The following is a 72,089-nucleotide window of genomic DNA, read 5'->3' as shown; positions in this document are numbered from 1 at the left end:
AGTTCAAAGAATATTGATTTCTTTTTCCAACATGTTTCTCCAGCATTCCTCTTTGATGATAGCTTTCCACTGATTTTTCCCAACTGATAATTATTTCTTTCAACTCTTTCCAAAACTTCATGGCCACTCAATGGCTTTGGTGCAAGGTTAAATTCTTGATTTCCATTAACTGCCTTCTTTTGCCTTTGATAAGGATGACATAAAGGTAGAAACCTTCTATGGCCTGTATATGACATTTTTCTACAATGCTTCAACCTTGTTGAATAAGTTTTTTCTGCACAAATTGTAACACCCATAGGGTACTTAGCAATATTTTAGATATTTTTATCATGAATAAAAATAAGTAGGCCTTATATGTAAAAAATTTCAAAAACAATAAAATAAGAGAACCAAAAAGAGATTACGAAGGTTTGAACCTTGGATCTCTTACATGCATGATACATGTATGTGTTAACCAATAGACTAAGAGTAATTATTGTTAGAAAGGAGAGGGAAATCATAGTTAAAGGTAAGGAAGTGAAGGCTCTCTTCACTTAGAAGGAGAAATTGGAGTTGCCCTCCTCCTCTCAAATGAAAAGATGAGTTTTGTTTTCTTCTTTTCATTTAGAGTGAGTAAAAGAAAGGGGAAGGAAAAATATAATTTCCCTTCCTCCTCTCATGTAGAATAAAAGGAGAAATTTAAGAGGAGAGTTCATTTTCTTTCTCTCTTCCTCCTTTCCTCCTCCTTCTCACCGTGACCAAGCTTCTCCCCCTCACCATTGCCGAAACCAAGCAAAGGAAAGCTTCCCTCTAGGAAAGCTCCACAAAATCAAGGTTACTTCCCTAAGGAAAATCAAGCGAAGGAAGTGAGTATCCCCTCACTGCAGTACAAGTAGTTGTCGATCGTTTTATATGTAGATGTTCTTGTTTCTTTTTTTCTTTTATTTTGAAAAGGAAATGTGTAGTTCATGTCTCTACATGATATATGAATTTTCATATGTGGATAGCTTAGATTGTTATGCTTCATGTGGTAACAAAAATGATGAAAAACCCAAATGGAAGTTTCGGCCAAGATGGGTTACAAGGGTTAGGGCAAAATTTTTGTAAAAGGAATATGTTATTTATGCTCCTACATGATGTATGAATTTGTATATGTTGATAGCTTAGGTTCTTATGCTTCATGTGGTAACAAAAATGATGAAAAACCCAAATGGAAGTTTCGGCCAAGATGGGTTACAAGGGTTAGGGCAAAATGTTTGAAAAAGAAATAGGTTATTTATGCTCCTACATGATGTATGAATATGTATATGTTGATAGCTTAGGTTCTTATGCTTCATGTGGTAACAAAAATGATGAAAAACCCTAATGGAAGTTTCGGCCAAGATGAGTTACAAGGGTTAGGGCAAAATGTTTAAGAAATATGTTGTTCATGCTTCCTCATGATATATAAATTTTTATATGTTAATAGCTTAGATTGTTATGCTTCATGTGGTAACAAAAATGATGGAAACCCTAATGTGAAGTTTCGGCCAAGACATGATACCAAGCTTAGGGTCAAAATTTGAAATCCAACCATGCTATCTATGCTTGTTTATGAAGTATGATATCTTGTATGAGGTTAAGTTAAGTCATTATGTTACATGTTGCATTAGAAAACCTAAAACCCTAAATGAAGGTCTCGGCCAAGACATGATACCAAGCTTAGGGTAGAGGTTTGAAACCCAATCATGCTTATTTATGTTTGTACATGAAGAATGATATCTTGTATATAGTAAGGTTAAAGCACTATGTTACATGTTGCATTAGAAAACCTAAAACCCTAAATGAAGGTCTCGGCCAAGAAGGAATGCCAAACCTATGGTAAAGTTTTGAAACTAAATCATGATCTTTTATGGTTAGATAAGTTTTATGCTACATGTTACACAGATGGAACCTAGAACTTCACCTTAGGTTCGGCCAAGCAAGTGCAAAGACTTAGAGCCATGTTTTGTAAACTAAACATGCTTGCTTATGTCCATTTATGATATATGGTTATTTATCTATAGGTGGCTTTAGTTTCATGCTTCTTATAGTAGAAAAAAAATGGGAAACCAATCAGTAGGGTTTCGGCCAAGATAGATAAGTGGGTCTAGAGTGAATCTAATCAAGCATGCTTATGTTTTCTCATGATGTATGGTCTTTGATAAAGTGATTAGTTTAAGTTCCATGTTTATGATATGACATGTTATGTCTTATGTTATGAGATAAGCTATGTTCCATGTTATGATATGTTATGCTCATGTGATATACTATACTCATGATATGATATGTCATGCTCATGATATGATATGCTATGCTTATGATATGATATGCCATGTTCATGATATGATATGATATGCTTCAGGATATGATATGTCATGCTTAGTGTTATGAAGATCACATGATATGTTTTATGCTATGATACGAACATGTTATGTTTCATGATATATGTATGAAAGGCTTATGTAAGAAGAAAAGCCTAAGAGTTGCTTCCCTTAAGTTGGGATTGTTAGGATCCTTCGTACGGAGGCTAGAGAGGGGGGGTGTGAATAGCCGACCCCAAATCGTCGTTTCTTTCTACAAAACGTGTTAGCGCAGCGGAAAATACAAAGAAACGAAAGAGAAGAAAACCAAACCTTAACACAAGGATGTAACGAGGTTCGGAGATTAGGGCTCCTACTCCTCGGCGTGTCCGTAAGGTGGACGAGTCCAGTCAATCCGTCGGTGGATGAGCCCCCGGAGAACCGGCTAATACAATATACTCCTTGTGGGTGGAGAAACCTCGCCACAAACGTTTGCAACAGCAAACAAAGAGTACAAGAACAGTAAGAAAAGCAATACAATATGAATACAATAGCACTCTACCAATTGCTTGCTTTGTTGTCCACTGGAGGTGAAGCAGCAACTTCACAACCCAAACGCAGCAGCTGGTCGACGACTGGAAGCTCACGCGAAGCTTCGGAGGCGAGCTCAATCAAAGCTTGAAGCGAGCAGTAGAAGAAAGAAGAAGTCACGCAGCAGCTTTATACTGCGAAGAAACTAGCTTGCTAGATGGACCGTCAGCCGCCTTGCTGCGACGGCCGTGGGGACCGATCAGGCCCTGTCCCGCACAGAGAGTTGCCCAACTCTGTGTGGAATCTGATCGGTCCCGGACCGATCCCACCCGCCCTCGATCGTCCGGGGACCGATCAGCTCCATTCGATCGGTCTAGGTTTCGATCGGTCCCCATATGATTGGTCACCGCACCGATCGATACACAACGATCAGATCGAGACCGATCGCAGCTTGGTTTTGCCCAAACCAAGTCCCAAGTCTCCAAACCATCCGTCAACCTTGACCTGTTGGTACATCATGCTTAGCATCCGTCACTCCTTGACTGCTAAGACTCCTCACCAAGTGTCCGGTCAACCTTTGACCCACTTGGACTTTTCTTCGTGTCAAGTATCCTCCCTTGACCTACTTGACCTTCTCAACACCGATGTCCGATCATCCTTGATCCATCTGGATTTTTCCTGCCCGGCTTCACTCACAAGGACTTTCACCTAGCTTCACTCACTAGGGTTTTCACTGCCTAACATCCGCATTAGGACTTTCTCCGCCTGCTTCACTCACCGGACTTTCCAACCGCCTAACATCCCAGTTAGGACTTTGCCCGGCTTCACTCACTGGACTTTCCACAACATCCCGCTTAGGACTTTCTCGCTTCACTCACGACTTTCCAACCGCCTAACATCCAGCTTAGGACTTTCCCACCGGCTTCACTCACTGACTTTCCACACCGCCTAACATCCAGTTAGGACTTTCCCCTGCCAAGTCTCCATACTTGGACTTTCCGCGTTCCCTGCTTGGACTTTTCCCTGCCAAGTCTTCATACTTTTCCGTGCAAGTCTCCATACTTGGACTTTTCACGAATCAGGTCAACCAGGTCAACCTTGACCTAAGGTTGCACCTACAATCTCCCAAACCCCTATTCTTGTCAAACCACAAGAATACAACTCTCTTCTCGTCAAACATCGACATGCAACTCAACTAGGTCAACCTTGACCCAAGGTTGCACCGACAATCTTCCCAAGTCAAACATCAAAATACAACTCGAGTCAAGTCACCTCGAGTCGGGTCAACCAGGTCAACCTTGACCTAAGGTTGCACCAACAGGGATTAAGAGCACTCTTCATGATATGACAAAGAGATGCTTCCCTTAAGATGAGATCAAGAGCTCTCTTCATGTTATGATAAGAAATTATGACATGTATGATAAGTTATGACATGCATGATTGACATGATATGTAAGACACGATATTTTATTTTATAGGGCTTGTACCAAGGGTGGGCTCCATAAGCGCCCCGAGGTCGATGGTCTATGAAACGGGCCTCATAAAAAGGGATGGGCTCCTTAGTACGCCCCTAGGTCGACGGACTATGAACGGACCTAGATCCCTAGTAGGTTCGGGGCTAGCTACCCTGTCCTAGGGATTGCGCGTATTTATGTATGTATGTGGTATAAGTCGGGCCCTCATGATGATTATGTTATGTTCAAGTATGTATAAGATATGTTTTTTTAATAATAAAAGAAAAGACATGATGCATATGTGCATTCCATGATACATGTTTTGAAAATATACATCCTGCATTTACATGCATACGTTTTATGAATTGTTGGTTATGCATTATTATGAACATGTGTGAGTTATGATACATGATTACAGGATATGATATGTACTCACATGCTATGTCATGCTATGTTATGCTCTGATATGATAAACTATGTCCTATGTTATGATTATCCATGCTATGTTGTGCTATGCTATGTTTCACATGCTATGTGGTATTACGTGCTTTATGTTTTATGAGTAGGAAAGGAGATTACTAAGCCTTTGGGCTTATAGTTTACGTTTCCTTGTACTGCAGATAAGGGCAAGGAATGGATGAACTAAGGGGAGCAGCAGGAAGGGCGATGATGATGTGTGTGGGAGTGGCATGGTGGATAGATCAATTAAGTTTAAAATTTATTTTAACTAAATTGTGCATGTGAACCAAGTTTGAATCCTATGTTGATAATGATGGTTGAACTAGTATGTTATGATCTTATGATAGTTTACCGTGTTAGACTTATTATGATATAGTAAGAGTTAAACAAGTTATGATTCACATGCCATGTTTAAGACAATAGAATGCATATGATAAAATTTTTAAGTATGTCTTCCGCTGCCATGAGTTCATATGCATTAGTATGTTAAGCGAATGAAAGTAACCCCGTCCATCTAAGGACAGTCAGAGGGTCCCTTGGAAGGGCGGGCGTTACAGGTTGGTATCAGAGCCAGGTTTACCTTCCACTACACACACATCAAGCCTACATCCTGCCGCTCCAAGTAAGAATTTCTATGCTTAGTATGTTTCTGTTTATGATGCTTATGCTTAGTTATTTTTATTTAGTTTATTTATGATGCTGTAATAGTATGCATGCTTACTTTATTCTTTTAAGTCACAGTTTTAGTTTAGGTTGCATGATGGTAGGTTAGGGACGATAACGAAACTACTTTACAATAGTTAGAAATGATGATAACCTTACGTTAGTCTGGTCAGAAATGATAATAACTTACGATAGCTCTATTATCATTAATGAAGATAAGGATGACTAGAAGCCGTAATACCAGAACAGAGGAGACAGCACATCCACCTGATCTGATGCATGTAGTCACCGAGCTCCAGCGTCAGGTTACGGAACAGCAGCAGATGATCGTCGCTCTGCTGAATCAACAGGGGAATCCTGCTACCCCACCAGGACACCAGAACGTAGTACCAATAATACCTGCAGCTGTACCAGTACCACCAGCACCTGCACCACCGGTAGGCCCAGCTCCGGTGGTTCGTCAGGAGGCATATCTGATTCAGTGGCAGAGACTGAAGCCGGAAACTTTCTCCGGTATCGGTGAACCGTGGGATACACAGGCCTGGTTCAAGACTGTGGAGAGCATAGTGGAGTTACTGGATTGGCCTGAGCACGAGAAAGTCAAATGCGCATCGTTCTGCCTTACGGGCGATGCCAGAATGTGATGGGACTGAGTCAAAGCAAAACGACAGATAAATCAGATGAGATGGACAGAATTTGAGACAGAATTTTTCGAGGAATTCTTCCATATGAGGGTGACAAACAGGCATTATGACGAGTTCACCGAGTTCCGACAAGGCGATTTGTCAATTAATGAAGCAGTCAAGAAATTCAACCGTTTAGCGCGCTTATGTCCAGAATTGGTCACACTGAAAGAGAAAGGGTCAGACTTATGCTGAAAATGCTCAGACCTGAGATAGCTTTGAATGTGGCCGGCGGAGTTAACAGACCACAGATCAAGAGTTAATCAGTAGTGCTCGATCACCGAACACTATCGAAAGCAATGAGCCAAGGGTGGACCAGCAAGTAAGCAACTCATGTTTCCTCAGTGTACCACCTGCGGAAAGAAGCACCCGGGAATATGCAGGATAGGCACAAATAGATGCTACAACTGTGGAATGGAAGGGCATATGGCTCGGAACTGTCCTACTCAGATTCAGGCACCCCCTCCACAACATGCCCAGAATGGAGGTGTACCTCCACAGCTACACTTGATGCAAGCTGCATTAGAAGGCCCTCAGATAAGTTAAGGGAGATTGAAGCTCCGCCAGTGACGACAAATGCCGAATTTTCTCCCTTACCAAGGAAGAAGTGGCGAATGCTTCTACTGCTTCACAGTCAGATATTTATTTTCAGTCAGCATGCTACTGTATTATTTGACACTGGGGCAACACACTCGTTTATCTCTACACCTTTCATGAAGAAGATAGACATACCATCCCAAGTCTTAGATTGCAAGTTTCTAACAACTTTACCTTCGGGAGAGGTGATGCCATCCACTCATATACTGCGAGCCACTAGGATCGCAGACAGAGAACTCTACTATGACCTGATAGTGCTGGATATGCAAGATTATGATATTATATTGGGCATGGACTTCTTGAGCAAGTACGGTGCTGCAATAGAATGTCGTAATAGAAAAGTAATTTTCCGGCCTGAAGCAGAACCGACTTTCGAATTTATCGAAGAGACCAAGAAAGAAGTTAAAAAGTTTTTATCGACTTTGAAGGCACAAAAGATGTTAGACAATGGATGCACTGGGTTTCTAGCTCATGTGGTTGATACAAATCAGGCAGGGGAACTGAAGCCGGAAGATGTCAAAGTCGTATGCAATTACCCAGACGTATTTCCTGATGAACTACCAGGGTTAGCACCCGACCGAGAAATTGAGTTTGAGATTGAATTGATTCCTGGTACGAGGCCTATTTCTAAAGCACCCTACCGTATGGCACCGGTTGAGTTGAAGGAACTTTAAGAACAACTACGGGAGTTACTCGACAAGGGACTTATCTGCCCTAGTCACTCTCTATGGGGAGCTCCGGTACTGTTTGTGCAAAAGAAAGATGGGTCTATGCGAATGTGCATAGGCTATCGAGCGCTAAATAAGGTTACAATCAAGAACAGGTATCCTTTACCACGAATTGACGACCTGTTTGATCAGTTGAAGGGTGCCACCATTTTCTCTAAGATAGATTTGCGATCTGGCTATCATCAAGTAAAGGTGAAACAAGATGATATACCGAAGACGGCGTTCCGGACAAGATACGGGCATTATGAATTTTTAGTAATGCCCTTCGGAGTAACAAATGCTCCTTCTCTATTCATGGACCTGATGAACCGGGTGTTCTCAACATATCTCAACGAATTTGTGATAGTTTTTATCGATGATATTCTCATCTATTCGAGAACCCAGGAAGAGCATGCCAAACATCTGGAAATAGTACTACAAATTCTTCGAGGAAAGTAACTATATGCAAAATTCTCCAAATGCGAATTTTGGCTCGACCAAGTATCGTTTTTGGGTCATGTTATCTCTAGGGATGGAGTAATGGTAGATCCGATCAAGATTGAGGTCGTCAGTAACTGGAATAGGCCAAGGAATGCCAGCGAAATCAGGAGTTTCCTGGGACTAGCAGGTTATTATCGGAAGTTTGTAGAGGGTTTCTCCAGAATCGCAGCGCCGATGACAGCCCTCACTCGGAAAAATAAGAAGTACGAATGGACGGATGACTGTGAGAAGAGTTTCACAGAACTGAAAAGAAGATTGACCAGTGCTCCAATTCTTACTCTTCCGGAAGGCAACGAGGGATTTGACATGTATAGCGACGCTTCTAAATTAGGACTCGGAGCTGTACTCATGTAGAATGACAAAGTCATTGCTTATGCCTCCAGGCAACTCAAGGAACACGAGAAAAATTATCCCACACATGATTTAGAGCTAGCAGCCGTGGTCTTTGCCCTTAAGATATGGAGACATTATCTATACGGGGCACATGTAAGATTTATACAGATCACCAGAGTCTGAAATACTTCTTCACACAGAAGGACCTGAACATGAGACAACGAAGATGGCTTGAGCTAGTCAAAGACTATGACTGCGAAATCTTTTATCATCCGGGAAAAGTGAACAAAGTGGCTGATGCACTCAGCAGGAAGTCGTAGGCCATCGTAGCACCCAGAACCATTTTAAGTTCGAGGACGAACTTTTATGAGGTATGGGAGACTGTAACACTCATAGGGTACTTAGCAATATTTTAGATATTTTTATCATGAATAAAAATAAGTAGGCCTTATATGTAAAAAATTTCAAAAACAATAAAATAAGAGAACCAAAAAGAGATTACGAAGGTTTGAACCTTGGATCTCTTACATGCATGATACATGTATGTGTTAACCAATAGACTAAGAGTAATTATTGTTAGAAAGGAGAGGGAAATCATAGTTAAAGGTAAGGAAGTGAAGGCTCTCTTCACTTAGAAGGAGAAATTGGAGTTGCCCTCCTCCTCTCAAATGAAAAGATGAGTTTTGTTTTCTTCTTTTCATTTAGAGTGAGTAAAAGAAAGGGGAAGGAAAAATATAATTTCCCTTCCTCCTCTCATGTAGAATAAAAGGAGAAATTTAAGAGGAGAGTTCATTTTCTTTCTCTCTTCCTCCTTTCCTCCTCCTTCTCACCGTGACCAAGCTTCTCCCCCTCACCATTGCCGAAACCAAGCAAAGGAAAGCTTCCCTCTAGGAAAGCTCCACAAAATCAAGGTTACTTCCCTAAGGAAAATCAAGCGAAGGAAGTGAGTATCCCCTCACTGCAGTACAAGTAGTTGTCGATCGTTTTATATGTAGATGTTCTTGTTTCTTTTTTTCTTTTATTTTGAAAAGGAAATGTGTAGTTCATGTCTCTACATGATATATGAATTTTCATATGTGGATAGCTTAGATTGTTATGCTTCATGTGGTAACAAAAATGATGAAAAACCCAAATGGAAGTTTCGGCCAAGATGGGTTACAAGGGTTAGGGCAAAATTTTTGTAAAAGGAATATGTTATTTATGCTCCTACATGATGTATGAATTTGTATATGTTGATAGCTTAGGTTCTTATGCTTCATGTGGTAACAAAAATGATGAAAAACCCAAATGGAAGTTTCGGCCAAGATGGGTTACAAGGGTTAGGGCAAAATTTTTGTAAAAGGAATATGTTATTTATGCTCCTACATGATGTATGAATATGTATATGTTGATAGCTTAGGTTCTTATGCTTCATGTGGTAACAAAAATGATGAAAAACCCTAATGGAAGTTTCGGCCAAGATGAGTTACAAGGGTTAGGGCAAAATGTTTAAGAAATATGTTGTTCATGCTTCCTCATGATATATAAATTTTTATATGTTAATAGCTTAGATTGTTATGCTTCATGTGGTAACAAAAATGATGGAAACCCTAATGTGAAGTTTCGGCCAAGACATGATACCAAGCTTAGGGTCAAAATTTGAAATCCAACCATGCTATCTATGCTTGTTTATGAAGTATGATATCTTGTATGAGGTTAAGTTAAGTCATTATGTTACATGTTGCATTAGAAAACCTAAAACCCTAAATGAAGGTCTCGGCCAAGACATGATACCAAGCTTAGGGTAGAGGTTTGAAACCCAATCATGCTTATTTATGTTTGTACATGAAGAATGATATCTTGTATATAGTAAGGTTAAAGCACTATGTTACATGTTGCATTAGAAAACCTAAAACCCTAAATGAAGGTCTCGGCCAAGAAGGAATGCCAAACCTATGGTAAAGTTTTGAAACTAAATCATGATCTTTTATGGTTAGATAAGTTTTATGCTACATGTTACACAGATGGAACCTAGAACTTCACCTTAGGTTCGGCCAAGCAAGTGCAAAGACTTAGAGCCATGTTTTGTAAACTAAACATGCTTGCTTATGTCCATTTATGATATATGGTTATTTATCTATAGGTGGCTTTAGTTTCATGCTTCTTATAGTAGAAAAAAAATGGGAAACCAATCAGTAGGGTTTCGGCCAAGATAGATAAGTGGGTCTAGAGTGAATCTAATCAAGCATGCTTATGTTTTCTCATGATGTATGGTCTTTGATAAAGTGATTAGTTTAAGTTCCATGTTTATGATATGACATGTTATGTCTTATGTTATGAGATAAGCTATGTTCCATGTTATGATATGTTATGCTCATGTGATATACTATACTCATGATATGATATGTCATGCTCATGATATGATATGCTATGCTTATGATATGATATGCCATGTTCATGATATGATATGATATGCTTCAGGATATGATATGTCATGCTTAGTGTTATGAAGATCACATGATATGTTTTATGCTATGATACGAACATGTTATGTTTCATGATATATGTATGAAAGGCTTATGTAAGAAGAAAAGCCTAAGAGTTGCTTCCCTTAAGTTGGGATTGTTAGGATCCTTCGTACGGAGGCTAGAGAGGGGGGGTGTGAATAGCCGACCCCAAATCGTCGTTTCTTTCTACAAAACGTGTTAGCGCAGCGGAAAATACAAAGAAACGAAGGAGAAGAAAATCAAACCTTAACACAAGGATGTAACGAGGTTCGGAGATTAGGGCTCCTACTCCTCGGCGTGTCCGTAAGGTGGAGGAGTCCAGTCAATCCGTCGGTGGATGAGCCCCCGGAGAACCGGCTAATACAATATTCTCCTTGTGGGTGGAGAAACCTCGCCACAAACGTTTGCAACAGCAAACAAAGAGCACAAGAACAGTAAGAAAAGCAATACAATATGAATACAATAGCACTCTACCAATTGCTTGCTTTCTTGTCGACTGGAGGTGAAGCAGCAACTTCACAACCCAAACGCAGCAGCTGGTCGACGACTGGAAGCTCACGCGAAGCGGCGAGCTCAATCAAAGCTCAGTTGAAGCAGAAGCTTCAGCAGCAGAAGAACAGAAGTTCTAGAAGAAAAGAAGAAGTAACAGTGCAGCAGCAGCCCTCGACCCCTTTATACCTGCGAAGAAGACAGCGAAGAAACTAGCCGTTGCGTGCATCACTCTGATCGGTCTGGGGCTGATCCGATCGGTCGTGGGGACCGATCAGCCTGCCGATCGGTCCCGGACCGATCGGAAGGCTTCTGAGAGTTGCCCAACTCTCATGTGGAATCTGATCGGTCCGGACGATCCCACCGCCCTCGATCGGTCCGGGACCGATCAGCTCCATTCGATCGGTCTAGGCTCCATTCGATCGGTCCCCGCATCGGAAGCCCTACATTTGTTATCGATTGGTCACGGCCCGATCGATACACAACGATCACCGATCGGTCCGCATCGATCCGTAGCTTGGTTTTTGCCCAAACCAAGTCCCAAGTCTCCCAAACCAACATCCGGTCAACCTTGACCTGTTGGTACATTATGCTTAGCATCCGGTCACTTCCTTGACCTGCTAAGACTCTCCACCAAGTGTCCGGTCAATCCCTTTGACCCACTTGGACTTTTCTCTTCGTGTCAAGTATCCGGTCACTCCCTTGACCTACTTGACCTTCTCAACACCAGATGTCCGATCATCCTTGATCCATCTGGATTTTTCCTTGCCCGGCTTCACTCACCAGGACTTTCACCTAGCTTCACTCACTAGGGTTTTCACACTGCCTAACATCCCAGTTAGGACTTTCTCACTGCCTGGCTTCACTCACCAGGACTTTCCAACTGCCTAACATCCCAGTTAGGACTTTCCCACTGCCTGGCTTCACTCACCAGGACTTTCCACACTGCCTAACATCCCAGTTAGGACTTTCTCACTGCCTGGCTTCACTCACCAGGACTTTCCAACTGCCTAACATCCCAGTTAGGACTTTCCCACTGCCTGGCTTCACTCACCAGGACTTTCCACACTGCCTAACATCCCAGTTAGGACTTTCCCCGTGCCAAGTCTCCATACTTGGACTTTCCGCGTGCCAAGCTACCTGCTTGGACTTTTCCCCGTGCCAAGTCTCCGTACTTGGACTTTTCCAGTGCCAAGTCTCCATACTTGGACTTTTCACGAATCAGGTCAACCAGGTCAACCTTGACCTAAGGTTGCACCTACAATCTCCCAAACACCTATTCTTGTCAAACATCAAGAATACAACTCTCTTCTCGTCAAACATCGACATGCAACTCAACTAGGTCAACCTTGACCTAAGGTTGCACCGACAATCTTCCCAAGTCAAACATCAAAATACAACTCGAGTCAAGTCACCTCGAGTCGGGTCAACCAGGTCAACCTTGACCTAAGGTTGCACCAACAGGGATTAAGAGCACTCTTCATGATATGACAAAGAGATGCTTCCCTTAAGATGAGATCAAGAGCTCTCTTCATGTTATGATAAGAAATTATGACATGTATGATAAGTTATGACATGCATGATTGACATGATATGTAAGACACGATATTTTATTTTATAGGGCTTGTACCAAGGGTGGGCTCCATAAGCGCCCCGAGGTCGATGGTCTATGAAACGGGCCTCATAAAAAGGGATGGGCTCCTTAGTACGCCCCTAGGTCGACGGACTATGAACGGACCTAGATCCCTAGTAGGTTCGGGGCTAGCTACCCTGTCCTAGGGATTGCGCGTATTTATGTATGTATGTGGTATAAGTCGGGCCCTCATGATGATTATGTTATGTTCAAGTATGTATAAGATATGTTTTTTTAATAATAAAAGAAAAGACATGATGCATATGTGCATTCCATGATACATGTTTTGAAAATATACATCCTGCATTTACATGCATACGTTTTATGAATTGTTGGTTATGCATTATTATGAACATGTGTGAGTTATGATACATGATTACAGGATATGATATGTACTCACATGCTATGTCATGCTATGTTATGCTCTGATATGATAAACTATGTCCTATGTTATGATTATCCATGCTATGTTGTGCTATGCTATGTTTCACATGCTATGTGGTATTACGTGCTTTATGTTTTATGAGTAGGAAAGGAGATTACTAAGCCTTTGGGCTTATAGTTTACGTTTCCTTGTACTGCAGATAAGGGCAAGGAATGGATGAACTAAGGGGAGCAGCAGGAAGGGCGATGATGATGTGTGTGGGAGTGGCATGGTGGATAGATCAATTAAGTTTAAAATTTATTTTAACTAAATTGTGCATGTGAACCAAGTTTGAATCCTATGTTGATAATGATGGTTGAACTAGTATGTTATGATCTTATGATAGTTTACCGTGTTAGACTTATTATGATATAGTAAGAGTTAAACAAGTTATGATTCACATGCCATGTTTAAGACAATAGAATGCATATGATAAAATTTTTAAGTATGTCTTCCGCTGCCATGAGTTCATATGCATTAGTATGTTAAGCGAATGAAAGTAACCCCGTCCATCTAAGGACAGTCAGAGGGTCCCTTGGAAGGGCGGGCGTTACAGGTTGGTATCAGAGCCAGGTTTACCTTCCACTACACACACATCAAGCCTACATCCTGCCGCTCCAAGTAAGAATTTCTATGCTTAGTATGTTTCTGTTTATGATGCTTATGCTTAGTTATTTTTATTTAGTTTATTTATGATGCTGTAATAGTATGCATGCTTACTTTATTCTTTTAAGTCACAGTTTTAGTTTAGGTTGCATGATGGTAGGTTAGGGACGATAACGAAACTACTTTACAATAGTTAGAAATGATGATAACCTTACGTTAGTCTGGTCAGAAATGATAATAACTTACGATAGCTCTATTATCATTAATGAAGATAAGGATGACTAGAAGCCGTAATACCAGAACAGAGGAGACAGCACATCCACCTGATCTGATGCATGTAGTCACCGAGCTCCAGCGTCAGGTTACGGAACAGCAGCAGATGATCGTCGCTCTGCTGAATCAACAGGGGAATCCTGCTACCCCACCAGGACACCAGAACGTAGTACCAATAATACCTGCAGCTGTACCAGTACCACCAGCACCTGCACCATCGGTAGGCCCAGCTCCGGTGGTTCGTCAGGAGGCATATCTGATTCAGTGGCAGAGACTGAAGCCGGAAACTTTCTCCGGTATCGGTGAACCGTGGGATACACAGGCATGGTTCAAGACTGTGGAGAGTATAGTGGAGCTACTGGATTGGTCTGAGCACGAGAAAGTCAAATGCGTATCGTTCTGCCTTACGGGTGATGCCAGAATGTGGTGGGACAGAGTCAAAGCAAAACGACAGATAAATCAGATGAGATGGACAGACTTTGAGACAGAATTTTTTGAGGAATTCTTCCATATGAGGGTGACGAACAGGCATTATGACGAGTTCACCGAATTCCGACAAGGTGATCTGTCAGTTAATGAAGCGGTCAAGAAGTTTAACCGTTTAGCACGCCTATGTCCAGAACTGGTCAGCACTGAAAGAGAAAGGGTCAGACTTATGCTGAAAATGCTCAGACCTGAGATAGCTTTGAATGTGGCCGGAGGAGTTAACATACCACAGACCGCCGAAGAGTTAATCAGTAGTGCTCTGATCACCGAACACTATCAGAAAGCAATGAGCGACGGCAAGAGTCAAACGCAGCCGGGAGGACAGAAATCTCAGAATACCCGAACCAACTGGAAAGGGAATCACAGTGGCAAACAGAAGCAATGGACTGACTCCAAGGGTGGACCAGCAAGTAAGCAACTCATGTTTCCTCAGTGTACCACCTGCGGAAAGAAGCACCCGGGAATATGCAGGATAGGCACAAATAGATGCTACAACTGTGGAATGGAAGGGCATATGGCTCGGAACTGTCCTACTCAGATTCAGGCACCCCCTCCACAACATGCCCAGAATGGAGGTGTACCTCCACAGCTACACTTGATGCAAGCTGCATTAGAAGGCCCTCAGATAAGTCAAGGGAGATTGGAAGCTCCGCCAGTGACGACAAATGCCAGAATTTTCTCCCTTACCAAGGAAGAAGTGGCGAATGCTTCTACTGCTGTCACAGGTCAGATATTTATTTTCAGTCAGTATGCTACTGTATTATTTGACACTGGGGCAACACACTCGTTTATCTCTACACCTTTCATGAAGAAGATAGACATACCATCCCAAGTCTTAGATTGCAAGTTTCTAACAACTTTACCTTCGGGAGAGGTGATGCCATCCACTCATATACTGCGAGCCACTAGGATCGCAGACAGAGAACTCTACTATGACCTGATAGTGCTGGATATGCAAGATTATGATATTATATTGGGCATGGACTTCTTGAGCAAGTACGGTGCTGCAATAGAATGTCGTAATAGAAAAGTAATTTTCCGGCCTGAAGCAGAACCGACTTTCGAATTTATCGAAGAGACCAAGAAAGAAGTTAAAAAGTTTTTATCGACTTTGAAGGCACAAAAGATGTTAGACAATGGATGCACTGGGTTTCTAGCTCATGTGGTTGATACAAATCAGGCAGGGGAACTGAAGCCGGAAGATGTCAAAGTCGTATGCAATTACCCAGACGTATTTCCTGATGAACTACCAGGGTTAGCACCCGACCGAGAAATTGAGTTTGAGATTGAATTGATTCCTGGTACGAAGCCTATTTCTAAAGCACCCTACCGTATGGCACCGGTTGAGTTGAAGGAACTTTAAGAACAACTACGGGAGTTACTCGACAAGGGACTTATCTGCCCTAGTCACTCTCTATGGGGAGCTCCGGTACTGTTTGTGCAAAAGAAAGATGGGTCTATGCGAATGTGCATAGGCTATCGAGCGCTAAATAAGGTTACAATCAAGAACAGGTATCCTTTACCACGAATTGACGACCTGTTTGATCAGTTGAAGGGTGCCACCATTTTCTCTAAGATAGATTTGCGATCTGGCTATCATCAAGTAAAGGTGAAACAAGATGATATACCGAAGACGGCGTTCCGGACAAGATACGGGCATTATGAATTTTTAGTAATGCCCTTCGGAGTAACAAATGCTCCTTCTCTATTCATGGACCTGATGAACCGGGTGTTCTCAACATATCTCAACGAATTTGTGATAGTTTTTATCGATGATATTCTCATCTATTCGAGAACCCAGGAAGAGCATGCCAAACATCTGGAAATAGTACTACAAATTCTTCGAGGAAAGTAACTATATGCAAAATTCTCCAAATGCGAATTTTGGCTCGACCAAGTATCGTTTTTGGGTCATGTTATCTCTAGGGATGGAGTAATGGTAGATCCGATCAAGATTGAGGTCGTCAGTAACTGGAATAGGCCAAGGAATGCCAGCGAAATCAGGAGTTTCCTGGGACTAGCAGGTTATTATCGGAAGTTTGTAGAGGGTTTCTCCAGAATCGCAGCGCCGATGACAGCCCTCACTCGGAAAAATAAGAAGTACGAATGGACGGATGACTGTGAGAAGAGTTTCACAGAACTGAAAAGAAGATTGACCAGTGCTCCAATTCTTACTCTTCCGGAAGGCAACGAGGGATTTGACATGTATAGCGACGCTTCTAAATTAGGACTCGGAGCTGTACTCATGTAGAATGACAAAGTCATTGCTTATGCCTCCAGGCAACTCAAGGAACACGAGAAAAATTATCCCACACATGATTTAGAGCTAGCAGCCGTGGTCTTTGCCCTTAAGATATGGAGACATTATCTATACGGGGCACATGTAAGATTTATACAGATCACCAGAGTCTGAAATACTTCTTCACACAGAAGGACCTGAACATGAGACAACGAAGATGGCTTGAGCTAGTCAAAGACTATGACTGCGAAATCTTTTATCATCCGGGAAAAGTGAACAAAGTGGCTGATGCACTCAGCAGGAAGTCGTAGGCCATCGTAGCACCCAGAACCATTTTAAGTTCGAGGACGAACTTTTATGAGGTATGGGAGACTGTAACACTCATAGGGTACTTAGCAATATTTTAGATATTTTTATCATGAATAAAAATAAGTAGGCCTTATATGTAAAAATTTCAAAAACAATAAAATAAGAGAACCAAAAAGAGATTACGAAGGTTTGAACCTTGGATCTCTTACATGCATGATACATGTATGTGTTAACCAATAGACTAAGAGTAATTATTGTTAGAAAGGAGAGGGAAATCATAGTTAAAGGTAAGGAAGTGAAGGCTCTCTTCACTTAGAAGGAGAAATTGGAGTTGCCCTCCTCCTCTCAAATGAAAAGATGAGTTTTGTTTTCTTCTTTTCATTTAGAGTGAGTAAAAGAAAGGGGAAGGAAAAATATAATTTCCCTTCCTCCTCTCATGTAGAATAAAAGGAGAAATTTAAGAGGAGAGTTCATTTTCTTTCTCTCTTCCTCCTTTCCTCCTCCTTCTCACCGTGACCAAGCTTCTCCCCCTCACCATTGCCGAAACCAAGCAAAGGAAAGCTTCCCTCTAGGAAAGCTCCACAAAATCAAGGTTACTTCCCTAAGGAAAATCAAGCGAAGGAAGTGAGTATCCCCTCACTGCAGTACAAGTAGTTGTCGATCGTTTTATATGTAGATGTTCTTGTTTCTTTTTTTCTTTTATTTTGAAAAGGAAATGTGTAGTTCATGTCTCTACATGATATATGAATTTTCATATGTGGATAGCTTAGATTGTTATGCTTCATGTGGTAACAAAAATGATGAAAAACCCAAATGGAAGTTTCGGCCAAGATGGGTTACAAGGGTTAGGGCAAAATTTTTGTAAAAGGAATATGTTATTTATGCTCCTACATGATGTATGAATTTGTATATGTTGATAGCTTAGGTTCTTATGCTTCATGTGGTAACAAAAATGATGAAAAACCCAAATGGAAGTTTCGGCCAAGATGGGTTACAAGGGTTAGGGCAAAATTTTTGTAAAAGGAATATGTTATTTATGCTCCTACATGATGTATGAATATGTATATGTTGATAGCTTAGGTTCTTATGCTTCATGTGGTAACAAAAATGATGAAAAACCCTAATGGAAGTTTCGGCCAAGATGAGTTACAAGGGTTAGGGCAAAATGTTTAAGAAATATGTTGTTCATGCTTCCTCATGATATATAAATTTTTATATGTTAATAGCTTAGATTGTTATGCTTCATGTGGTAACAAAAATGATGGAAACCCTAATGTGAAGTTTCGGCCAAGACATGATACCAAGCTTAGGGTCAAAATTTGAAATCCAACCATGCTATCTATGCTTGTTTATGAAGTATGATATCTTGTATGAGGTTAAGTTAAGTCATTATGTTACATGTTGCATTAGAAAACCTAAAACCCTAAATGAAGGTCTCGGCCAAGACATGATACCAAGCTTAGGGTAGAGGTTTGAAACCCAATCATGCTTATTTATGTTTGTACATGAAGAATGATATCTTGTATATAGTAAGGTTAAAGCACTATGTTACATGTTGCATTAGAAAACCTAAAACCCTAAATGAAGGTCTCGGCCAAGAAGGAATGCCAAACCTATGGTAAAGTTTTGAAACTAAATCATGATCTTTTATGGTTAGATAAGTTTTATGCTACATGTTACACAGATGGAACCTAGAACTTCACCTTAGGTTCGGCCAAGCAAGTGCAAAGACTTAGAGCCATGTTTTGTAAACTAAACATGCTTGCTTATGTCCATTTATGATATATGGTTATTTATCTATAGGTGGCTTTAGTTTCATGCTTCTTATAGTAGAAAAAAAATGGGAAACCAATCAGTAGGGTTTCGGCCAAGATAGATAAGTGGGTCTAGAGTGAATCTAATCAAGCATGCTTATGTTTTCTCATGATGTATGGTCTTTGATAAAGTGATTAGTTTAAGTTCCATGTTTATGATATGACATGTTATGTCTTATGTTATGAGATAAGCTATGTTCCATGTTATGATATGTTATGCTCATGTGATATACTATACTCATGATATGATATGTCATGCTCATGATATGATATGCTATGCTTATGATATGATATGCCATGTTCATGATATGATATGATATGCTTCAGGATATGATATGTCATGCTTAGTGTTATGAAGATCACATGATATGTTTTATGCTATGATACGAACATGTTATGTTTCATGATATATGTATGAAAGGCTTATGTAAGAAGAAAAGCCTAAGAGTTGCTTCCCTTAAGTTGGGATTGTTAGGATCCTTCGTACGGAGGCTAGAGAGGGGGGGGTGTGAATAGCCGACCCCAAATCGTCGTTTCTTTCTACAAAACGTGTTAGCGCAGCGGAAAATACAAAGAAACGAAAGAGAAGAAAACCAAACCTTAACACAAGGATGTAACGAGGTTCGGAGATTAGGGCTCCTACTCCTCGGCGTGTCCGTAAGGTGGACGAGTCCAGTCAATCCGTCGGTGGATGAGCCCCCGGAGAACCGGCTAATACAATATACTCCTTGTGGGTGGAGAAACCTCGCCACAAACGTTTGCAACAGCAAACAAAGAGTACAAGAACAGTAAGAAAAGCAATACAATATGAATACAATAGCACTCTACCAATTGCTTGCTTTGTTGTCCACTGGAGGTGAAGCAGCAACTTCACAACCCAAACGCAGCAGCTGGTCGACGACTGGAAGCTCACGCGAAGCTTCGGAGGCGAGCTCAATCAAAGCTCAGTTGAAGCAGAAGCTTCAGCAGCAGAAGAACAGAAGTTCTAGAAGAAAAGAAGAAGTCACAGTGCAGCAGCAGCCCTCGACCCCTTTATACGCTAGGGCCAGACCGATCAGGCATCACCCGATCGGTCCGGGGCTGATCCGATCGGTCGTGGGGACCGATCAGGCCACTGATCGGTCCCATCGATCGAGGCTTCGCAGAGTTGCCCAACTCGCGGAATCTGATCGGTCCGGACCGATCCCACCCCGATCGGTCCGGGACCGATCGGCTCCATTCGATCGGTCTAGGTTCATTCGATCGGTCCCCGCACCGATCAGTAAGCCCAATCTTAATTTGTTATCCGATTGGTCACCGGACCGATCGATACACAACGATCGGATCGGTCAGACCGATCCGTAGCTTTTTTGCCCAAACCAAGTCCCAAGTCTCCCAAACCAGCATCCGGTCAACCTTGACCTGTTGGTACATCATGCTTAGCATCCGGTCACTCCCTTGACCTGCTAAGACTCCTCACCAAGTGTCCGGTCAATCCCTTTGACCCACTTGGACTTTTCTCTTCGTGTCAAGTATCCGGTCACTCCCTTGACCTACTTGACCTTCTCAACACCAGATGTCCGATCATCCTTGATCCATCTGGATTTTTCCTTGCTCCGCTTCACTCACAAGGACTTTCACCTAGCTTCACTCACTAGGGTTTTCACACTGCCTAACATCCCAGTTAGGACTTTCTCACTGCCTGGCTTCACTCACCAGGACTTTCCAACTGCCTAACATCCCAGTTAGGACTTTCCCACTGCCTGGCTTCACTCACCAGGACTTTCCACACTGCCTAACATCCCAGTTAGGACTTTCTCAGTGTCTGGCTTCACTCACCAGGACTTTCCAACTGCCTAACATCCCAGTTAGGACTTTCCCACTGCCTGGCTTCACTCACCAGGACTTTCCACACTGCCTAACATCCCAGTTAGGACTTTCCCCGTGCCAAGTCTCCATACTTGGACTTTCCGCGTGCCAAGCTACCTGCTTGGACTTTTCCCCGTGCCAAGTCTTCGTACTTGGACTTTTCCAGTGCCAAGTCTCCATACTTGGACTTTTCACGAATCAGGTCAACCAGGTCAACCTTGACCTAAGGTTGCACCTACAATCTCCCAAACACCTATTCTTGTCAAACATCAAGAATACAACTCTCTTCTCGTCAAACATCGACATGCAACTCAACTAGGTCAACCTTGACCTAAGGTTGCACCGACAATCTTCCAAGTCAAACATCAAAATACAACTCGAGTCAAGTCACCTCGAGTCGGGTCAACCAGGTCAACCTTGACCTAAGGTTGCACCAACAGGGATTAAGAGCACTCTTCATGATATGACAAAGAGATGCTTCCCTTAAGATGAGATCAAGAGCTCTCTTCATGTTATGATAAGAAATTATGACATGTATGATAAGTTATGACATGCATGATTGACATGATATGTAAGACACGATATTTTATTTTATAGGGCTTGTACCAAGGGTGGGCTCCATAAGCGCCCCGAGGTCGATGGTCTATGAAACGGGCCTCATAAAAAGGGATGGGCTCCTTAGTACGCCCCTAGGTCGACGGACTATGAACGGACCTAGATCCCTAGTAGGTTCGGGGCTAGCTACCCTGTCCTAGGGATTGCGCGTATTTATGTATGTATGTGGTATAAGTCGGGCCCTCATGATGATTATGTTATGTTCAAGTATGTATAAGATATGTTTTTTTAATAATAAAAGAAAAGACATGATGCATATGTGCATTCCATGATACATGTTTTGAAAATATACATCCTGCATTTACATGCATACGTTTTATGAATTGTTGGTTATGCATTATTATGAACATGTGTGAGTTATGATACATGATTACAGGATATGATATGTACTCACATGCTATGTCATGCTATGTTATGCTCTGATATGATAAACTATGTCCTATGTTATGATTATCCATGCTATGTTGTGCTATGCTATGTTTCACATGCTATGTGGTATTACGTGCTTTATGTTTTATGAGTAGGAAAGGAGATTACTAAGCCTTTGGGCTTATAGTTTACGTTTCCTTGTACTGCAGATAAGGGCAAGGAATGGATGAACTAAGGGGAGCAGCAGGAAGGGCGATGATGATGTGTGTGGGAGTGGCATGGTGGATAGATCAATTAAGTTTAAAATTTATTTTAACTAAATTGTGCATGTGAACCAAGTTTGAATCCTATGTTGATAATGATGGTTGAACTAGTATGTTATGATCTTATGATAGTTTACCGTGTTAGACTTATTATGATATAGTAAGAGTTAAACAAGTTATGATTCACATGCCATGTTTAAGACAATAGAATGCATATGATAAAATTTTTAAGTATGTCTTCCGCTGCCATGAGTTCATATGCATTAGTATGTTAAGCGAATGAAAGTAACCCCGTCCATCTAAGGACAGTCAGAGGGTCCCTTGGAAGGGCGGGCGTTACAGGTTGGTATCAGAGCCAGGTTTACCTTCCACTACACACACATCAAGCCTACATCCTGCCGCTCCAAGTAAGAATTTCTATGCTTAGTATGTTTCTGTTTATGATGCTTATGCTTAGTTATTTTTATTTAGTTTATTTATGATGCTGTAATAGTATGCATGCTTACTTTATTCTTTTAAGTCACAGTTTTAGTTTAGGTTGCATGATGGTAGGTTAGGGACGATAACGAAACTACTTTACAATAGTTAGAAATGATGATAACCTTACGTTAGTCTGGTCAGAAATGATAATAACTTACGATAGCTCTATTATCATTAATGAAGATAAGGATGACTAGAAGCCGTAATACCAGAACAGAGGAGACAGCACATCCACCTGATCTGATGCATGTAGTCACCGAGCTCCAGCGTCAGGTTACGGAACAGCAGCAGATGATCGTCGCTCTGCTGAATCAACAGGGGAATCCTGCTACCCCACCAGGACACCAGAACGTAGTACCAATAATACCTGCAGCTGTACCAGTACCACCAGCACCTGCACCACCGGTAGGCCCAGCTCCGGTGGTTCGTCAGGAGGCATATCTGATTCAGTGGCAGAGACTGAAGCCGGAAACTTTCTCCGGTATCGGTGAACCGTGGGATACACAGGCATGGTTCAAGACTGTGGAGAGTATAGTGGAGCTACTGGATTGGTCTGAGCACGAGAAAGTCAAATGCGTATCGTTCTGCCTTACGGGTGATGCCAGAATGTGGTGGGACAGAGTCAAAGCAAAACGACAGATAAATCAGATGAGATGGACAGACTTTGAGACAGAATTTTTTGAGGAATTCTTCCATATGAGGGTGACGAACAGGCATTATGACGAGTTCACCGAATTCCGACAAGGTGATCTGTCAGTTAATGAAGCAGTCAAGAAGTTTAACCGTTTAGCACGCCTATGTCCAGAACTGGTCAGCACTGAAAGAGAAAGGGTCAGACTTATGCTGAAAATGCTCAGACCTGAGATAGCTTTGAATGTGGCCGGAGGAGTTAACATACCACAGACCGCCGAAGAGTTAATCAGTAGTGCTCTGATCACCGAACACTATCAGAAAGCAATGAGCGACGGCAAGAGTCAAACGCAGCCGGGAGGACAGAAATCTCAGAATACCCGAACCAACTGGAAAGGGAATCACAGTGGCAAAAGGAAGCAATGGACTGACTCCAAGGGTGGACCAGCAAGTAAGCAACTCATGTTTCCTCAGTGTACCACCTGCGGAAAGAAGCACCCGGGAATATGCAGGATAGGCACAAATAGATGCTACAACTGTGGAATGGAAGGGCATATGGCTCGGAACTGTCCTACTCAGATTCAGGCACCCCCTCCACAACATGCCCAGAATGGAGGTGTACCTCCACAGCTACACTTGATGCAAGCTGCATTAGAAGGCCCTCAGATAAGTCAAGGGAGATTGGAAGCTCCGCCAGTGACGACAAATGCCAGAATTTTCTCCCTTACCAAGGAAGAAGTGGCGAATGCTTCTACTGCTGTCACAGGTCAGATATTTATTTTCAGTCAGCATGCTACTGTATTATTTGACACTGGGGCAACACACTCGTTTATCTCTACACCTTTCATGAAGAAGATAGACATACCATCCCAAGTCTTAGATTGCAAGTTTCTAACAACTTTACCTTCGGGAGAGGTGATGCCATCCACTCATATACTGCGAGCCACTAGGATCGCAGACAGAGAACTCTACTATGACCTGATAGTGCTGGATATGCAAGATTATGATATTATATTGGGCATGGACTTCTTGAGCAAGTACGGTGCTGCAATAGAATGTCGTAATAGAAAAGTAATTTTCCGGCCTGAAGCAGAACCGACTTTCGAATTTATCGAAGAGACCAAGAAAGAAGTTAAAAAGTTTTTATCGACTTTGAAGGCACAAAAGATGTTAGACAATGGATGCACTGGGTTTCTAGCTCATGTGGTTGATACAAATCAGGCAGGGGAACTGAAGCCGGAAGATGTCAAAGTCGTATGCAATTACCCAGACGTATTTCCTGATGAACTACCAGGGTTAGCACCCGACCGAGAAATTGAGTTTGAGATTGAATTGATTCCTGGTACGAAGCCTATTTCTAAAGCACCCTACCGTATGGCACCGGTTGAGTTGAAGGAACTTTAAGAACAACTACGGGAGTTACTCGACAAGGGACTTATCTGCCCTAGTCACTCTCTATGGGGAGCTCCGGTACTGTTTGTGCAAAAGAAAGATGGGTCTATGCGAATGTGCATAGGCTATCGAGCGCTAAATAAGGTTACAATCAAGAACAGGTATCCTTTACCACGAATTGACGACCTGTTTGATCAGTTGAAGGGTGCCACCATTTTCTCTAAGATAGATTTGCGATCTGGCTATCATCAAGTAAAGGTGAAACAAGATGATATACCGAAGACGGCGTTCCGGACAAGATACGGGCATTATGAATTTTTAGTAATGCCCTTCGGAGTAACAAATGCTCCTTCTCTATTCATGGACCTGATGAACCGGGTGTTCTCAACATATCTCAACGAATTTGTGATAGTTTTTATCGATGATATTCTCATCTATTCGAGAACCCAGGAAGAGCATGCCAAACATCTGGAAATAGTACTACAAATTCTTCGAGGAAAGTAACTATATGCAAAATTCTCCAAATGCGAATTTTGGCTCGACCAAGTATCGTTTTTGGGTCATGTTATCTCTAGGGATGGAGTAATGGTAGATCCGATCAAGATTGAGGTCGTCAGTAACTGGAATAGGCCAAGGAATGCCAGCGAAATCAGGAGTTTCCTGGGACTAGCAGGTTATTATCGGAAGTTTGTAGAGGGTTTCTCCAGAATCGCAGCGCTGATGACAGCCCTCACTCGGAAAAATAAGAAGTACGAATGGACGGATGACTGTGAGAAGAGTTTCACAGAACTGAAAAGAAGATTGACCAGTGCTCCAATTCTTACTCTTCCGGAAGGCAACGAGGGATTTGACATGTATAGCGACGCTTCTAAATTAGGACTCGGAGCTGTACTCATGTAGAATGACAAAGTCATTGCTTATGCCTCCAGGCAACTCAAGGAACACGAGAAAAATTATCCCACACATGATTTAGAGCTAGCAGCCGTGGTCTTTGCCCTTAAGATATGGAGACATTATCTATACGGGGCACATGTAAGATTTATACAGATCACCAGAGTCTGAAATACTTCTTCACACAGAAGGACCTGAACATGAGACAACGAAGATGGCTTGAGCTAGTCAAAGACTATGACTGCGAAATCTTTTATCATCCGGGAAAAGTGAACAAAGTGGCTGATGCACTCAGCAGGAAGTCGTAGGCCATCGTAGCACCCAGAACCATTTTAAGTTCGAGGACGAACTTTTATGAGGTATGGGAGACTGTAACACTCATAGGGTACTTAGCAATATTTTAGATATTTTTATCATGAATAAAAATAAGTAGGCCTTATATGTAAAAAATTTCAAAAACAATAAAATAAGAGAACCAAAAAGAGATTACCAAGGTTTGAACCTTGGATCTCTTACATGATACATGTATGTGTTAACCAATAGACTAAGAGTAATTATTGTTAGAAAGGAGAGGGAAATCATAGTTAAAGGTAAGGAAGTGAAGGCTCTCTTCACTTAGAAGGAGAAATTGGAGTTGCCCTCCTCCTCTCAAATGAAAAGATGAGTTTTGTTTTCTTCTTTTCATTTAGAGTGAGTAAAAGAAAGGGGAAGGAAAAATATAATTTCCCTTCCTCCTCTCATGTAGAATAAAAGGAGAAATTTAAGAGGAGAGTTCATTTTCTTTCTCTCTTCCTCCTTTCCTCCTCCTTCTCACCGTGACCAAGCTTCTCCCCCTCACCATTGCCGAAACCAAGCAAAGGAAAGCTTCCCTCTAGGAAAGCTCCACAAAATCAAGGTTACTTCCCTAAGGAAAATCAAGCGAAGGAAGTGAGTATCCCCTCACTGTAGTACAAGTAGTTGTCGATCGTTTTATATGTAGATGTTCTTGTTTCTTTTTTTCTTTTATTTTGAAAAGGAAATGTGTAGTTCATGTCTCTACATGATATATGAATTTTCATATGTGGATAGCTTAGATTGTTATGCTTCATGTGGTAACAAAAATGATGAAAAACCCAAATGGAAGTTTCGGCCAAGATGGGTTACAAGGGTTAGGGTAAAATTTTTGTAAAAGGAATATGTTATTTATGCTCCTACATGATGTATGAATTTGTATATGCTGATAGCTTAGGTTCTTATGCTTCATGTGGTAACAAAAATGATGAAAAACCCAAATGGAAGTTTCGGCCAAGATGGGTTACAAGGGTTAGGGCAAAATTTTTGTAAAAGGAATATGTTATTTATGCTCCTACATGATGTATGAATTTGTATATGTTGATAGCTTAGGTTCTTATGCTTCATGTGGTAACAAAAATGATGAAAAACCCTAATGGAAGTTTCGGCCAAGATGAGTTACAAGGGTTAGGGCAAAATGTTTAAGAAATATGTTGTTCATGCTTCCTCATGATATATAAATTTTTATATGTTGATAGCTTAGATTGTTATGCTTCATGTGGTAACAAAAATGATGGAAACCCTAATGTGAAGTTTCGGCCAAGACATGATACCAAGCTTAGGGTCAAAATTTGAAATCCAACCATGCTATCTATGCTTGTTTATGAAGTATGATATCTTGTATGAGGTTAAGTTAAGTCATTATGTTACATGTTGCATTAGAAAACCTAAAACCCTAAATGAAGGTCTCGGCCAAGACATGATACCAAGCTTAGGGTAGAGGTTTGAAACCCAATCATGCTTATTTATGTTTGTACATGAAGAATGATATCTTGTATATAGTAAGGTTAAAGCACTATGTTACATGTTGCATTAGAAAACCTAAAACCCTAAATGAAGGTCTCGGCCAAGAAGGAATGCCAAACCTATGGTAAAGTTTTGAAACTAAATCATGATCTTTTATGGTTAGATAAGTTTTATGCTATATGTTACACAAATGGAACCTAGAACTTCACCTTAGGTTCGGCCAAGCAAGTGTAAAGACTTAGAGCCATGTTTTGTAAACTAAACATGCTTGCTTATGTCCATTTATGATATATGGTTATTTATCTATAGGTGGCTTTAGTTTCATGCTTCTTATAGTAGAAAAAAATGGGAAACCAATCAGTAGGGTTTCGGCCAAGATAGATAAGTGGGTCTAGAGTGAATCTAATCAAGCATGCTTATGTTTTCTCATGATGTATGGTCTTTGATAAAGTGATTAGTTTAAGTTCCATGTTTATGATATGACATGTTATGTCTTATGTTATGAGATAAGCTATGTTCCATGTTATGATATGTTATGCTCATGTGATATACTATACTCATGATATGATATGCCATGCTCATGATATGATATGCTATGCTTATGATATGATATGCCATGTTCATGATATGATATGATATGCTTCAGGATATGATATGTCATGCTTAGTGTTATGAAGATCACATGATATGTTTTATGTTATGATACGAACATATTATGTTTCATGATATATGTATGAAAGGCTTATGTAAGAAAAAAAACCTAAGAGTTGCTTCCCTTAAGTTGGGATTAAGAGCACTCTTCATGATATGACAAAGAGATGCTTCCCTTAAGATGGGATCAAGAGCTCTCTTCACGTTATGATAAGAAATTATGACATGTATGATAAGTTATGACATGCATGATTGACATGATATGTAAGACACGATATTTTATTTTATAGGGCTTGTACCAAGGGTGGGCTCCATAAGCGCCCCGAGGTCGATGGTCTATGAAACAGACCTCGTAAAAAGGGATGAGCTCCTTAGTACGCCCCTAGGTCGACGGACTATGAACGGACCTAGATCCCTAGTAGGTTCGGGGCTAGCTACCCTGTTCTAGGGATTGCGCACATTTATGTATGTATGCGGTACAAGCCGGGCCCTCATGATGATTATGTTATGTTCAAGTATGTATAAGATATGTTTTTTTTAAAAAAAAAGACATGATGCATATGTGCATTCCATGATACATGTTTTGAAAATATACATCCTGCATTTACATGCATACGTTTTATGAATTGTTGGTTATGCATTATTATGAACAGGTGTGAGTTATGATACATGATTACAGGATATGATATGTTTCCATGATATGTACTCACATGCTATGTCATGCTATGTTATGCTCTGATATGACAAACTATGTCCTATGTTATGATTATCCATGCTATGTTGTGCTATGCTATGTTTCACATGCTATGTGGTATTACGTGCTTTATGTTTTATGAGTAGGAAAGGAGCTCACTAAGCCTTTGGGCTTATAGTTTACATTTCTTTGTACTGCAGATAAGGGCAAGGAATGGATGAACTAAGGGGAGCAGCAGGAAGGGCGATGATGATGTGTGTGGGAGTGGCATGGTGGATAGATCAATTAAGTTTAAAATTTATTTTGACTAAATTGTGCATGTGAACCAAGTTTGAATCCTATGTTGATAATGATGGTTGAACTAGTATGTTATGATCTTATGATAGTTTACCGTGTTAGACTTATTATGATACAGTAAGAGTTAAACAAGTTATGATTCACATGCCATGTTTAAGACAATAGAATGCATATGATAAATTTTTTAAGTATGTCTTCCGCTGCCATGAGTTCATATGCATTAGTATGTTAAGCGAATGAAAGTAACTCCATCCATCTAAGGACAGTCAGAGGGTCCCTTGGAAGGGCAGGCGTTACACAAATAGGGCATGCATGATATCCCTTCACAACACATCCTGACATGTTCCCATATGCAGGAAAATCATTGATTGTCCATAGCAGAACAACTTTAAGAGAGAAACTTTCTTCTCGATATGCATCATATGTTTCGACACCTTTATCCCATAAACATTTTAAATCATCAATCAGAGGTGCTAAGTAAACATCAATATCATTTCCTGGTTGTCTAGGACCAGATATCAACAAAGTGAGCATAATAAATTTTCTCTTCATACACAACCATGGTGGAAGGTTGTATGTGATCATTAAAACTGGCCAACAACTATATGTAGAACTCAACAAACTGTGGGGATTAATCCCGTCTGCTGATATAGCCAATCTCAGATTTCTGGGCTCAGAAGCAAAATCAGGCCACATGCGATCAACTAATTTCCAAGAAGGTGCGTCACCTGGATGACGTAAGTATCCATCATGAATTCTTTTATCAGTATGCCAGGTTAACTCCTTGGATATCGCCTTATTCTGAAACAATCTTTGAAATCTTGGCATGGGTGGGAAATACCACAAGACCTTTGCAGGAACTCCTTCTTTTATCTTGGATTTGTTGCTCAACTTCCACCTTGATGTCCCGCAAGTAGGGCAATTGGCAAAATCTTCGTACTCCTTCCGGTATAAGATACAATCATTAGGACAAGCATGAATTTTCACGTAATCCATCCCTAATGCACGTAAGCTTTTCTTTGCCTCATACAAAGATAAAGGTAATTCATTGTCATCTGGAAGCATTTCTCCTAACAAAATAAGTAAATCGGTAAAACTTTTATCACTCCAACTATATTTTCCCTTCAAGTTAAATAATTTCACAACTGCAGATAACTTTGTGAATTTTGTGCATCCAGGATATAAACATTTCTCGGCATCTTCAAGTAGCTTATTGAACTCGCTTGGATTCTCAACATAACTATCATATACAGCTTGCACCATATCTATAGGCTCCTCAACAAAATATTTGTATTATCTTGCCCCACGCGATCATTACTGTTCATTGAGTTTTCTGTCATAGTTCTTTCCCCATGCCATATCCATGTATGATATGTCAAATCTATACCATTACAATACAAATGTGCCCTTATAGTTTCAACATTTTTCTTCTTTATGTTACCACATCTTGCACATGGGCAAGGTATTGCATTAGGATCGTTAGCGTTTTCCAGTGCAAATTGCAAGAAAGACTCTACTCCAATATCATATTCACTAGATAGTCTATCCTTTGACATCCATTCTTTGTCCATTCTTGTTATAAGTACTAATCAGCTAGAAATGAGATAACACCTACCTTCAAAACAATTGTACAGAATACAACAAGATCTTAACACAATGAACAAGAAACATAAGATATTCTTAGCATACAATCTATACAATCAAGTAACTAAATTATTAAAATAAGCGAATCTGCTAATAAGAGAAAAACTATCTATGGATGTGAAGAAAGGGAAGGGTTTAGTGCAAAAACGTGAAGGGTTCAAAACCACCTTAGATGAAAAAATATTTGAAATAAACTATAACATGAACTCTAGCTCAAAGATAGGACTATTAATGAATACCAAAAGCAGATTAAAAATTTGTCAAGCAAGCAAGCATATTGAAAAACTTGAGGCAACTATTGTTTCATTGAAGAATAAAGAAACAGGAAGCTAGTTTGCAGGCAACTATGAGAAACTTGAGGTAACAATTTGTCAATTAACATTCAATATATGGTAAAATCCTCTAATATTCAGCATATTGAGAAACTACAAGAGGAAGCTATTCTACAAGCTAGGAGGTTGTCTAGTGCCACTGAAACTATTACATAGATTGCTTGACACTTTTAATTTTCCAATATCATACTGATCTTATTTTACATTCATAGATGACCAAAATCTTGTGCCTATCATGTTTGAATAACATCTAGTGTAGGTATATAAGAGCAAATCATTGACAAGAAAAACAAGCTCATGACACATCTTGAAATAAAAGAAGATAATGGAAATTCAGTGGAAACCCTGAAGGAAGCTAGGCAGGAACCATGCTCAAAGAAAGTGTCATCCATGTCTCAGAAATTTGTATCTGGGCTGGTAGTTGATGAAGATACAGATGAAATTGGAGGAAACTCAATGAACCGAAAAGAAATTGGAGTTATGCTATATGAAGAACACAATAATGCAAAAGCAGGCGGTGCTTTCTCACAAGATTGCAATGAATTCAGGGCAAATCAACTACCAGGTGAAGACCATAAGTATGATGAGATGCCACAGGCAGTTCATGATCCTTGTTTGCTGGAAAAATCTATGAAGCAAACAATGCTACAAGGAGACAAGGAAGTTAGCAGAAATGAAAAGATTGAAAGGATCCTTGCAAACCCAGCAAATCCAGATGTTTCAGCTAGCAGTGACATTTTAAACATAGATTCAGATGCCAGGGGAAGCCTTCTGTTCAAAGATTTGGATGCCCACCCAGAAAATGATGATGATTTAGAATTACAATTGGCTAAAGATGCTGCACACATTGACAATGTTGGGCCCTTAAAGTTTACTTCAAACTTTAAGAAGACAGAAGATAATGAAAGTGGAAGAATGGAAAAAGATATATGTAATACATGGCGCGTAGGTTGTAGGAAAGATATGTGGTTCATGATGCTTCTGATGGTGTGTTCTTTGGCAGTGTGGTTTCAAGGAAATGATATATTGACTAAAAGAGAACAAGACACTTTTATGCCTCCGAGAAAAGCGCAAAGAAGAGAAAAAAGCGTTCGGGAGCTATGATTCTTCACCAGATTAGAAGAAGAAAAACGCACCTCGGGACAAAATGAGCCACGGCGATCGCGAACTTGTGAACGGCGTGGACTGGAAGGAGAGAAGATGGCGGTCGTCGTCGGGGAGAAGATCGCGATTAGGGTTAGCGCGGGTTTTTGGTGGCGGTGCGTGCGATGTGGTAAAAAGAAAACGTGCAAGTGTTGCTATTCTTAATAAAGGGATATAAATCCATCCATCTTAAAATAGACCATGCATAAATTTTATCTTAGAGACAACATAGTTTAACATAGGCAAATAACTATGTTGATTAAACTGTTGATTAAAACTAATAGACAACATAGTTTCAACATAGTTTTAAACAACACTAATAGACAACGGTTGATTAAAACTGTTGTCGTATGCCAAATAAAGATATCTCATAGACAACAATGTTTAAAAAACCGTTGTCTTATGTATGTCAAAGACAACGGTTTTTTAAACATTATTGTCTTTTTTTAAAAAACACGACTAACAACAACAATTTTCAACAAAACCGTTGTTAAATAACAAAAAGACAACAATTTCTCAAAAAACTGTTGTCTATTAGGTGTGGTTAAATCTATAATTTCTTGTAGTGGCATCATAACTAGTTCATCTTCTTTGTATAGATCTTGAAAAACCAAACACAAGAGGCTATCGGTTTTAGGTTATCATTTTGTTATCAATTTTATTTTTTGATTTCATGTTTCGATATTTGTAACGCCCGCCCTCCCACTGCTTAAGGAGGGACGAGGTTACTTACTTACATACGTGCATACATATAAAAATCATGACAGTGGAAACAGTTATTTAAATATTTTTCTACACTAATCATCAAGCTTATCATACTGAACATGTAGACTTACTAGTATTCATGCATACACTTAATTAATACCAACTACTTGAAGCATATTTCATGTTATCATAAGCATACTAGCATGAAACATAAAGAACATAAATGCATAACTATCCATACTTGTTAAAGTACTATCAAAACATAACAATAACACATGGTTCATAAGCAACTTAGAACTTAAAAACATATAGCAGTTTTCTTCCACCGTGCCACTGCCACACACACTCTTGCCCTTCCTGCTGCTCCTCTTAGTTTAGCCATTCCTTTCCTTTTCCTGCAGTACAAGGAAACATAAAAAAAAACTATAAGCTCATAGGCTTAGTAAGTCCCTTTCCTACTCACAAAAACCATGAATCATGCATGAACATAAAGTGGTAAATCATAACATAACATGTGAGCGCATAATATAAAGTCATAACATATCATGTGAGAGCATAAACATAAAGTCATATCATATCATGTGAGAGCATAAACATAAAGTCATATCATATCATGTGAGAGCATAAAATCATATCATAACATGTGAGAGCATAACATGATCATATAAGCATCATAGACATATTTCAAGAGCATCTTAAAGAAACATAAAGAAAAACATATAATGTGAACTTGTAGATGCAAGATGTTCTTTTGAAAACATGTATCATGAAATGAGTATATGCAAGATGTCCTTTTGAAAACATATATCATATACATACTTAAACATAATTTCAACATGAGGGCCCGGCTTGTACCACATACATACATAAATGCACGCATCCTAAATAGATCCAAGGTAGCAAATCTTGAACCTACTAGGAACTAGGCCCGTTTCATAGACCATCGACCTAGGGGCGCTTAGGAGCTCATCCCTTTTACTAGGCCCATTTCATAGACCATCGACCTAGGGGCGCTTATGGAGCCCAGCCTTGGTACAAGCCATACAAAGTAAAATAACATATCATGGTTCTTATCATAACATAGCATATCATATTCTTGTCATATCATGCATATCATATTCTTGTCATATCATGAAAGAGCTCTTGATCCCAACTTAAGGAAAGCATCTCTTAGGCTTTTCATCTTACATAAGCCTTTCATAAACATATCATGATAGCATATAGTGCATATAACATACAACATATCATAAGGAATTCCAACATGATGGCATAAATGCTCATACATAAGCATATCATAAGAACTCATAACATGATAGCATAAGTGCACATAACATTTAGCATATAACATACAACATGGGGACCTACAATCCATAGCACATCATAAGGAGTCATTATCATGCATGGTTGGGGTTTTAATCTTCCTACAAACCCTAGCTCATTCTTGGCCGAAACCTAAAGGTGAGGTTCCAACCTTTCAATACAACATGTAGCATGGAAACTTAAACTAACAACATGTAAGAGATCATACATTATGAAGAAGCATAAATAAGCATGATTAGACTTAAAAACTTTGCTCTAAATCTCATATTCAATCTTGGCCGAGACTTAAGGTGAGGTTCCCAACTTTCTAACATAACATAAAGCATGAAACTTAAACCAAACATATATTAGAGATCATATATCATGAGAAAGCATATACAAGCATAGTTAGGTTTCAAACTTTTCCCTAAGTCTTCCATTCTTACTTGGCCGAAACCCAAAGTTGAGGTTCCAAACTTTCTAACATAACATGAAGCATGAAACTTAAACCAAACATATATTAGAGATCATACATCATGAGAAAGCATATACAAGCATAGTTAGGTTTCAAACTTTTCCCTAAGTCTTCCATTCTTACTTGGCCGAAACCTAAATTTGAGGTTCCAAACTTTCTAACATAACATGAAGCATGAAACTTAAACCAATCATATATTAGAGATCATACATCATGAGAAAGCATATACAAGCATAGTTAGGTTTCAAACTTTTCCCTAAGTCTTCCATTCTTACTTGGCCGAAACCTAAAGTTGAGATTCCAAACTTTCTAACATAACATAAAGCATGAAACTTAAGCCAAACATATATTAGAGATCATACATCATGAGAAAGCATATACAAGCATAGTTAGGTTTCAAACTTTTGCTCTAAGCCTTGATTTCTTCTTTGGCCGAAACTATAAAATATCATTCTAAATTTCTATGCAACCTAAAGCATGAGAACCTATACTAACATCATACATAGTGAGTTACATATCATGAGAGGTCATAAATAAGCATAGTTGGGTTCCTAAATTTCCTCTAACCTTTTTATTCTTACTTGGCCGAAACCCTAGGAGCATGGGTCTAACTTTGGATGCAATCTAAAATATGAACAACTTTCACTAACATTATGGAGTGGTTTACATACCATAAGGAAATCATAAACAACATAGTTATCTTTTTAAGAAATCCATAAACCCTACATCTTTTCTTGGCCGAAACTTTAAAAGTTTGAAATTCCAAGTTATGAAGCATAAAACTTTAATCACCATAAACAACCTTTTAGACCCATCTTGACCGAAACTCACAAGACAAAAACCCTAGTTTCTAAGAAAACTTTAAGCATAGAACGTATGGAACTATTGTACTGCAAGTGAGGGGAATACTTACTTTCTCTCGCTTGATTCTCTAAGGGAAATAACTTTGCTTGTGAAGCTTTCTTGGAGAAGAAATCTTCTAGCTTGGCTTCGGCAATGGTGAGGAGAGGTAAGAGTGATTTCGGTGAAGAGGAAGGAGGAAGTGAGAAGAAAAATAAATTTTCTCTTTTATTTCCTCCTTTTATTCCAAATGAATGGAAGAAGGAAAAATGAACTTTTCCTTCCCTTTCTCTTTTACTCATCCTAATGAAGGAAGAAAGCAAAACTTTCTTTTCATTGAACGAAGAAGAAGAAAACTTGAACTTCTCCTTCTTAGTGAAGAGAGCCTTCACTTTCCTTACCTTTAACCATAAGTTCTCCCTTTTCATAACAGCACACCCCTGCTGGGGCCACTGGTTATGACATGGAACCACTTACCAAGAGGTCCAAGGTTCAATTCTTGGTCATGACTCTTTTTGGTTCTTTTTATTATATTTTCTTTTAAAGAAAAATCCATATGAAACCTATTAATCATGCATAAATTTATGTAAAATTTCTAGGGATCCTATGGGTGTTACAATATTGTGGTTCTATTGAGGTCTCTATAGTTAAACCTAGTTTATTGTAAGAAGTTAAATATCTGATTTCTTTGAAAGACTTTGTCTAGAAAGTGGTGGATGATCCCATACCCAAGAAGGTTTAGTGCCTTGTCATGTTTAACCTGGAAGTTTATCTTTGAAATAGATATTTAATTAACTTTTGTAATATGGTTTAACTTAGGAAGATCACATCAGTTAAACTTGGAGTAAAAATATTAAGTATCGTTTCCAATCCAAGTTTAACTTCTGAATGATAATTTGGATTAATAATGTTAAACATCGTTTGCAATCCAAATTTAACTTTGTGTAGAGCACATGGGTAGCTAGGATAGTTTTATGCTTATATAAATTTTTGTACAGGGGAACTAGAACGGTATTCCGAGTAGCAACCAACAGGACACCCACCCTCTGGGAGGAGGTTGGGGAGGCCTAGTTGCTAGGGCCTCATAGAGCTCAACAGGAGACAGAGTTGGTCCATACTATTAGACGGAGGATGTCAAAGGCGCAGGACCGCCAGGAGAGTTATGCTGATCGGAGACGGAGACCCCTGGAGTTCTCTACTGGCGACCATGTTTTTTTACGAGTCTCACCCATGAAAGGGGTGAAGAGATTTGGCCTCAGAGGTAAGCTAGCTCCGTGATACATTGGACCTTTCTAGATCTTGAGAGGATTGGAGTGGTAGCTTATCGTCTGGCACTACCACCGTTCCTGGCAGGTGTTCACGATGTATTCCATGTGTCTATGCTGAGGAGATACATATCTGACCCATCCCATGTGTTGATAGATATCTCAATTTCCATTCAGCCTGATGTTACTTATGAGAAGGTTCCGGTATGGATTATGGACCAGAAAGAGCGTCAGCTACGGAATAAGACTATCCGAATGGTTAAAGTCGGATGGCAGCATCATTCGGACGAGGAGGCTACCTGGGAGCTCAAGGATACGATCCGAGCTCGATACCCCCACCTTTTTACTTGAGGTATGTGGGTTAATTTTCTGTTTAGCATTTATACTATCTATCTGTTGTTAGTACTTGCTGATGGTAGATAACGAAATTTGGAGATCAAATTTTTATTAGTGGGGGAGAATGTAAAATGTTGAAAAAGAGCGAATAATCATAAGATATTTTTCAAAAATTTTGGGAAATTTTTCGGAGCTCGTATGACGAGTTTAAGGGGGATCAAATATTGGGTCCCGAGAAAACATGTTTAGGCTACCCCATTTAAACGAGGAAATGTTGATTTTCTTTTTATTTTTCTTTTTCTTTTCTCTCTCCCCCCCCTTGCCGAACCCGTGCCCTAACCTCCTTGCGCCAAGCGGTTTCTTCTTCCTCGCGATTTAAGCCGTGGCCGAGGATATACATCTTCTTCATTCTTCGTCTCCTCCCCTTCCTCTTCCTCTCATCTTCTCTTTTCCTCTTCTTATCCCCCAACCCGATCGACTTCCTCCCTCACTCTCTCACGACGCTGTCCTTTCCTTTCTCCTAACCTCTTCCTCGCGACGCCCTCTTTGCAGTCCTTCTCTTCCGTCCCTGCCCAATCGCCGGCTACACTCGAGCCATCGCCAGTCGAGCCCTTCTCCCGATTAACTTCAGCTGCCTTCTCTCTGCCCTAGCGCCGAGCGCTTGGCACCATCTGAGGTGGAGCCGTTGATCTCCTTTCCGTGCCCTAGAACGTCGATCAACGTTTATCGCCGGTCACCTATCCAAGCTGAGGCGCAACTTTGACACAGTGAGCAAGGGCTTCGACGCCCTTCAGATCTCCTGTCGCCCTTCTTCTCGATCTGAGTTGGCCGAGACCCCTGACTCCCGATCTCCCTTGCGCCAACACTGCGCCATAGCTCTCGATCCATCGCCGACGAGTGCTGGTCTTCCTGATACGAGGCGCCACCTCTGCATGAATTGGGTTTCAACCAGGAGCAAAGATTCAAGCCCTAGTTGCTGCACCCGTGCCCTAGACCTCATCACCGGGTCTTCCTTCTTCGCCATCAGTCGCCGGCAGAGAGGAAGAACTTGGCATCGTTGCAGGTAAGGCATATTTGGGTATTTAGATTTGATTGGGGATGCTGACATAGAGAGTAATAGTTCTTTGTAGTGTCGACAATAGATCGTTGGCAGCAATTCCATCCAACAACACCTTGTTTCCGCAGCAGTGGCTGTGAATTGAGGTAAGGTGTAGGAATTTTGATGCTTGTTGTAGATGATTATTTAATAGGTTAGCAAGGAATGTTAATTTAGGTTTATGTTTTGAATTAGGTATGATTGGATTATGAATAGTTAGGGTTAATGGAGCTAACCCTAATTAACTTATGAGTTAGGTTTAATTAGGGATTAAATAATGGATTTAAACTAAGCTCAGATTAGACTCGTTTAGGAAGCTAACCGAGATTAATGAATGAATTAGGGTTCTTGGTAAATAAGGATTTTGGTTTAGTTATTTTGTTTATAATAAAACTTAGCTAAATTGTACAATTTATTACAGGATTCGGATTCGGGATGAGCACTTTGACATAGAGGTTGATTAGCTCGATCTATATTGGAGGCGGGTACCTTGACTTATCTATTTTGATATGTCACATTGATATGCTTAGCAATATTTAACAAATAGTAATATTTATGTTTATTTTTGCATGGGTATGTCATTATCTATTACCTGAGCATGCTGTATTTATTTCTTGCTGTTGCATTCATGTTCCTTTAATTATATATTGCCTTAAGGTAATGACATACCATGCCTTATTATATTCAGGACACTGATTTATTTTACCATACCTGACCGATGTACCTAGATCATATTATTTGATCCAAATATCTTTTGGTACATATTTTGGTAGAGATGGATAGGATCAGGATATTTCCATCCTTAGTGTCATGCATCATCTCGCATGATTGCATGTTGTGCGATTGTTGGCTCCATTATTGTTGAGCACATCGCCAGTTACATGAATCTGCACACACAACCACTCATGGGTTAGTGGTTTTTATCAGGCAGGGTGTGTGCAGCAGGTTGCTCTGTCAAGGGCTCCGCTGATCCACTCATGGGTAGTGTTGTAACAACCCAAATTTCCTCATTACGAGTCCTAATAATACTTATAAATATTTATAAATACTTTAAAAATATTCTAGAGATTTTTAAAAATTTTTAGAGTATTTTTATGTAATTTTCGGAGTTCGTTTGGTATTTTACCAAAAGAAACAAAGTGAGGCAAAAAGAGGTCGGGATGAGGTTCGAACCGGGGACCTCTAGTTAAGCAAAGCCCTAAGTAGTTTCAGATGACCAAGAACCCAGCAGGGCCGTGCTGATCAAATAGAGGGCGAAAATAAATTTACGTGGTAATAGATAACAGAAATACCCTAGATATAAAGAGGGATAAGTTAAGAGAGGAATGGGGTTTTTATTTCTCTCGTGACCTAAACCTCTTCTCCTCCTCCTCTCGCGCACGACGTCGGCTCCTCTTGGGCGAAAACGAGAAGAACCTAGGGCTCCTCTCCGACGACCAGCCCAGGGTGATTTCTGAGAGTCTTCCACACCATCGTGATCACCTCGTCGAGGAGAATGCGTAGACGTGAAGAAGTTGCCGAAATTTGCAAGTCTCCAAAAACCTAGAAGCCATTTTTTCCGGTTGTAAGCCCAAGAACAAAAGTAAGTGTTACTCACCTATAGTAAGGGTAGTTTCGAGCTTCGATTCTCTTTTCTTTACTTTCGGAATATGCTGTACAAGATTGAGGTTGCTAGGGATTTAGTTTTCCTTCTTGACTTCCGGAACACATTGTACAGAATCGAGGTTGTTAGAGGGTTAAGAGTAGTTCCGAGATTTGCCTTCTCCTTTTCATTTCTGCTGTAGCATGCTTGAAGAATTCTGTTGCTCTATAAAAAAACCCTAGGATCTACTTGTATGTGGAATATAGGTATTCTATTAAACTCTTTAGAGGTTTATGAGTAGCTATAATAAAGAGAGGCCAAGGCCTTGATGGGATCCCTAAATTTCAGAATTGGGATTAGCAGCACGCTAAGTGCTCGAAGGAATGCCGAGCCATTTTGTGTTAGGAGTACTGAACAGATAATAAGTATTTTATTTTAAGAGGCTAGTACCCGACTTCCAAGATTGTCGTAAAAATAAATCTAGGTGACCAAGTCCGAGGTCTTGGTCCTGGTAAGACCAAGGTCTTCCCTGCTGTCGTTCCTCTTCTCGTTCCTCACGAGCACTTGTAACATTGTTACTAAAGAAATCATCGATTGAATGCATGTTCATCGGCAACGCCGTCATTCACACGAGACGCTGGCACTGATGCTCGAGTTTCTTGTGAGTGTAAGTACCCTGGATTAGTTTTGATGTGATTAACCGAGTTAAGTTAGACTTTGTGATTTTTGATGCCTTGTGTCTAAGAGTGTAGGGCGTACGTGGAACTTCCGAGGGACGAGAAGCTGAGGAGGAAGACTGCTCAAGGAGAAGACCAGAGTTGGGTTTGGATGAACTCAACTTTGGAAATCCCGAGAATCACCCAAGATCAACTCAGAGTTAACCTTGTCCAGGAGCTCGAACCTAGTCCAAGCACTAGAACTCCAGGGGCCTAGAAGGTATCGCCAAGTCAGGAAGTCATTGTGATAAAGAGGATCAACACGAAGTCCACGTCAGCCGACTCCAAGTACCAGGGGAGCCAATAAATATTAGAAAGAATCAGTTATAGAGTGGATCAAGTCAACCACATACAAGCACCTGGGAGGTACCATGTCAGTCAATAGCTAACTTCGACCATTGAGTTATAAATAGAGTCATGGTCTTCAAAGTTTATACAACAAACTTGTACTTTCATTTCGCATTATGTTTTTGTTATTCTGTGCTTTCAACGCTTGTAAAGAGGCTACTCTGTCTGCTTGGAAGGAGATTTCTTATTGGAGCTTCCACTGCCTTAGATTAGTAACCTCCCTGATTGTAAACTAAGTAAATTCACTGTGCCTCTTTCTTCTTTCATTCATGCTTTTTATTGTTTTTAATTAACTGTGTGTCCTTGCTAAGCTGATAGCAAAAGATAAATTTTTAACTCTTTGTGCATGTTATTCACCCCCTCTAACCGGCCTATTGAGGCCAACAGTGAGTACCTATAGTGCTGTCACCAAAGCAGTCAACGACCGAGTGCATGTCCTCCAACATCACCTTTGTCTATGTGAGATGTTGGTGCCCCATCTTAGAGCCACACAAGGCGTCAACGTCCATACTAGAGTTCCTGCAATGCCTGACTAAATTGGGAAGACAAATCTCCACCCACATGTGTCCTTTATTGGTCACCCCAAACTGCTGTGGCACTCTGCCCCTACTCGTTGATCACATTCGATGACCAATAGATGTTCACCTTCGCTACTTGCACTCAATGACAACCCACGACTGGATTCTTATTAATCTCGGAATCAAGAAAAACCTTATATTTTGGAGGTAATCGGATTTCGAGATACATGAACCTTTTGCTAATGTTTCGTGACATGGCAAGCATGCATTATAACTTAGGAATCGATTATTACTTAAACCAAACGAGGTTAAACAATATAACTTGAAAGATGAATAACTAAGGTTATCACCAATTATATTGAAACAAATGGACCCTTAGGGTTTAGGATTTAAGGTATAATATTTAGGATTTAAGAAGTGAAAAAAATGCATTTAATGTGCATAGGATGTGTAGCATAAGATGGGCAACATGTCACTCTCTCTCTCAATCATTGTTTCCATTAATTTTCCACTCACCCCCTCTCTCTCAATGATTGTCTCCATTAATTTCCCGCTCATTCACCCCCTCTCTCTCTTAATCATTATCTCCATTAATTTTTCGCTCACTCACCCCCTCTCTCTCAATCATTATCTCCATTAATTTCTCACTCACCCCTCTCTCTCAAAATCATTGTCTCCATTAATTTCTTGCTCACCTCTTATCTCTCTCAATCATTGTATCCATATATTTTCTGCTCACCCCCACTCTCTCAATCACTGTCTTCATTAATTTTCCATTCACCCCCTCTCTCACAATCATTGTTCTTTTCCCGCAAATATTCTCTCTCTAGAGAGAGAGAGTGTGTGAATGATAGGGAGGGAGAGAGGAGATTAGGGGAGAGATAATAATAAAATAAAAAATTTAATATTAATAATAAGAATTTAATATTTTAGTATTATATATCTAGTTCCCGCTCATAATATATATATATATATAAAAGATGACATGCTGCCCATCTTATGCCACACACCCTGTGCACATTAAAAGTTATGTTGTGGGTGTGTGTGTATATATAAAAGTTATGTTACGGGTGTGTATATATTATAGGATCGGAAAGAATGCTAGAGGGGAAGGGGAGGGTGAATAGCGATTGCGAAAATTGATAGTGAATTAATCGAAGTACGCAACGAAAGGAAAAATGAACCAATGCTAACAAACCGAGTTTACTTGATTCGGAGCCTTCGACGACTCCTACTCCAAGGCCCGCACTCGTCGAGTACTTTCATTGGGAATTCTACTAACAGCTCACAAAAGATTACAGGAGTTAAGTACAAGAATTGGAAATAAAAGTTGCCAACAACAATAATAAAATGGAAAAGTCTTGGTTGTCGGTTGTCGGTGGAGTGTAGTAGTGTTGCGGAAGCCTTTTTGGGGCACCGAGCAAGAAGAAAACTTGTAGTGATTATTGTTCTAAAGCTCTGGGTCGAGGGTCTTTAAATAAGTCCATTCCGGGCGCTTGGACCACGTGGCTCGGCCAATCGATGCACTCCATATAAGCTTGTGGATGAGTTTTCGGGTTCGGGTGCCTGGACGAAGTTAGGGCGCTCCGACCGCCTGGGCGCCCAGGTCTGCGCTCGGGCGAGCCTGCTCCGAGCACCTGGAGTTCTTTCTCCAGCAGCCTTCTTCCTGCAAGAAAAGGTTAGTCCGGACAATCAAAGATTATATCTATCCTGTAAAACGGAGTTAGCACAACATAGCAGATAGGGTAGTAATTAGATCCTATCTCATTGAGACCAGGATCTAGTCAAGATCTCAACTTAGGCTTTCCAAATGGACCTAAGTTAGATCGACGCTTACAGTTCCCTTAATGGGGAATGCATCCTCACCGAGTCACTCTCCTTTAATGACTTACCTTTACTTATCTGCCAAATATCTGGTCCTTCAGACCTGTTTGGACTTTCTCTGGCTTTGCTTAGTATTTGACCAAGTTGATCTACTAACACTTGCCTGCAACACTGAGTTAACACAATAGATATAAAAATAATAAAGAAAAATAGTGTTAGCGTTATTAATAATTCACTAGTCCGATCGACCGCGCGCGATCGACCAGAAACCAGTCGATCACATATTATTTAGGGTTACCTCCCCCTAGGGATGCCCAGCTTCACTTATTAGGACGTTCATTACTCGACTTCACTCACCAGGACTTCCATCACCTAGCTTCACTCACTACGGTTTGGCTTCACTCACCAAAACTTTCATCACCTAGCTTCACTCACTAGGGCCCGACTTCACTCACCAGGGCTTCCACCACCTAGCTTCACTCACTAGGGCCCAACTTCACTCACTAGGATCCGACTTCACTCACTAGGACTTTCACGAGCTAACTTCACTCACTAAGGCCCAGCTTCATTCACCGGGACTTCCCCCTGCCTAACCTCCAGTTAGGACTAGTCGCTCAATAGACTTCTCACCTGCCTATCTTTTGGTTAGGACTTACCCTTGCTAGTCAATTTTCTCTTTCAAACATTAAACCTTTAGTCAAATTGACTAGACTAAGGTATATCGTCAAACATCAAAACCCTAGAGGTCGATTGCACTAACATTAAACCCTTAGTTAAACTGACTTCACTCATGTGACTATTGGTATGAATAGTTTTTAGACTAAAGTCACTATGATTCCCTACCTAAGGAGTTGTATACTTTGGTATCAACAAACATTACCTGTAACAGAGTGGACCACAAAGTCGATCACTTGGTATGAAATAAGTTATGCGGAGGGATGTGAGTGATGTAGATGGGATCTATCCCTTCCATATGATGGAAGCGATATCCGTGGACCCCTTGATTAGTAGGACATAAGATGCATGCCCATGCTTAAATGATTCAATATGTGATATTGAGCTTATTTGATTGAGTGTGTCTACTTAGAGATCAAGAAACACAAAGATTGATAAGAGGATGACATGGTCTATGCCGCATTAATCAATCTAGATATCAAGGATAGAAGGATTGAATCATACAAGATAATAGACACGGAAATGTTAGGTCGAATCTTGACATTCTCATCACTTGGGTAGCAATAATGCATTGCTAGATGTCACTCATTGCTTATGTATCTAAAATAGTTTTAGATATATTGCCAACGTTATGAGAGCTTATTGGGCCACACACAAAGAACACATGGATTTGGAGATGGATTATATGACTAAGTCTAATCCAAATTGAGTTAGACTCTAATGAATTTAGATTAGACTCATTGAGTAATGGGTTAGACTCATTGGTTTATTGGGTTAATGACTTATTGTATTAATGGTTAATCTAATTTACTAAATCCAACCCAATAAGATTAATACATCATTACTCAAAAGGAAGATCAAGAGACAAAAATATTTTTGTATTCATTGGATGAGTACAAAAGTCATTCATAAAAGTAACAATTAGGTGAAGTAACCTTTTTGGTAAAGTAACCTTTTGATGAAAGAACCTATTTGGTAAAGTAACCCTTTTGTGAAATCACCTTATACAGATGAAGTGACCTTTTGGATGAAGGTGATCTTCTTGATTTTTGCTCTTCTTCCTCTTCTTCTCTTGGCCAAAAACAATCTTGTGTCGTTGCTAGCGCAACAAAGGTTGTTTCTTCTACAAGTTGTGAGTTCGTGAGACGGATGGAGAACATGTTCGTGTAGATATCGTAGAGGCGCGGGCGTGCTGATTGGACTAAGATCTGCATCCTAAAGAAATGTTGTTGCTGGGATTGCGAAGGACATGCACCAAAGGTATAAACTGTTGGTGTGGGAAGCATCCGACAGTCGAACCTATGTTTTGATTATGTCAAAGGGTTCACAATTAAGTTGTCTTGTTATCTAATGTGTGTGAATGAGTTTGCAGGAAAGTTCTGAGTGTACTTAGGTAAAAGTCCTAGTTGCGGTTAGGTAGGTAGAAAACCCTAGGAGGAGGTACTCTAGGTCCTAAGGGGTGGTAATCCTAGGCAGGAAGTCTTGGCGGGTCGAGGGCTTTGGGCAAAAAGTCCTAGAGTTGAGGACTCTAGGTGGAAATTCTTGGTGTTGCGAACCTTCCACTGGGCGAGTCGTGGAGTGGACGTCTAGCGGAAAGTCCTGGAGTCTCAGGCACTAAGCAAAAGTTCAGTTGGTCTGGAGGATCAACTGGCAACAGGTAAACTTTCCTGAGTGGAGTAGGTGAGGACGCGTTCTCCGGTGAGGGAACAGTAGGCGTCAGTTCGACCTAGGGTTTCCGGTCGGGAATCCGAAGTCAGAATTGGATAGTTGGTGACTGTCAAATAATCATATTTATTGTGTTTAATTATGCTAATTCTGTTTTGTAGGATATGTTTTTGGATTCTAGACTAACCTATTTTGTAGGAAGAAACCCTCTCACAGCAAGGCGCGAGGGCTCCCTCATGGAGCTTGAGAGCGCCCTGGATGCTGAGCAGAGGGTGCCCTCATGAAGCTTGAGGGCGCCCTGGATGCTGAGCAGAGGGTGCCCTCATGGAGCTTGAGGCCGCCCTGGACACTGGCGCAAGGGCGCCCTCATGGAGCTTGAGGGTGCCCTAGACCTTGGCATGAGGGTGCCCTCATAGAGGTTGAGGGCACCCTTAGGCAGATAAGAGGTGAAGTGGTCAGAGCTCATCCACGCTGCGGATTCGATGTAGGTGAGGGCGTCCTCCATGGTGTTGGAGGCCCCTCCATGAGCTTTATATGTAGGATTCGACCAGTAGCTTAAGGCATCATCTGAAACATGATCCATCTTCCATGTTCTGCTTAAAGAACGTTCCGATAAAGCCGCAACTTGACTCCGACGACCAGACACTTCAACTTCACTGTTTTCTTTTGTCATTGGTATATTTTATTGCTTTGAATTGTACTTCAAAAGTTGTAAAGATTTACAAATTGATAGTGATTTCCCACTGAAAGTGATCAATGATCGCGGGCCTTGGAGTAAGAGTCGCCCAATGCTTTGAACTAAGTAAATCTTGGTATTTGCATTGTTTGTTCTTATATCCGCTGCATTTACTCGTTAAGTTTTCCGAAACGAAAAGTGAAAGCCACGAGCGCTATTCACCCTCCCTCTAGTGCTTTCGATCCAACAATTAGTATCAGAGCGGGGTCGCTTCGAATTAGTACAACCACCATTCAAGCAATATTTTTTATGGTGATTTTCTGATTTTTCAGAGTTGTTCAGAATCAGTATAATTGTCGCTTCCTAATCCATTTTTTTTCGCAATCGAAGTTTTTGCTCGAAGCTGGTGTAACACCACTCGAGTTCAGATTTTATTTTTTTTATCCCGCACTACTAATCCAAGACCAAGTCTTGGAATAAGTTTTTGTTTTTGTTTGTGTGCTAGATTCCAATGGCCCATCAAGAAGGCTATAGTACAACCCGACCACCACTCTTCTCTGGGGAAGACTTTAGCTACTAGAAGGGCCAAATGGAGTCCTACCTCCAAATTCAGTTTGAGGTATGGATGATCATCAAGACCAGCATCTCGCTCCCACTTGACGGCGCAAGAAAACCCATATCATGCGAAGACTGGGACCCTAGCATAATAAAGAAGGTAGAAGCCAACGCAAAAGCAACGTGTATCCTTCAATGCAACCTTACAAAGGAGGAGATGAATCGAGTGTTTGTTGCTACTCGGAATACCATCCTAGTTCCCCTGTACAAAAATTTGTACAAGCATAGAACTATCCTAGCTACCCATGTGATCTACTGAAGTTAAATTTGGATCGCAAATGATGCTTAACATTATTAATCCAAATTGTCATTCAAAAGTTAGACTTGGATTGGAAACGATACTTAACATTTTACTCAAAGTTTAATCGATGTGATCTTCATAAGTTAAACCATATTACAGAAGTTAATCAAATATCTATTTCAAAGATCAGCTTCCAGGTTAAACATGGTGAGGCACTAGGCCTTCTTGGGTATGAGATCATCCGCCACTTCCTAGACAAAGCCTCACAAAGAAATCAGATATTTAACTTCTTACAGTAAACTAGGTTTAACTACATAGACCTCAATAGAAGCATAATATCGAAATATGAAATCAAAACACAAAATCGATAACAAAAATGATAGCATAAAATCGATAGCCTCTTGTGTTTGGTTTTTCAAGATCTACACAAAGAACATGAACTAGTTATGATGCGGAAATAAATAACTAGTTATACCTTTCTTTGTAGCTAAAGACCTCTTGATCTTCTGTTGTATTTTTCTCTTCCTCTTGGACGTTGTGTGGGCAATGATCTACCAAGATGGAATCCACTCGAACCACTTCTTCTCCTCCAAGACTCTCGAGCCACCAAGGGATGCCAAAATAGGCAATTTTCTTCCTCTTCTTCTCCTCCAAGCAACCGACCACCTATGTGCTCCTTCTCCTTTTCTTCTTCTTCTCCAAGCTCCGACCACTATGAGTAGATGAGGTGCCGACCCTAGAGAGAAGAAAGGGAGGATGAAGAAAGGGTGCCACTGGACATAAGAGAAAGAAACCAAGGAGAAAGATGAGAAGCAAGGGTCGACCACACCAAGGAAAAGAGAGGAGCTAAGAGAGATCAATTCTCATCTCATAAGGCACCCTATACATCTCTTTTATAATTCTTGGTCACGACAAAAAAGGAAACCAATCGATTATTTTGTTTCTGTTTCATGGCAAAAAAAGGCACCCTATACTGTGAGTGGTTAACGCATTATTTTGTTTTTGTTTCATGCTCTCAAAACTACCAACAATGATATCAAAGCATGGTTTTTGAAAGCATGGAAATCGACGCGAAAAAGCTCACGTTTTTTCTTCTTCTGTCGCGAAGAAGAAGATGAACAGTAACACTGTTCATCAATTGAATCGGTTAACCAATCGATTCAATTGAATTAAATCGATTGAAATTTCGTTTCAATCGATTCAAAAATCATGAATAGTGCCACTTTGACAAAGCATAGTGTTGAATCGATTCAACACTGTGCATGAATCGATTCAAAATCATAACGTACAGTATTTTTTTTAGTACTGAATCGATTCTTGAATCGATTGAGAGAAAATGCACAATAATTTTGATGAAGCACAGTGAATGGATCGATTCATGGATCGATTGAGAATCGTAACGCACAGTAACTCTCACTGAATCGATTAAAGATTGAATGAATGGATTAAAGATGAAAAAAGAGGCATGAACAGTCGTTTCTTAACGAAGCACAGTGCATGCATGTAAGTTTTTTTTTCATATAAATCGGGGATGTTTAAAAGTTTAATTAAATATATTTATTTATTAATTAAATACATATAGATATGTATTATTAATTAATTAATTAATATTTAATTAATTTATGGTTCAATTTACCAAAAATGTAACCCTACCAACTTGTCCTATCAAACTCAGGTCTGGTTTAAATTATTAATTGATTTAAGCAGACCAAATTGATTCAACGATATCTAGATCTAGTTCAAATTATTTGTTGGTTTAACCAGTTTGTTTATTATTGAATTAATTGGGGTGAGTTTGATTACAGAAGTTGGGCTGATCAAATATGACCGGATTAGTTCCGTTGTGTCAGATTTGATCAAAAAGATTAGATTTGTTCTAATATGTCAGACTTAATCCAATGGGCATTGGATGAATCAAACAGACCTAAGTTTGATCAATAAGTCTAAGATTGACTCAAATGGGCTTAAACAATAACAGAACATAGGTCCAATTAGATTAGTTCTAATGAGGACAATAGACTAAGTTTAACATCCGGACTCCTGATTGACCGATCTAATGGGTCAGTCGACTTAAACTCTTGAAAATCAAGAAGATTTGTTTTTCTAGATTTATAATGATGGTATGCCTGTATAAATTGAATTAAACTGGTTTTGTACTGGTTAGTCGATTTTGTACTGACTTATTTAAATTCAATTTTTCAGATGACATGGACGATTACCACATTGACTCGTCGTGAAGTGCGGCGAAACCAGCTCCGAGAGGAGATTCAGGAGATAGAGTATAAGTCTGCTTATGGAGTCGACGGACATGTTAGACGGCTGTATAGACTATTTTGGAAACTTGAGCAAGAAGAGTTTCCGGTCCTAGATAGTTATAGGATCAGGGCATTGATGCATTCATTGCCAGAGTATCCCAGGGTAATAGCAGACTATGTATGTAACACCCACTAAGCTTTTAAGATAAATAAGAGAATGATGAATTTTGCCTTAGAAAAATAATAAGAAGTGAGTTGAAGCAAAAAGAAATAAAGTGAAATAAAAAGAAGAGGAGGTCAAGGATTGAACCTTGAACCTCTTATACTATAATAGATAGAATTAATTAGTAGAAACCAATTGGGATAGAGAGAAGATATTGATAGCAAGGAAAGGGAATGCATGATAAAGATAGGAGTAAAGATCTAAGAAGAGAAAGCAAGAAAAGAGCAAGAGAAAGGCAATTTGCCTTCCTCCCTTCCTCTCTCTTTTCCCTCTCTTGCCGTGACCTTAAATGAAGAATGAAGGGGATTCATTCCCCCTTGTTTCATCATGAATGATGAGAATAAATTAGAAATAAAATAAATAAAAGAAAATAGAAAAAAAGGCTAAGGGAGAAGGAAAGCAAAAACCAAGTTTGCTACCTCTTCCCCCTTAACATAAAAGATTGGAGGGAATGAGGAGATGTTATTTTTCTCTCATTTTTCTCATTCTCCCTCTCCCTCACCGAAACCTCAGTCCCCTCTCCTCCATCTTCGGCCCCAAGCCAAGGTTTTCTCCTAAGAAAGCCTAAGATACAAGGAGGACTTAGCAAGGGAATCAAGGGAAGGGAACAAGAAGAAGAGGCTACTTCTTCCATCATCACACCTTAGATCCACAAGCGAAAAGGATGTAAGCTTCCCCTCACCTATGGTACAAGGCTTTTTATATGATTTTCGGATTTTATGAGGATTAGAAAACCTAGAAAAGAATTTAAGAAAATTCGGCCAAAGAAGAGTCTTCAAATCTAGGAAGGTTTAAACAAGTCCTCATTTCATGATATTTTTATATGCTATGTAGGAAGGTTTTTCCTTCATGTTTTTATACCTATATGATGCTTGATCAGAGGAGTACCTAACCCTAGAATTTTGACCAAAAATATTTTCAAGAGGTTAAAGAAATCATTGTTTAACCAAACTAGTACAAGATTTCCCCCATGAACTACTAAGGGTCTTTTATTGGTTTTCTTGCTTGAAAGTTACTTGGAACTAAAAGAAATCCACTCATATGTTTCTGCCAAGAAAAGGGCTTAGGGTTAGGAAGACTTTTAAATTTAAGTAACCATGTTTGTATGATAGAATATAGAGTTCTCTTAAGGAATTGCATGTTGAATATTGCTAGAAATTCATGAACTCTTATTTTAGATTTTCGGCCATGATAAGATGGATAGCTTAGAAAAGCTTAAAAAAAATTTTAACATGCTCAAGACCTCTGTAATATTATGATATGGAAGTTGTTTGATGCTCTTATGCTTAATTAGAGTATAGAAAATTTAGTTACATGATATATGACATGTAAGATCACAAGGGTCCTAGCTTGTTTATGAACCAACTTTGTATATGATGTTCTTAGTAATTTTTACCATGAAACTTACTTAGGTTTTCCATGCTTTAGGCCACTTAAAACCTAGTTTAGGGATTGGTAGGTTTCGGCCATGAGGAAAAATAAAAGAAAAAGGGAAAGAAACCTAGGAAGCCTAAGACACAATTCACATGTATGTTTATTATGCTTGTCTTTATACATGCTATGAAACTTGTATGACTTCTTATGCTTTTAGGCTATTTGAAGCAAGTTTATACACTGATGAGTCTCGGCCAAGTAGGGTTTAAAAGACCTAGAAGCCTTAGAATTGAAACAAATGGTGTTAAAAATGCTTCTTATGGAAATATGATAATATGTTGATTGTGTCACATGCTTGTATAATTTTTCCATGACCTAAATGGACCATTGTATGTTTCGGCCATGAAGGGATAGATGCCCTAGAACAAAAATTAAATATGCTTATGTCACTCTACATGAAATATGATAAGTAGAAAACCAAAGTTCTCATGCTATATGTTATTTAGTGACTTAAATGAGGTTAGGGTAAGTTTCGGCCATACCTATTGTATGATGTCTTATTATGAATTTATACATGATGTTAGTTCAAGTTCACATGCTTGTATACTTGTTTTAGCCCTAAGGAATACTTGTTAAAAGTTTGGCCATGACATATGTTAAGGGCTTGAAGAACTTAGTAACTAGCTCAAATGTGCTTACTGTGTCACTTGGAAAAAAATGCTATAAATATGGTTTAAGGTTTCCATGATTTCATGACATTTGAGACCTTGTTTCACATCTGATAGGGTTCGGCCACATGAGTTTAGGGACTTGGAAAACTTTGAAACCAAGTTAATCATGCTTATAATGCTTCCTATCAAATTGATGTGATGATAATTTAGGTTCCACATGCTTGGAGGTTGTTTTTACCTAAATTGAGATCTAAGGGGGTTCGGCCATGATAAGAACCCAAGGGATTAGGAAGCTTAGAACCCAAGTTAACTATGTTACCATGTTTCTTATGTTAGTATAATCACATGATACACCCTTATGCTTAAACATGTATGCTTGTGATTTATACTTTCCATGATATGATATGTGCTTAGAAATATGCATGCTTTGATGATATGTTATGTGCTTAGAATATGCATGCTTTTATGATATGTTATGTGGATAGAAATATGCATGCTTTGATGATATGCTATGTGCTTAAAATATGCATGCTTTCATGATATGCTATGTGGATAGAAATATGCATGCTTTCATGATATGCTATGTGGATAGAAATATGCATGCTTTGATGATATGCTATGTGCCTAAAATATGCATGCTCTCGTGATATGCTATGTGGTGAAAATATGCATGCTTTTATGACATGATGTATGCCTAAGTGATGCATACTTTTTATGATATGATGTATGCCTAAGTGATGCATACTTTTTATGACATGATGTATGCCTAAGTGATGCATACTTTTTATGATATGATGTATGCCTAAGTGATGCATACTTTTATGACAAAACGTATGCCTAAGTGATGCATACTTCTATGATATGCTATGTGACTAAATGATGCATTTTTATACATGCTACTTTACTTTGTAAGGCTTGTACCAAGGGTGGACTCCTAATCAGTCCCTAGGCCTTGGCTGTGTGATCCGGGATAGTAAAAATAAAGGGATGGGCTCCTTAGTACGCCCCTAGGCCTTGCTGTGCTATCTAGGCTAGTAAGGGATGAGCTCCTTAGTACGCCCCTAGGTCTATGACTGTGTGATCCTGACCTAGTTCCTAGTATGATTCAAGACTTGCTACCTTGGATATACTTAGGATGCGCGCAGATCTATGTTATGTATGTATGGTACAAGCCGGGGCCCTGATTATGTTGATATTATGTTCAAGTATATATGTAAGAAGAAATGGTTTTAAAGATCATGAGACATACACATGTTTTTCGGATACATGTTTTCAAAATCATATTGCATACACCTTATGATCATGTTGTGATGATGCTATGATTTATGATATGCCATGATTAGATATGATTATGTTATATTTCATGCTATGCTTGATATGCCATGCTACCTTATGATGAAGCTATGATATGTCATGATTAGATATGATTATGTTATGTATCATGCTATGCTTTAAGAAATGATGTGCCATGATTAGATATGATTTTGTTATGTTGCATGATATGCTTAAAGAGTATGATATGTTATGCCATGACTAGTTGAGATCATGTTATGTTGAGATATTCTTTGATCATGTGACGATTTCCGGTTTTAGTGAGTAGGAAAGGAACTTACTGAGCCCTCATAGCTTACTTTCCTTGTACCACAGATAAAGGAAAAAGCTGGATGTGCTAAAGGAGCAGCAGGAGAGGCAAGGAGATGTGTGTGGCTGTGGCTAGGCAACCAAATAAGAACCTGCTTTAAGAACTTTTAAGAATTACGCTTTGGTTTCATAAATTTGTAGTACTAAATGGGTGACTTGATGTTATGTTTCTATTTATCTTGTTATCATGTTATGGAAACCATATTAGTGTAGTTCGGGTATGCAACAAAAGAAAAGTTTTATTAATCTAAGAAAAATTATTTTTAAGTCTTCCGCTGTAATATGTACGTAGAGTATCGTAGCGCCATCCCTTAGGGTTAGCAGGGAGGGCGGGCGTTACAGGTTGGTATCAGAGCCAGGTTTTTGCTAACTCACTACACATACATCAAGTCTCCGACCTGCGGCTCCAAGTAAGAATGTTTATGCTTAATTTTATATGCTCATGCTTATTTTCTTGTGTTATATTATTTGCTTGATTTATTCTTTAAATTTCTTATATTGCTTACGCTTAAATTTCTTGTTATATGCTTATGCTTAGTTTCATGTTATACGATTTATGCTTTATTTTCTTTGCTATATTGCTTATGCTTTATTTCCTTATGTCATATTGCTGTCACTCTACTTCTTACATTTCTTTATGTTGTTTATGCTTTAGCTTCATGTTTTACTTGCTTATGTTTAATGCTTTATTCTATGCTTTTAGTGATAATTTAGATTAGGATTTCATATTGGTAGGTTAGGAATAATACCAGGCTAAAAACGACAACCACTTACACTAGTCTATTTGTCCTTATTTAGATAAACATGGTTAGGACACGCAATACCCGAACCGAGGGAACAGTGACTCCACCAGACCTTACGCAGGTAGTCGCAAATCTCCAGCATCAGATTGCCGAGCAACAGCAGCTGATCACTACCTTAATGGGTCAGCAAGGCAACCCAGTTACCCCACCGGAAACCCGGCAGCCCCTACTCCGACGGTCCGACAAGAGGCCTATCTGATTCAGTGGCAAAGGCTTAAGCCGGAAGCATTCTCGGGAAACTGTGAACCATGGGATGCACAAGCCTGGCTCAAGACCGTGGAAAATATAATGGAACTATTGGATTGGCTTGAACACGAGAAGGTCAAATGCGCGTCGTTCTGTCTTACCGGATGTGGTGGGACAGAGTGAAGGCGAAAAGACAAATAAACCAAATGCAGTGGATGATTTTGAGACAGAGTTCTTAGAGGAATTTTTCCATATGCAAGTGACCAACAAGCACTATGAGGAATTCATTGAGCTGATCAGTCAATGAAGCCGTCAAGAGGTTCAACCGCCTAGCCCGATTATGCCCAGAACGTATTGAAAAAGAAAGGGTCCGATTAATGTTAAAGATGCTCCAACCCGAGATAGCTTTGAACGTGGCCGGTGGAGTTAATAGACCGCAGACTGCAGAAGAGCTAGTCATGATCACCGAGCACTATCAGGAAGCAATGAACAAGGGCAAGAACCAAGCAGTGACCGGATCGCACAATACCAGAACCGACTGGAAGGGAAACTCGGTGGAAAGAGGAAACAGTGGAATAAAACAAAAGGTGGTCCGACCAATAAGCAGACCAAGTACCCTCAGTGTGCCACATGTGGGAAGATGCATTCTGGAATATGTCTTCTGAGCACCAGAAAGTGCTACAACTGCAGAAAGGAAGGTCATTTGGTAAGAAATTACCCTACTCAGCCTCAGGCACCACCTCCGCAGGACTTTCAGAACAGGAGTGCCCCCGCACAGCTTCACCAGATGCAAGCTGAAGATTGGAGGCCCCTCCCACTATGACGAATGCCAGAGTCTACTCTCTTACCAAGGAAGACGTGGCGAATGCCTCTACTGTCGTCACAGGTCAGCTACTTATTTACAATCAGTATGCCATAGTATTATTTGATACCGGGGCAACACACTCGTTCGTCTCAACACCTTTTATGAAGAAGCTAGACATACCACTCCGAACTCTAGAGGACACTTTCTTAACAACCTTACCATCTGGGGAGATTATGCCATCGGACCATATGCTGCAAGCAGTACTTATTCAGATCGCAAACAGAGAACTCTACTGCAATCTGATAGTACTTGATATGCAGGATTATGACATAATTTTGGGCATGGATTTCCTTAGCAAGTACGGCGCTTCAATCGAGTGCCGTAGAAGGAAAGTGATTTTCCGACCCGAGAACAAGCCAGAGTTTGAATTTTACAGGGAATCAAAAGGAACGGAGAAGTTATTGTCATCTATTAAAGTACAAAGGATGTTAGATAAAGGATGTATGGGGTTTCTAGCGCACGTGGTTGATACCAATCAAGTCAAAGACCCGAAGTTAGAAGATGTCAGAGTAGTATGCAATTATCCAAAAGTATTTCCTGATGAATTACCAGGGTTGGCCCCTGACAGAGAGATAGAATTCGGAATCGAATTGATTCCTGGTACTCAGCCGATTTCAAAAGCACCTTATCGTATGGCTCCGGCTGAATTAAAGGAGCTTCAGGAACAGTTATCAGAATTACTTGACAAGGGACTTATTCACCCTAGTCACTCTCCATGGGGAGCTCCAGTGCTGTTCGTGAAGAAGAAGGATGGGTCTATGCGAATGTGTATAGACTACCGAGCGCTGAATAATGTGACGATCAAGAACCGGTACCCACTCCCACGAATCGATGACCTGTTCGATCAACTGAAGGGTGCGACCATTTTCTCAAAGATAGATCTACGGTCCGGCTATCATCAAGTGAAGGTGAAACCAGATGATATACCAAAAATAGCATTTCGAACCCGATATGGACACTATGAGTTCATAGTTATGCCTTTCGGAGTAACCAACGCTCCTGCAGTATTTATGGACCTGATGAATCGAGTATTTACGGCATATCTTGATAAATTTATAATCGTCTTTATTGACGATATACTTATCTACTCGAGAACCCCAGAAGAACATGCTGAACACCTGAATACTGTGCTACAAATCCTTCAAGAGAAACAACTATATGTCAAATTCTCCAAATGTGAGTTTTGGCTTGACCGGGTAATATTCCTAGGACATGTTATCTCCAAAGATGGAGTTATGGTGGATCCAAGTAAAATCGAAGCTGTAAATAACTGGAACAGACCAAGGAATGCCAGCGAAGTTAGGAGTTTTCTCGGACTAGCAGGCTATTACAGGAAATTCGTAGAGAATTTCTCCAAAATTGCAGCCCCTATGACAGCCCTCACCAAGAAAAATATAAAGTATGAATGGATAGAAACTTGCGAGAAGAGTTTTGCGGAATTAAAAAGAAGACTAACCAGTGCTCCGATTCTTACTCTCCCGGAAACCCACAGAGGCTTCGATATGTACAGCGATGCTTCCATCACAGGACTTGGAGCTGTACTCATGCAAGATGGCAAGGTCATTGCCTACGCTTCTAGACAACTTAAAGAGCATGAGAAGAATTACCCCATTCACGACTTAGAACTAGCAGCCGTGGTCTCCGCTCTCAAAATATGGAGACATTATTTATATGGAGCTCAGTGTAAGATTTATACCGACCATCAGAGTCTGAAATATTTCTTCACGCAAAAAGACCTGAATATGAGGCAACGCCGATGGCTCGAGCTAGTTAAAGATTACGACTGCGAGATTCTTTATCACACAGGAAAGGCGAACAAAGTAGCTGATGCACTCAGCCGGAAGTTCAATGCCACCTGATGTAACTATTTTAAAGTTCGAGGATGAACTTTTTATGAGGTACGGGGTACTGTAACACCAACTAAGCTTTTAAGATAAATAAGAGAATGATGAATTTTGCCTTAGAAAAATAATAAGAAGTGAGTTGAAGCAAAAAGAAATAAAGTGAAATAAAAAGAAGAGGAGGTCAAGGATTGAACCTTGAACCTCTTATACTATAATAGATAGAATTAATTAGTAGAAACCAATTGGGATAGAGAGAAGATATTGATAGCAAGGAAAGGGAATGCATGATAAAGATAGGAGTAAAGATCTAAGAAGAGAAAGCAAGAGAAAGGCAATTTGCCTTCCTCCCTTCCTCTCTCTTTTCCCTCTCTTGCCGTGACCTTAAATGAAGAATGAAGGGGATTCATTCCCCCTTGTTTCATCATGAATGATGAGAATAAATTAGAAAATAAAATAAATAAAAGAAAATAGAAAAAAAGGCTAAGGGAGAAGGAAAGCAAAAACCAAGTTTGCTACCTCTTCCCCCTTAACATAAAAGAGAATATGTAAAGGGAAAATTCTATTTTCTCTCATTTTTCTCATTCTCCCTCTCCCTCACCGAAACCTCAGTCCCCTCTCCTCCATCTTCGGCCCCAAGCCAAGGTTTTCTCCTAAGAAAGCCTAAGATACAAGGAGGACTTAGCAAGGGAATCAAGGGAAGGGAACAAGAAGAAGAGGCTACTTCTTCCATCATCACACCTTAGATCCACAAGCGAAAAGGATGTAAGCTTCCCCTTATTGGTTGCTAATCGGAAAACCTATAGGTTCCACTGTACAAAAATTTTGTACAAAGGTCTGAACCTTTTCCTAGCTACCATGTGTTCTTTTAAATTAAATTTTGGATCGCCTGCGGAACTTAACACGTTTGATCCAAAACTTAATCTATTTGTTCTTTTAGGTTTTGACTTGGATCTCCTGCAGAACTTAACACGTTCGACCCAAGTCTCCTTAAGTTATTAATTCCATTAAATATTAATTTCCATAAAAGGTTCCCAGTACTGACGTGGCGAGGCACATGGCCTTCTTGGATATGGGAGCAACCACCACCGACTAGACAAAACCTTTAATAGAAAGCTAATATTTAATTTCCTAAAATAACTTTAGGTTAACCAAAGAGAACAATCAAATCACAAGGAAAAGAAAGAAAACAAAAGAACACAACTTCGAAAAACATATTTGAAATACTAGAACGTAAGCCTCTTGTATTTGGTATTATTTCCATAAATAACTAGCATGATGCGGAAATAGAAATTACTAGTTATACCTTGTAGAAAAAATCTCTTGATCTTCTACCGTATTCCTCTTCTAACCTCGGACGTTGTGTGGGCAACGATCTTCCAAGATGAGAAACCACCAACCACCTTCTTCTCCTCCAAGCAAGGTTCGGCCACAAAAGAAAAGCTTTACCAAGGAGAAAAACCAAAATACTAACCAAGCTCCAAGAGATGCTAGCTTTCTCTCCTTCTTCTTCTTCTTCTCCGAGTAGTATCCGGCCACCACAAGAACTCCAAGGGAGAGGGAGAGGTTCGGCCACCACAAGAGGAAGAGAAGGAGATGATGGCCGGCCACACCAAGGAACAAAAGAGGGAGAGGAATAATAGATGTTGTATCTTGTGAAGGCACCCTCACCCCTTCTTTTATATTCCTTGGCCTAGGTAAATTAGGAAATTTAATTACAATAAATTTTCCTTAATTTCCTTGACATGATTTAATTGATAAAAATAAAATAATATTTCCCCAATTAAACAATGATGGCCGGCCAAATCAATAGGAAGCAAATTGGACAAGTTTCAATCAACAATTAAAACTTTCCTTATTTGTTTCCGGAAATTTTAAAAAATAAAATTTCTTTAAAAATCTCTTCGTAGTTAATAAAAGGAAATATCTATAATTTTAATTTTATTAACATGTGAATAATTTTAAAGAGAAAATAAAACATCTCTCCAATCTACAAATAAGGAAAGAGATCTAATCTCTTTCTTTAATCTTTGTAAATCTTTTACAAGAGAGATATTTTAATTTTAATTCTCTTTAAATTAAATATTCCACATAATAATAAACATTAAAATTAAATTTTCTTTTAATTAATTATGGCCGCTACTAGCTTGGGTTCAAGCTAGGGCCACCACACCAGCTTAGGCCCTAGCTTGGTTCCCAAGCTAGCTTGGCTTTAGGTGGGTATAGAAGGTGGGTATATGGGTATAGTACTCTATAAATAAGATGTTACGATATGGACCGAGGAGGAATTGGTTTTGGTCTCCGATAAAATTAAGCATCCCATGTTCGCCCGAACACACAACTTAATTTTATCAATGATAATTCATTCCACTAGAGAACTATCATTGAACTACCGCACCAATCCCAAATTACATTTTGGGCTCCTTCTAATTATGAGTGTGTTAGTCTCCTGTGTTTAAGATATCGAATGTCCACTAATTAAGTGAGTTACCGACAACTCATTTAATTAATATCTAAGTCCAATAGTACCACTCAACCTTATTATCATGTTGGACTAAGTCCACTGCAGGGTTTAACATGACAATCTTTATGAGCTCCTCTTGAGGACATTATCAACCTAGTATCACTAGGACACAGTTTCCTTCTATAATCAACAACACACTGAGTGATACCATTTCCCAATTTATCGGGTTTATTGATTCATCGAACTAAATCTCACCCATTGATAAATTAAAGAAATAAATATCAAACATATGTGCTTGTTATTATATTAGGATTAAGAGCACACTTCCATAATAACGAGGTCTTTGTTCCTTTATAAAGTCAGTATAAAAGGAACGACCTCAAATGGTCCTACTCAATACACTCTGAGTGTACTATTGTAATTATATAGTCAAGATAAACTAAAACCTAATTACACTACGACCTTCTAATGGTTTGTTCCTTTCCATTCTGGTCGTGAGCTACTGTTTATAATTTATAAGGTACTGATAACATCATCTTCTGTATGTGACACCACATACTATGTTATCTATAATATAAATTAAATGAACAACTACAAACAAATGTAGATAATTAGACCAAATGTGATTCTTTATTCATAATGAATGTTTACAAAGCTTAGGCTTTCAGTATACACTCCAACAATCTCCCACTTATACTAATGACTAAGCTGCCATATCTTCTACCATACATCTGATTCCCATTCCCTCCACATGCCGATCGAAAGCTTTCGCCGGAAGGGCCTTAGTGAAAGGATCTGCCAGGTTATCCGCTGATGCAATCTTGGCGATGACAACTTCTCCTCGCTTCACGATATCTCGTATCAGGTGGTACTTGCGCTCTATATGTTTACTCGCCTTATGAGCTCGTGGTTCCTTCGAGTTTGCAACTGCACCGCTATTATCACAATAAATTGTGATGATCTTGGGCAAACCAGGAATCACATCTAAGTCCATTAGAAAGTTCCTGAGCCATACTGCTTCTTTAGCTGCCTCAGAGGCTGCTACATACTCAACTTCCATGGTTGAGTCCGAAACGCATTTCTGCTTAACACTCCTCCATGAAATGGCTCCACCTCCTAAAGTAAACACATAGCCTGATGTAGACTTACTGTTATCCCTATCTGATTGGAAATCTGAATCCGTGTAACCCACAGGGAGCAAATCATCTGCTTGGTAAACTAGCATATAATCCCTAGTCCTTCTCAGGTACTTTAATATATGCTTTACCGCAGTCCAATGTCCTTGTCCAGGGTTACTCTGATATCTGCTGACCATGCCTACGGCAAAACAGATATCAGGTCTCGTACATAGCATTGCATACATTAGGCTTCCTACAGCCGAAGCATAAGGAACTGCTTTCATGTCCTCTATCTCTTTTGATGTCTTTGGAGACATCTCTTTAGATAGAGCTACTCCATGTCTAAAAGGTAAGAAACCTTTCTTGGAATCCTGCATGCTAAAACGAGCAAGGATTGTATCTATATATGAAGCTTGGGATAGACACAACATTCTTTTCTTGCGATCCCTTATAACTTTGATCCCAAGAATGTGTGCACATTCTCCTAAGTCCTTCATATCAAATTGTTTGGACAATCATACCCTTACGTCTGATAATACCTTGACATTGTTGCCAATTAACAAAATATCATCTACGTATAGTACAAGAAATACCACCACGTTTCCGTTACACTTCTTATATACACAAGACTCATCCGGACTTTGAATAAATCCATATGACTGGATTACTTCATTAAACCGGATGTTCCAAGACCTTGAAGCTTGCTTTAGTCCATAAATGGACCGATTGAGCTTGCATACTAGATGCTCTTTGCCTTTTTCAATAAATCCTTCTGGTTGCTTCATATGGATGTTCTCTTCAAGACTTCCATTAAGGAAAGCTGTCTTGACATCCATTTGCCAAATCTCATAATCCATATGAGCAGCAATGGATAAGAGTATCCGGATAGACTTAAGCATGGCTACCGGTGAAAAGGTTTCCTCATAATCGATTCCCTCTTTCTGAGTGTACCCTTTCGCAACAAGCCTAGCTTTGAAGGTTTCTACCTTCCCGTCTGTCCCTCTTTTCCTTTTGTAGATCCACTTGCATCCAACGGCTTTTACACCATCAGGTGGTTCTACAAGCTCCCAAACCTTATTAGAGTACATGGACTCTATTTCAGAATTCATTGCCTTTTGCCAAGATGCTGCATCTATATCTTGGAGTGCTTCGTCATATGTTCGTGGATCAGGTTCATGTTTACCCGGGATCAAGTCCGAAGACTCTCCCAAAAACATGAATCTTTCAGGCTGCCTCACAACCCTCCCACTACGACGAGGCACTGTCTGTGGTTGTGTATTATGTGTGACACGTGTTGCAGTCTCTTGTGGTACTTCATCTTGTACTGTTGGTACTGAAGTAGACATATCCTCTCTAAGTTCTTCTAAAACAACTTTACTACTGGGCTTGTGATCCATTATATAGTCTTCTTCTAAAAACTGGGCATTGGTGCTAACAATGACCTTCTGGTCTTTAGGACTATAAAATAAACCACCTTTTGTTCCTTTGGGATATCCTACAAACACGCGAACTTCTGTACGAGATTCTAACTTATCAGCATCTGGTTTCAGCACATGTGCTGGACTACCCCAAATCCGAATATGTCTTAGACTGGGTTTTCGCCCATTCCACAATTCTATGGGAGTAGAAGAAACTGATTTAGAAGGTACTAAGTTCAGAATATATCTTTGTTTCAGAGCATATCCCAAAACGAATTTGGAATTCGAATAACTCATCATTGATCTAACCATCTCCATAGACCTATTCCTTGCTTCGCCACACCATTCATTGGGGTGTTCGGTGCATACAATTGGGATTGAATCCGGCCTCGATAAGTAATTCCTAAACTCTCCTAAGAGGTATTCGCCACCACGATCGAGTAGTGTCTTGATACTTTACCTAGTCGTTTCTCCACATCACCTTGTATTCTTTGAACTTATCAAAGCACTCGGACTTCGGCGCATTAGGTAAATGTATCCATATCTTGAATAATCGTCATGAAAGAGACAAAATATTCAAAACCTCCTCTTGCCTGGACAGACATAGGACCACACAAATCAGAGTGAACCAATTCTAACACTTCTTTGGCTCTATACCCCTTGGCCTTGAACGGCCTCTTGGTCATTTTACCTTCTAAGCAAGATTCACAAGTTGGAAAATTTTCCAACTCTAATGAACTCAAAAGTCCATCGGCTATAAGCCTCTGAATCCTACTTAAATTGATATGACCAAGTCTTAGATGCCAAAGATATGCTTGGTTCATTTCTGAAGGTTCTTTTCTCTTATTAGAATTAGAAGATGAGTTATAAATTTCCATGTTTTGCTTTGTGGAAGAAATTGGATTTAAAGTATACAAATTGCCAACTAATGCACCTGAACAGATAATCACTTTATTTCTTTTAATAACTACATCGTTACTAAAGGAAACTGAATATCCATCAAAAAACAGTTTAGAAACTGAAATTAAATTCTTTCTAAAACTGGGTACATAAAGACAATTTCTTAAAACCAAATTCCTATTTCTACTAAAAGATAAGTAGACGTCTCCCACTGCAACAGCTGCCACCTTAGTAGCATTGCCCATGTAGACGGTAATTTCTCCTTCAGATAGTCGTCGGGTTTCCTGGAACCCCTGCAAGGAATTGCAGACATGATCAGTGGCTCCTGTATCTACATACCAGGTGCTGGTAGATAACACCGCTTAACATGTTTCAACAACTAGAGTATGAGATATACCTTTGTTTTGGTTCCTACGAGGACAGTCCGCCTTCCAATGTCCTGCCTGCATACAGATGAAGCACTTGCCCTTCGGCTTCTTCATTCCAGCTTTAAATCCCGTACTCTGAGATTTATTCACTTTCTTTGCTGAACCAGCTTGTTTCTTCTTCTTCTTTCCTTTCGGTTTAGAAGTAGAACCGTTTTCAGCATAGTGAATTTGAGCATTGTGACGAAATAATCCTTCTGCTGCTTGAAGTTCTGTCAGTAGTTCCGCTAATGAATAAACCCTCTTATTCATATTATAGTTCGAAAACGCTCAAAACTTCTAGGTAGCGTTGGAGGATCATATCGATCCGGGTTTCCCATCAATTTCTCCTCCAAGGATCTGTATCTCGTTCGGATAAGCCATCATCTTTAGGATATGATCCCTTACGAGTACCCTCTTGCATGGTGGTCATCATTATCTTTCTCATGGCTTCTTGCCTAGAAGCCCTATCCCGATGACCAAAGAGTTCCTTGAGATTATTCATAATATCATAGGTGTTGGTAAATCTTGATCTTGATGTTGCAATACATTTGACATTGAAGCCAAAATGTAACACCGCCCATCTCATCCGCTTTTACCCATTTCCTATGATATTCAATCTCCTCTTGGGTAGATTCACCATGGGTGCATCAGGGCTCAATCAGTACATATTTATAGCTTTCAGAATAAGAACAATGTCTAGGTTTCTTTTCCAATCTATGTAGTTTGGTCCAATAAGTCTATTCTGTTGAAGTATGATGGACAGTGGGTTGAAAGACATCCTAAGAATCACAAATAACTTTTGGTCAGAACTCTAAATTTAGAATAATATTGATTCCTCAAACAATACTATTTTAAATTAACCAACACCTCATCACACCGTGAATTTTGTATGCCACGTTAGTGTGGACGTATACAAATTCAACATTTGTAAAAGGAGGGTTTTAACCCATTAATTTTATTATCTTGTCAACCTAACTTTTGACAAATAAAATTAATAGTTGGTATTATTTGGTCACACAAATAATAATAGTGACTCCGTTGGGGAGGATACTATTAGATGTGTCTAAGTGTATACCATTACTTGACACTAAGTCCATTAATAAGATTATGCCCCTTCCGTTGGGAAGATCACACTCTTAATTAATTTCCTATAGTCATCCAAAAATGGAAGTCCGTTCTAGTGATCCACAAATAAGCTCATCCGTTATGGAGGAAGGCACTCGAGCCAACGCGCAAGCTTGTTTGCATCACTTACAAACCAATAATGGAGACCATGGGATTTATTTAAAATCCCTCTCCCACTTAGTTATTTATAAATGAGGAATTTTAACTATGCTAGCCTACTAAACTTGTAAACTAACATGCACACAACAATATAAAAGCAATAAATAGAAAATCTAATTTTCAACTATTATGGCTTTTATCTTTAATTGTCCTTCGTGTGTTGTCATCCGAAGCTGCTGCCATATTTGGCCACCGGGTCTAACTGTCGCATCCATCTTGCTCCGAGTTCCACTGCGCCTCTGGTCCTTAGAAGGTTCCACGCTTTGCAAGATTCGATCCATGACATAAATAGAATTTTACATTTTGATCCTATATTCCATAAAAGGAATGTACATGTTTCTAGATCAAAATAAAATCCTAATAAAACTAAATACAGCTCCTGCTGTATTTTAATACAATCATGCACACATTAAATGCCCTTGACATGTCCAAGGGTCCAATCACACATAATAACTAAAAGCCATAATAGTTGGATCCTGCGTCCACAAAGTTAGCACATCCTACTATTATCCTGCTAAATTATGTATGACATGTGCATAATTAAACTAAATACCAAATACACAGAGGCAAACCCTAGCTCGATACCAATTGTTGGTTGCTACTCGGAAAACCTATAGGTTCCATGCATAAAAAATTTTGTACAAAGGTCTGAACCTTTTCCTAGCTACCATGTGTTCTTTTAAATTAAATTTTGGATCGCTGCGGAACTTAACACGTTTGATCCAAAACTTAATCTATTTGTTCTTTAGGTTTTGACTTGGATCTCTGCGGAACTTAACACGTTCGACCCAAGTCTCCTTAAGTTATTAATTCCATTAAATATTAATTTCCAAAAGGTTCCCAAGACTGACGTGGCGAGGCACATGGCCTTCTTGGATATGGGAGCAACCACCACCGACTAGACAAAACCTTTTAATAAAAGCTAATATTTAATTTCCTAAAATAACTTTAGGTTAACCAAAAAGAACAATCAAATCACAAGGAAAAGAAAGAAACAAAGAACACAACTTCGAAAACATATTCGAAATACTAGAACGTAAGCCTCTTGTATTTGGTATTATTTCCATAAATAACTAGCATGATGCGAAATAGAAATTACTAGTTATACCTTGTAGAAAAATCTCTTGATCTTCTACCGTATTCCTCTTCTAACCTCGGACGTTGTGTGGGCAACGATCTTCCAAGATGAGAAACCACCAACCACCTTCTTCTCCTCAAGCAAGGTTCGGCCACAAAAAAAAGCTCCAAGGAGAAAAACCAACTAACCAAGCTCCAAGAGATGCTAGCTTTCTCTCCTTCTTCTTCTTCTCCGAGTAGTATCCGCCACCACAAGAACTCCAAGGGAGAGGGAGAGGTTCGGCCACCACAAGAGGAAGAGAAGGAGATGATGGCCGGCCACACCAAGGAACAAAAGAGGGAGAGAATAATAGATGTTGTATCTTGTGAAGGCACCCTCACCCCTTCTTTTATATTCCTTGGCCTAGGTAAATTAGGAAATTTAATTACAATAAATTTTCCTTAATTTCCTTGACATGATTTAATTGATAAAAATAAAATAATATTTCCCCAATTAAACAATGATGGCCGGCCAAATCAATAGGAAGCAAATTGGACAAGTTTCAATCAACAATTAAAACTTTCCTTATTTGTTTCCGGAAATTTTAAAAAATAAAATTTCTCTTTAAAATCTCTTCATGGTTAATAAAAGGAAATATCTATAATTTTAATTTTATTAACATGTGAATACTTTTAAAGAGAAAATAAAACATCTCTCCAATCTACAAATAAGGAAAGAGATCTAATCTCTTTCTTTAATCTTTTGTAAATCTTTTACAAGAGAGATATTTTAATTTTAATTCTCTTTTAAATTAAATCTTCCACATAATAATAAACATTAAAATTAAAATTTCTTTTTAATTAATTATGGCCGGCCCTACTAGCTTGGGTTCAAGCTAGGGCCGGCCACCTTAAACCCAAGCTTAGGCCGGCCCTAGCTTGGTTCCCAAGCTAGCTTGGCCGGCCCCCTTTAGGTGGGTATAGAAGGTGGGTATATGTGGGTATAGTACTCTATAAATAAGAGGTTACGATATGGACCGAGAGGAGGAATTGGTTTTGGTCTCCCGATAAAATTAAGCATCCCATGTTCGCCCCGAACACACAACTTAATTTTATCAATGATAATTCATTCCACTAGAGAACTATCATTGAACTACCGCACCAATCCCAAATTACATTTTTGGGCTCCTTCTAATTATGAGTGTGTTAGTCTCCCTGTGTTTAAGATATCGAATGTCCACTAATTAAGTGAGTTACTGACAACTCATTTAATTAATATCTAAGTCCAAGAGTAGTACCACTCAACCTTATTATCATGTCGGACTAAGTCCACCTGCAGGGTTTAACATGACAATCTTTATGAGCTCCTCTTGAGGACATTATCAACCTAGTATCACTAGGACACAGTTTCCTTCTATAATCAACAACACACACTATGAGTGATACCATTTCCCAATTTATCGGGTTTATTGATTCATCGAACTAAATCTCACCCATTGATAAATTAAAGAAATAAATATCAAACATATGTGCTTGTTATTATATGAGGTTTAAGAGCACACACTTCCATAATAACCGAGGTCTTTGTTCCTTTATAAAGTCGGTATAAAAGGAACCTCAAATGGTCCTACTCAATACACTCAGGTGTACTATTGTAATTATATAGTCAAGATAAACTAAAACCTAATTACACTACGACCTTCTAATGGTTTGTTCCTTTCCATTACGGTGGTGAGCTCACATTTATAATTTATAAGGTCGATAACATCATCTTACGTATGTGACACCACATACTATGTTATCTACAATATAAATTAAATGAACAACTACAAACAAATGTAGATAATTAGACCAAATGTGATTCTTTATTCATAATGAATGTTTACAAAGCTTAGGCTTTCAGTATACACTCCAACAATCTCCCACTTATACTAATGACTAAGCTGCCATATCTTCTACCATACATCTGATTCCCATTCCCTCTACATGTCGATCAAAAGCTTTCGCCGGAAGGGCCTTAGTGAAAGGATCTGGCAGGTTATCCGCTGATGCAATCTTGGCGATGACAACTTCTCCTCGCTTCACGATATCTCGTATCAGGTGGTACTTGCGCTCTATATGTTTACTTGCCTTATGAGCTCGTGGTTCCTTCGAGTTTGCAACTGCACCACTATTATCACAATAAATTGTGATGATTTTAGGCAAACCAGGAATCACATCTAAGTCCATTAGAAAGTTCCTGAGCCATACTACTTCTTTAGCTGCCTCAGAGGCTGCTACATACTCGACTTCCATGGTTGAGTCCGAAACGCATTTCTGCTTAACACTCCTCCATGCAATGGCACCACCTCCTAAAGTAAACACATAGCCTGATGTAGACTTACTGTTTTCCCTATCTGATTAGAAAACTGAATCCGTGTAACCCACAGGGAGCAAATCGTCTGCTTGGTAAACTAGCATATAATCTCTAGTCCTTCTCAGGTACTTTAATATATGCTTTATCGCAGTCCAATGTCCTTGTCCAGGTTACTCGATATCTGTGACCATGCCCACGAAAACAGATATCGGTCTCGTATATAGCATTGCATACATTAGGCTTCCTACAGCCGAAGCATAAGGAACTGCTTTCATGTCCTCTATCTCTTTTGATGTCTTTGGAGACATCTCTTTAGATAGAGCTACTCTATGTCTGAAAAGGTAAGAAACCTTTCTTGGAGTTTTGTATGCTTAAAACGAGCAAGGATTGTATCTATATATGAAGCTTGGGATAGACACAACATTCTTTTCTTGCGATCCCTTATAACTTTGATCCCAAGAATGTGTGCACATTCTCCTAAGTCCTTCATATCAAATTGTTTGGACAATCATACCCTTACGTCCGATAATACCTTGACATTGTTGCCAATTAACAAAATATCATCTACGTATAGTACAAGAAATACCACCACGTTTCCGTTACACTTCTTATATACACAAGACTCATCCGGACTTTGAATAAATCCATATGACTGGATTACTTCATTAAACCGGATGTTCCAAGACCTTGAAGCTTGCTTCATCCATAAATGGACCGATTGAGCTTGCATACTAGATGCTCTTTGCCTTTTTCAATAAATCCTTCCGGTTGCTTCATATGGATGTTCTCTTCAAGACTTCCATTAAGGAAAGCTGTCTTGACATCCATTTGCCAAATCTCATAATCCATATGAGCGGAATGGATAAGAGTATCCGGATAGACTTAAGCATGGTTACCGGTGAAAAGGTTTCCTCATAATCGATTCCCTCTTTCTCGAGTGTACCCTTTGCAACAAGCCTAGCTTTGAAGGTTTCTACCTTCCGTCATCCCTCTTTTCCTTTTGTAGATCCACTTGCATCCAACGCTTTTACACCATCGGTGGTTCTACAAGCTCCCAAACCTTATTAGAGTACATGGACTCTATTTGAAATTCATTGCCTTTTGCCAAGATCTGCATCTATATCTTGGAGTGCTTCATAATAGTCTCATGTTCATTTGGGATCAAGTCCAAGACTCTCCCAAAACATGAATCTTTCAGTTGCCTCACAACCCTCCCACTAGGCACTTTCTGTGGTTGTGTATTATGTGTGACACGTGTTGCGGTCTCTTGTGGTACTTCATCTTGTCTTGTTGGTACTGAAGTAGACATATCCTCTCTAAGTTCTTCTAAAACAACTTTACTCTTGGGCTTGTGATCCATTATATAGTCTTCTTCTAAAAGCTGGGCATTGGTGCTAACAATGACCTTCGGTCTTTAGGACTATAAAATAAACCACCTTTTGTTCCTTTGGGATATCCTACAAACACGCGAACTTCTGACGAGATTCTAACTTATCAAGATCTGGTTTGACATGTGCTGGACTACCCCAAATCCGAATATGTCTTAGACCGGGTTTTCGCCCATTCCACAATTCTATGGGAGTAGAAGAAACTGATTTAGAAGGTACTAAGTTCGGAACGATATACTGCTTTGTTTCCAGAGCATATCCCAAAACGAATTTGGTAATTCGAATAACTCATCATTGATCTAACCATCTCCATAAGAGACCTATTCCTTCGTTCGCCACACCATTACATTTGGGGTGTTCGGTCTGAACAATTGGGATTGAATCGGCCTCGATAAGTAATTCCTAAACTCTCCTAAGAGGTATTCGCCACCACGATCGTGGTAGTGTCTTGATACTTTTACCTAGTCGTTTCTCCACATCAGCCTTGTATTCTTTGAACTTATCAAAGCACTCGGACTTGCGGCGCATTAGGTAAATGTATCCATATCTTGAATAATCGTCTATGAAAGAGACAAAATATTCAAAACCTCCTCTTGCCTGGACAGACATAGGACCACACAAATCAGAGTGAACCAATTCTAACACTTCTTTGGCTCTATACCCCTTGGCCTTGAACGGCCTCTTGGTCATTTTACCTTCTAAGCAAGATTCACAAGTTGGAAAATTTTCCAACTCTAATGAACTCAAAAGTCCATCGGCTATAAGCCTCTGAATCCTACTTAAATTGATATGACCAAGTCTTAGATGCCAAAGATATGCTTGGTTCATTTCTGAAGGTTCTTTTCTCTTATTAGAATTAGAAGATGAGTTATAAATTTCCATGTTTTGCTTTGTGGAAGAAATTGGATTTAAAGTATACAAATTGCCAACTAATGCACCAGAACAGATAATCACTTTATTTCTTTTAATAACTACATCGTTACTAAAGGAAACTGAATATCCATCTAAAAATAGTTTAGAAACTGAAATTAAATTCTTTCTAAAACTGGGTACATAAAGACAATTTCTTAAAACCAAATTCCTATTTCTACTAAAAGATAAGTAGACGTCTCCCACTGCAACAGCTGCCACCTTAGTAGCATTGCCCATGTAGACGGTAATTTCTCCTTCAGATAGTCTCCTGGAACCCCTGCAAGGAATTGCAGACATGATCAGTGGCTCCTGTATCTACATACCAGGTGCTGGTAGATAACACCGCTTAACATGTTTCAACAACTAGAGTATGAGATATACCTTTGTTTTGGTTCCTACGAGGACAGTCCGCCTTCCAATGTCCTGCCTGCATACAGATGAAGCACTTGCCCTTCGGCTTCTTCATTCCAGCTTTAAATCCCGTACTATGAGATTTATTCACTTTCTTTGCTGAACCAGCTTGTTTCTTCTTCTTCTTTCCTTTCGGTTTAGAAGTAGAACCGTTTTCAGCATAGTGAATTTGAGCATTGTGACGAAATAATCCTTCTGCTGCTTGAAGTTCTGTCAGTAGTTCCGCTAATGAATAAACCCTCTTATTCATATTATAGTTCAGGCGAAACTGCTCAAAACTTCTAGGTAGCGTTTGGAGGATCATATCGATCTGGGTTTCCCCATCAATTTCTCCTCCAAGGATCTGTATCTCGTTCAGATAAGCCATCATCTTTAGGATATGATCCCTTACAGGAGTACCCTCTTGCATGGTGGCTGTCATTATCTTTCTCATGGCTTCTTGCCTAGAAGCCTTACTCTGATGACCAAAGAGTTCCTTGAGATTATTCATAATATCATAAGTCGTTGGTAAATCTTGATGCTGATGTTGCAATACATTTGACATTGAAGCCAAAATGTAACACCGCGCCATCTCATCTGCTTTTACCCATTTCCTATGATATTCAATCTCCTCTTGGGTAGATTCACCATGAGTGCATCAGCACATTGCTCAGTCAGTACATATTTATAGCTTTCAGCAGTAAGAACAATGTCCAGGTTTCTTTTCCAATCTATGTAGTTTGGTCCAGTAAGTCTATTCTGTTGAAGTATGATGGACAGTGGGTTGAAAGACATCCTAAGAATCACAAATAACTTTTGGTCAGAACTCTAAATTTAGAATAATATTGATTCCTCAAACAATACTATTTTAAATTAACCAACACCTTAAAACACCGTGAATTTTGTATGCCACGTTAGTGTGGACGTATACAAATTCAACATTTGTAAAAGGAGGGTTTTAACCCATTAATTTTATTATCTTGTCAACCTAACTTTTTGACAAATAAAATTAATAGTTGGTATTATTTGGTCACACAAATAATAATAGTGACTCCGTTGGGGAGGATACTATTAGATGTGTCTAAGTGTATACCATTACTTGACACTAAGTCCATTAATAAGATTATGCCCCTTCCGTTGGGGAAGATCACACGCTCTTAATTAACTTCCTATAGTCATCCAAAAATGGAAGTCTGTTCTAGTGATCCACAAATAAGCTCATCCGTTATGGAGGAAGGCACTCAGAGCCAACGCGCAAGCTTGTTTGCATCACTTACAAACCAGTAATGGAGACCATGGGATTTACTTAAAAATCCCTCTCCCACTTAGTTATTTATAAATGAGGAATTTTAACTATGCTAGCCTACTAAACTTGTAAACTAACATGCACACACAGCATAATATAAAAGCAATAAATAGAAAATCTAATTTTCAACTATTATGGCTTTTATCTTTAATTGTCCTTCGTGTGTTGTCATCCGACTGCCGCCATATTTGGCCACCGCCATCGGGTCTACTGTCGCATCCATCTTGCTCAGAGTTCCGCTGGCCTCCGGTCCTTAGAAGGTTCCACGCTTTGCAAGATTCGATCCAGCGACATAAATAGAATTTTACATTTTGATCCTATA

Source organism: Zingiber officinale, chromosome 5A, assembly GCF_018446385.1.
Source record: "Zingiber officinale cultivar Zhangliang chromosome 5A, Zo_v1.1, whole genome shotgun sequence".
Lineage (NCBI taxonomy): Eukaryota > Viridiplantae > Streptophyta > Magnoliopsida > Zingiberales > Zingiberaceae > Zingiber > Zingiber officinale.
Note: the sequence above shows the minus strand (reverse complement) of the source record.